The sequence below is a fragment of the Zophobas morio genome, unplaced genomic scaffold (genome assembly GCF_036711695.1).
Source record: "Zophobas morio isolate AGI-343-1 ecotype UQ-CSIRO unplaced genomic scaffold, CSIRO_AGI_Zmor_V1 ptg000023l, whole genome shotgun sequence".
In the NCBI taxonomy this organism is placed as follows: domain Eukaryota; kingdom Metazoa; phylum Arthropoda; class Insecta; order Coleoptera; family Tenebrionidae; genus Zophobas; species Zophobas morio.
This window is the reverse complement of record NW_026972128.1, coordinates 4881518-4940363: the sequence shown is the minus strand read 5'-3', so window position 1 is coordinate 4940363 and position 58846 is coordinate 4881518. Positions and strand designations below refer to the sequence as shown.

The following is a 58846-nucleotide window of genomic DNA, read 5'->3' as shown; positions in this document are numbered from 1 at the left end:
GTGTCGATACAATTAATTTTTTTGGAGCTTCATAAACAGCAAGGAGAAAGCGACTTCCTGTTGTGATCATCGTTTGAGGAGACGAGTCAATTTCTTCAAATACTTTAGCGCAATCAAGTTCTTTTTTTCAAATAATTTCAGTACTGATGTTTAACCCCTTCTGAACATTGCTGATGTAGTATCGCAACCGGTTATTGCATGTAACAATAAAACATGGTTTTAGCATTTTGGATAAGCAGATAAGCTTCTTGAAAAATATATTTCTGTTCGCTGTTGAGCCTTTCCAGGTTTTAAAAAGTAAATAATTTTATCAATCTATGGTAGAAGGGACTGGCTAAGGGACTGAGTTTCTTTTGAGTGTATATTCTCAGAATTAGTTAGTAGTTATTTATTATATTGTTCGTAGTTATTTTACACATGTAAGAGGCACGAATGGCATTTTTAGTTATATTAAGAGTCTGACTATGAATGTATGTATATACGTGGAATTTGTGTGCATATCATGTAGAATGTAACTCCTTCAGCTTTTATAACGGCGATATCTTGGGAATGGTGATTCTTAAGAAAAAAGGACCATTTTTGTAGACAATTTTATGATCTACAATTTTTGTCTGTAGGACTATATTTTTGATAAAACTTACTGTTTTCGAGAAAAATCCAAAAAAACAAAAATTTTGACTTTTGACCTTGAATAACATTTTTAGCACACGTGGGATCTATGGGGACTTTTGCCCCTTTATTTCTACTGGTGAACCTAAGGTTTCTACCAAAATTCAGCTCTGTCGGAGTTTTTGTTATTTGAAATGTCTATTATGACCGGACTAAAGTGGAATAACAGAAATTGCATAATCGTAGCATCATAAAAATTTTCACAAATGTTCTGGAGGCAATTCAGGACAAAATGAAGAGACCAATTCGAAATTACCACTTTCTAGATCTCCAAAACAGGAGAGGGTTTATGCCCTCTTTTTTAATATTATGTTCTGTACTGTCTTATAAGGAACATTTGTCTAAAGTTTTATTATATTATCACACTGCGATGATGCAGTCGTTACTTTCATGACGCCTGATTTGAGATATACCACTTTCTGGATTTCCAACAAGAAAGGAAAAACTCTCATTTTTTAGATTTTTTATCCTTAATTGCCTCGACAATATTTATATAAAGTTTTATAATATTCCGCTAATGCACTCGTTACTATCAGGACGACTAACTTCTGATATATCACAAAAGAGGGCGAATTTTCAACTTTTTTATAATTTCTGCTTAATTGTTTCATGATGCTGCGAATGTGCACTCATTATTTTCTAAGACCCTAATTCAAAATTACCACTCTCTGGATCCCCAAAACAAGAGAGGGCGAATTCTAAGTTTTTTAATATTTTGTTCTGCATTGCCGCGGGAATATTTCTGTGAAGTTTTATCGCTCTGCGATTTTGCAGTTTTTACTTTCCGGACGGTTAATTTTTGATAAACCACTATCTGAATCTCCAATAGAAGAGAAGGAGAATTCTCAATTTTTTCGAATTTTGTTCTAAATTGCATGAGAAAGATTTGTGTAATGTTTTACGATGCTACAATTATCCAGACCTCACTTTCAGGTTAGCTAATTTTTGATATAGGTACCGCTCTCTGGATCTCCAAAGTGAGTCCTCAATTTTGTAATAAGCTAATAAGTTGTTCTTAGTTATTTTGGCAACGTTTTTGCAAAGTTGCAAAATTTCGTTTTTAAAATTATCCCTTTCTCAATCTAGTGAACAACTAGAAAAAATGTGTATAACTTATGTTCTAGAATTATTTTAGACATTCAACTAATCAACTCGAACGATAAAATATAGTCGACGCACAATGAAAAAAACTACTTGGTAGTTCATTTTCGTATATACCCACAATGTAATTATCAACGCGCGGAATTGTATCTCATACGCTAGATCCAGTGCTGTCTCGGCGATAGTTTGATTACAAATATATTTTTCTTTTGGATTATATCAACATAATGTAACATTTCAAGATCACAAATCTGCGGTCCTGTGGTTGAAAAATTAAAAATGGCATCGAGTATTATTTTTTGAAGTAATATAGTAATATAGAAGTAGTTTTTTTACCAGCTGTAAACACTCCTAGCGACGCACTGGCTACGACCTTGTCGACCAGATCAAAGCGTCCCCGCTACTCGCCGTAAAACACACCTTACTTCAACTGGGGGATTGCAGCGGTGAGATAGAATCCCGCGTACTGGTAATTATAGATATTGAACATGGATTTTAGTAATTTATTTTAGTAGACATTATGTCACTTAACATTCTGACATATCAAATCACGTTGAGTTTAACGTTGTTAAGATTGTTTTCAAGAACACAAAAGAAAAGATATTACGTACAAGCTCACTCACTGCTCAATCCTAACTGACGGTGATTATCGGCAATAATTACACAGTCGAACAATTTTAGAAAAAATTCTTGTTACAAACATTCTGAAAATGTATTCTGAAAGGTTATTTTGTGGAGAATAACTATCTAATAAGACATTATGCCTACGTCGTCAAAAACTTTTTTGTTCATAGACAGTTCCAGTTAAAGGTGTACTATTGCATAATGGGAATAAATATGTAGTATTGCCGACTGCATACTCCATACAAACTGCAGAAACATATGAGAATATTTAACACTTGTTAAACTGTATTAACGACAAAAAGTTTGAGTGCAATTTGATAGACGATTTAAAAATTGTAGCTTTAGTAACTGGCTTCCTATCTGGATACACCAAGTATATGTGCTTTTTAGAAAGCATTTCAACATCTGAAAACAATATTTCCTAAGCTTTCTGCTGCTAACATAAACCTAGGTTAAAACTAAAATATTACAGTGAATTTCAGTTTTCATATTATGTACGTTTTCTATATTTAGGAATTTTCATTGAACCTGAAATTCGAATGAAGTATCAAATGTTCTACGCCTATTTGAATGATACGGAAAAAATTGGAATCAATTAGCTTAGTGATCAGTGAATCTTTAGGAAACAAATGTTCCACAAATTATGTCTCATTTAAATTTCTTTGCTGATAATTTTTCATCGAGAAATCAAGAAAGTCGAAGAAAGATTTAAGAGAAAGACCCAAGTATCCATTCTTTCCGAATACATGAGGCTTTGATAAAGAGTTAGATCCTTCTACATATTCTAGGCAGGTTAAATGTTCGTAGACGTAATTACATATCTGTCGACAGAAATCCGTGGAACATTTTTTTAGTGCTTCTTGCGCGTTTTTCTATGTAAAATTAGAATTTACTTCATTTTTACTAATGGTTCACCGGACGACAATAAAAATTTGAATAATTTTTTTTTGACGACGGGTATATTATCTCTTTTAAGAGTTGTTCAGCACAAAATTACCTTTCCGACCATGTTTAGAAAATATATGTAACAAAAACACTGTTCTACTATGTTATCATTAATCCAAACTGTTGGCGGGAAAATATATCTTATCTGTGACTAATAACCTAAAAAAGGTGAAATTACTAGTATTCCATTACAATATAGAAGTAATTTTTTTCTTGGTTTTTTCATTGTGGGTTGACTTTATCAGGACTTATTTTTTGACGTACGTTTAGTTATTGAAAAAAACATTTGGTATTGAGTAGTCTAGCGTCACGAACAGAAAATGCTGGACCGGTCAACGGCATTCCATTGTCACAAAGTGTAAAACACCTTTAAGTATTGTAACTTTTTTTTGCATTTTTGTCACGGCGAGTATACTGGCACTGGATGCGACAAGATAATTCTTTTAAACTTCAAATGTCGAAGTGGCAATAAGGCATAGACTACATCAAAATTTTCAAAATGACAAAAAAATATTTTTATACTCACTTTTTCCCATTATTTCACTAATTTTTTAACAATATCATTGTAAAAATATCAAATGATCAACCGAGTGATTAAATGGTGTCTTAGGTACTTCATAATTATCTTAAGTCACAGTGTCGGTTAAGAAGATTTTTATTGTTTTGATTTTTTGCGTGACTTGATAATTTAGATACATATTTGGCATCAAAAAAAAAGCTATTTTAAAATTGTAACATAGTTGTTTGTCATATACTTCTTTATAAATATGTACTTAATTACTTTATTATAATAGATATAAAGTCTACTACATTTATGATTATCGCGAAGAATATCGCGACAGTCATTTTTGTGAGAAAGAGCAAGTGTTTATGTTACGTTGCCGTGACAATGTTCATGACCAAACAACGATTATTAAAAAAAGAAAAATAACTCGTAAGTATTTTCAAAGATTTTTTATCAACACTGTACAATTTATACTTTAAACTGTCTTAGAGCCGGGACTAATTTTAGTACTAAATTGTACGCGAGAAATTACAACCAGTTCTAAATTATTGTATACAAGCAATTTAGTACGAAAATTGGTTCCGTGTCAAACGGCTCTTAGAGATAAGTCACTCTTGAACAAGCTGAACTCAACTCTTGTAGCCATTCCGGAAAGTACCTATACGCAAAAAGGACGGCAGTCTGACAAAGAGGCAAGAGGTTAGTGAAGGAAGCTTGGAAGGGTACAGAGGTAGGGGGTACTATCGACGGAGAGGAAACAGAAACAAGGAAGTTGGAAGGGGTGATGAAATGGCAGGGGTGCAACAAGGGATATATAAAGAAATAGAGAAGGTTACAAGGGCAGGGGAGGAAATAGAGGCAGGAGAGAATACTTAGATCGGGAGCAAAGTAGAACCGCAGCGACAAATGAAATGAGGGTGTACGCTAGTACATTTAACGTTACTGTATACCACCATTTTTAAAGAAGATTTTTAATTCTGCTTTTTCTGTGTGTGTTTAATTTGTGTTGTGTTATTTTGCATTATTAAATAAGTACATTGAAATCAAACTAATTTTTTATTATTGTACTTAATTAACTCGGAATTACCGATTTTAACGACACTGAACCATGAGAATAGTCGTTTTTCTCAGGTAAATCTTTAATAGGGGAGAAAAACACGATATGAATACATCTGTGGGATTATGGCAATACGGAACACGTCTATTCCAAAAATATAACTATCTTTCTGGAAACATTAATTGTAAAACTAACTATTAATAGAAAATAATTATGTATTTGACGTAAAGAAAAATTGAAGTATTTTATCTACCGTTGTTAAAGTGTTATTTTATGTACCCTTGCAGTTTTGAATAGAATAAAGCACTCTTTAACGTTTGTTACAGAAAAAAACCTTCTTAGGCTGGTTTTTTGTATGGAAAGATTGTGTCGAAGATGGCAAATATATATGTATGTATATATCTTATTATTATGTACCATACTTTAAATAAAACACGATCAAAAACAGGCATGGACTTTTGACTGTTTGTCTGTAATCCTTGCATTTGCAATTCAAGCATTTAAATTGATGGTAATGTGTTGAATATTCTACTAAAAACAAATCTTCAAAAATACTGGCTATCTTTGATTGTTTTATTGCTCTCTTGGTACTTTAAAATCTTAGTTAATCAGTACCACGATAAAGTAAATTCTTACAAATAAAAGTCATATGGTGGGTATAAAATATTGGATTTTTGCTACTGACTGTAGGTTTTAATACTGGAGTAAAAAATATATTTCAAGATTGTGGCGTTGCATGATCCGGCTCGAAGGACCAAAATGTAGCATCGCGCCGTGATGCGACTCAAAAGAACAAAATGTTGCGCCGTGATTCGACTCCTAGGACCAAATGTAGCTTCACGCCATCGTAATCGTAAATAAAAGAGTGGATTTTCTTATCATAATCACTACATTAATAATAAGTATGTAAACACAAGTCACAAATATATATTTGAATCGTCGCGCCCATATCGCTGTCGCGTACGGTACCCTTTCGAATCATGCCTGTCCTGTATACTGGAGATAGCGCCCTCCATCCAGTAGGTGGTCGGGTGGGGTGAGTACCTTGAGCGTAAAGTCCCTATATATATATATATATGTTAACAAATACAAGAAATAAATGAATCTTTGTCAGAATAAACCATATTCAAAACAAATGAGCTTGATTGAAGTAAAAAAGCAACAGTGTTAACTGTGTTAAAACTTCACCAGAAGATGTTAATGAAAAAGTGTCAATAACGGCAATCAAGGGGGGCAACTCAGGTTTGTATTGTTTCTTGTTGTTTTAATACCACTTACTAGGCATATCAGTAATAATAAGATCTTTAAATTCCTGTATTTTCAAGCAGTCTAAAAACTGTTGAAAAGCCTGAAGGAATTCTTCTGCGTTCTATACATTTATTAAATTAACTTTCAATATTATCTTTTTGGGGTTCACGAATGAATTTAATCCTCAAATTAAGACCCAAATATCGAGTACAGCTTATCGCACCGCACTTTTTTTCATTTCATCACCATTACATGCAGATATTTTAACATTGCAGAATATTATGCTATTTTCTTGTGAATTAAAATCACGAGACAGTCTGTACATGCTCTATTTTCTAATTTAAATAACCCGTCCCAACTGCTAGTATCTATTCTAAAAATTTGTTGTTTTTTTTTCCTGGGCCGAAAACTAGGCCTTATCGTATAGGGTCCTTTAGCGCCAAAAAGAAGACATTTTTTTGTAGTGTTTTTGTGTGTTGCCTTTTTTTTTCTTGAGGAGCGGTGGGGAGCTTTCGCGCCCACTTTGATTTTATTTATAATATTTAACCGAAGGGCAAATTGGCAGTGGATTAAAGAGATACCATCATTACCCCCATGTATAAGTAAAGTGTACGATGATTTTTAGTTGATAATACTTCGCATTGCGATGGCAGCTAGACGCGACGTTCAGAAATTCGACACAATGCGTTATTTATTTAGACTAGCGTTGATTGGGCAGCTGCTGGATTTCCCGGAACGCGTTCGGACTTGTTAAAAACGATAAAATTGTTATTTAATTTCACCAAATCTCTAGAAATTATACATTTTATTTTCCTGCATAAAAAACATCAATATTATACAGGAAATGTTTGGATGCAATATTTTATAATATTCTAAATTGTGTCAGCACAGTTTTAGGAAAAAGAAACCAAACGCAGAATTTAGCAGTTTATTCTTTTAAAACGCAATCATCGTGTATCAGCATCCGAACACAAGTGTATTCCTCTCCCTCCCGTCACCGCGTCGGTGTTGCTCGGACAGTCTCGACCGTTGGCGACCCGACGACTCCGGCTGCCGAGCTCGCCCGACGGAAAATGCTGACACGGCCTTTCCTGACATGGAGAGTGTCCTCACTCGACGGATATGGGCACCTCAGTTCAGGTCCTCGGACTGAAACTCATACATACAGGCTTTAGACTTTGATCGTCACTTCTCCTACATTAAAGATATAAATCAGAAAGCAAGCTGCCTGTCTGCCGTGGACGGTAACTGGAAGAAAACAGGGTAAATTTGGCCAAACTTACATAATGCAAGAATACAATACAAAACAAATGAGGGCGAATATTAAATGTAACGCATAGAAGGAAGCTTAATTTTTAAATGAACATAATACTTAATAATAACGCAAAACAAAACTAAAACTACACCTTGTGTGATCGTCACCCAGCTCTGCCACCCACCAGACTATCAAACACAGAAACCTCTGGTCAAGCCTGAATCAGCGAGCATCAACAATCCACAAGCCGGCCAAATGCGAGTAGCGCCAATCACCATGGACTACTCCCGATTTGAACCGTACTACCTTACCCGTACACGACCCATGGCCTCATATTGTCGATGCCGGCCGCTCCACGGTACTGCAACTTGGACCTGGTTGCTCCCGGTATGTCTGCGACTTCATACCGATCATTTCCGAGAACTTTGGTAACTCGGAATGGGCCACGCCACTTGGGCAGTAACTTTCGGCTAGTTCCGGTTGCAGGGCCGCTGGTTAGACGGATCAGCACCAGGTCTCCTTCCTGATATGGTTGACCAGCAGTTCGAACACGGTCGAAACGAGACTTTTGAGCAGCTTGGTCCTTGATTGTACGCGCAGTTATTTGGTTTCGAATGTCAGTGACGTCGACGATGGCGGGTTCTTCTGGCTGTAACAATCTCTGTGAAACAACTCTAAAACCCATAAGAGCCTCACTGGGACAAACTCCAATTGCTCGATTTAACGTTCCGTTAAGGCCTAATTGAAGATTAGAAATATTCTTATCCCAACGGTCGTCGTCGGAATCGGCGCCCATTGTTGCCAGGGAATTAAGAATAGTATGATTATACCTCTCTACCTGCCCGTTTCCCCTGGGCATGGCGACCGCGTTGAAGTGTAATTTTATTTTTAGTTCATTACACAAAGCCTGAAATGCGTCGCTGGTAAAGGCTTTGCCTCGATCACAAATTATTCTATGGGGTGCCCCGAAAAATTTAATCATATCTCGCAGTGATTTAATAACGAATTTAGTCTTTGTGCTTTTTACCGGGTAAAGAAGGACATATTTTGTGAATGCGTCGACGACGACCAATAATTGAGTATTTCCCGATTTGGTCTTAATGAATGGTCCCAAATGGTCGAGATGGATTGTGTGAAACGGTACTGGTACCTTTGGGATTGGATGGAGACTACCTTGTCGCTTCCCACCTGGGAGTTTAAAATATAGACAGTTCAGACAATTATTGATGTACTTATGGGTAAACCGACGCATTTTTTTGAACCAATATTTGTTTGATACTAGCTCTACGGTTTTGTCAAACCCAAAATGACCGGAATCGTCATGGGCCATCTGTAGGATTTGGAACCGCGCAGCTTTGGGAACTACCCACCGTAGGCCTCGTCCGGTACTTTTGTACACTTTTCCGCCTTTTAACGCGTAATTATTAAAGATATCAGTATTATTTTCGCGATCGCCCGTTTCTAAAATGTTCTTAATTTCGATGATCTCCCGATCCGACTGTTGAGCTGCTAACAGCCAGTCTTCCTCGCTGATGACGGTGATGTTTACATTACATTCGCAAGGTGGTAAGTTGCGACTGAGCGCATCTACGTGCTGCATACGACCATTGTTCCGGTGTTCGATATTAAACCGATATTCGTTAAGTTCTAAAACCCATCGACCGATACGGGCGTTAAGATCGCTCTTAACAAATGCGTTTTTAACCGCAGCGCAATCAGTAATGATGGTAAACGTCCTGCCCAGCAAATATTGCCGAAATCGTCGTACAGCCGCCACGATTGCAAGGGCCTCCAACTCAAACGAGTGGTACTTTTGTTCGTTAGGACTTGTGTGTTTGCTAAAATACGCTACCACTTTTTCAGCTTGCCCACTTGTCTGCGTCAGGATAGCAGCCACGCCCAACCTACTGGCGTCCGTATACAATTTAATATCCAAATTCGGATTAAATAAGGCAAGTACGGGTTCCGAAGTTAGACACTGTTTGAGGACCTCAAACGCGGTGGCTTGAGACTGGCCCCAACACCAAACAGTATTTTTATGCAGTAAGGAAGTCAAGGGTCTCGATTTCGCCGCATAGTCCACGATGAATTTTCTAAAATATCCGGTAAGTCCCAAATATTGCCGCACTTGATGGACATCGGTGGGCACAGGAAAATTCCGGACCGCCTCTATTTTACGCCGAGTCGGCCGAATTTCTGCCTCACTAATCTCGTAACCTAAATATTCAATACTTGTGCGCAGAAAAAAGCATTTTGACAGTTTTAAAGTTAACCCATTTTGTTTGAGAATCTCAAGTACCTCTTGTAAAATTGCCAACGATTCCTCAACAGAATGAGCTGGAATCAAGACATCGTCTAAATAACAAAGAACCTTAGTGAATCTTAGTTGACCTAATACAGTGTTTACCATCCGCATAAATACAGCTGGCGCATTGGTGAGACCAAAAGGGACGCGTAGAAATTCATAATGCCCGTCCTGGGTCACAAAGGCGGTCAAAGGGATGGATTCCGGGGCCATTGGTATTTGGTGGTATCCAGAAAATAAGTCAAGAGTTGTGAAATATTTAAACCCTGACAGACGTCTTAGTTGTTCCTCAATTAAGGGTAGAGGATACTTATCTTTAATAGTTACCTTATTAAGGGGACGATAGTCCACACATAGACGGAGTTCGCCAGACTTTTTCTTGACCAGTAGTACGCTACTTGCATAAGGTGAATGCGATTCCCGAATAACACCATTTTTAAGTAGATCACCAACTATATCGCGGATCTGTTCCCGTTCAAAATCGGAATAGTGACGCGGTCGTCGAGCGATTGGTTGGGAGCTCGTTAACTCAATGGTCATTTGCACCGTAGAAGTAACACCAATTTGCGACAAGTTTGCAGCAGTGCAAACAGAATATTGGTCTATTAGCGAAACCAACTTTGTGACAGCGTCACTGTCAGAAATACCTACATTCAACGCAGTTTCGCTAATCGCGTTAATATTGCAAGGTATATTTGTTTCCTGGGAAAAGATCAACGTGTTCCCTGTTTTAACGTATATAATATCGTACAAGTCGGTGAAATTCTGGCCAATCAGAATTTCAACGCCCATAACACACTTTTCGACGACATAAAATTGCAAATTTTTGTTGATGCCATCGATCGTTACATTTGCTGCTACACAGCCGCTTGGAGAAATTTTATGCCCGCCGAGAGTCATTAAAACCACGGCCGTGTCCAAAGGCAGCGCCGCCACTTTAAGCCTTTCAACCGCCTCCTGACTCATCAGCGAACACTCGCTTCCAAAATCGACAAAACATTTTATTTGGTGACCTTCGATCATGATAGTTTTGAAATATTTCTCGTTTGGATTGGTACCAACAAAATTCACGGACTTTTTTGCCTCGATGGCCAATAGTGGTGGCTGTCTGGACGCTTGTTGGTTTTTACCAGGGCAAAATCGACGGAAGTGACCGGATTTTCCGCAGTTAAAACAAGTTGGGCCGAGGACCGGCTTATTAGCCGTATCATTGCGCGAAAGAGATGACGTTTGTTTTGGGTTTCTATAAATAGATGAAACTGGAGCTCGCGTCGCTGGAATGTGAGAAACGTGCCGGGTTGCGGTTTGCGTTGCAAGTACTCGATCATCGATGGTTTTTAAATGTCCTGCTAAAACAATCGGGTCCGTAATACCTGCAGCTTGGACCGAGAATTTAATTTGCTCGTCACAAATTCCACCCATTATTAGATTTACGCGATCAACGGGGTTAATATTTAATTTTAGCTTATTAATTAGCGCAAGTTTATTAAACGTATATTCGTAGAGCGTTTTACACTGCTCTGGTGTGTACGCCATCATCATTTGAATCGCCTTATGGAGATCGCGCTTTGGTGGAAAATTTCGCAACAGTATGTCATGCCATTCGGGCCACGTAAACACTCTACTAGGCAGTGTCCGATACCACGTTTGCGCTGGGCCTCTTAGTTTGCTCAACGCCAAATGACACGTTGTCCTGTCGTCCCAATTATAAATTTGAGCGTACTCACCAATCGACTCCAACCACTCGTCAACCTCGTTTTCTAAAGGATCGAATTCGGCAATAATGCTGCCGGCCGTAGAAAGGGGGATCCCACTTACCTGCTGGCGAGTCTCACGCACCTCCACCTGCTCTGCCAGCTTACCAAACCTAAAGTCACTAGATATATAAAGTACCGCAATCCATTGTACCAATGTGTTGAAAAGAGATGGTACGATTTTTGCCCAAAAATGGCGGCGATATGTCAGCTGATTTGTAAAATGTCAGGTATCGTCGACGAATTTGACGTAGTTAGGTAGTTGTTAGGTGGTTTGATGAATAAATCTCATTAAAAAATTGGTTATCTACTTTATAAAAATGTCCGGTTGTTATATATTGGGATAAAGCAATAGTGCAACGGGTATAAGATTATTTTGTTTACCAAGTGGTGAGAAATATATATAAATATATAAAAAAATACTTTCTATATAATGTTTAATGTCTCACCGTAATCTTTTTCCAATACCAAAACCGTACTATTTATTAATCAAATTCATTTTTGATAAATTCACAGTTGTAACAAATGTAAATAAGAAGTAACTATGACTAGAAATATGATAGAAATCAATTATTGTTATGATATGGTAACTCTGTTCTGATGAAAATGTGAATGGCTAACAATTACATTAAATATATTTGATGCAATCTGAATTTCAACTGACAGTTTCTGAAATAGAATTATTATTAGTTAATCTGAATTTCAGTTGATGCTTTCTGAAATAGAACTGATTAATCTGAATTACAAGTTATATTATCTGAAATCAACTTCATCTTTTCTAAAATACAATTGAAAATGCTGTACAGCCCAACTTCAAGTTGGATTCTTACTGTTTTTAAATTGGATAGCATTCAAAATTGCAATATTTTAAAGTTGGCGGGTAGTTTTGCCCGAAAATGGCGGATGATTGCGGTACTTTATATATCTAGTGACTTTAACCAAACCCAGCTGCTATAGCCTCACTGATTTGCGAAACAGAAGCAGGACCAGGACTGCTGCGACCAGGACTGTCGCCACTCCTCGTCCTCGAGTGAGCTCGCAAGCGGTGCCGTCTCGCAAGTTGTGGTTCTGGAGTCGGTTCCCGCAACTTCTTGTGCTTTTGCCGCCGCTCATGCCGTGAACGAGACCCACTTGCACCATCACTAGATTCACTCCGGCGCGAACGTCGCCGTTTGTCTTTTTTATGGCGTCGCTGCTCTTTCGGCATTGTCGTACAAGTGCACGCAAGGGTTTAAAGAATCCCACTTCTGATGTCAGCACAGTTTTAGGAAAAAGAAACCAAACGCAGAATTTAGCAGTTTATTCTTTTAAAACGCAATCATCGTGTATCAGCATCCGAACACAAGTGTATTCCTCTCCCTCCCGTCACCGCGTCGGTGTTGCTCGGACAGTCTCGACCGTTGGCGACCCGACGACTCCGGCTGCCGAGCTCGCCCGACGGAAAATGCTGACAATTGTGAAATGTCTCAGGGGATGGATGGTTCTTCCTAAATTATTATTATTTAAATTAAATAGATTCCCATTTAGAATTCTAACATATTGTCTTTGCCATTTCTATTGAAACACCACCTGTTGATTTTGCTTAAAATTTACCAATTGGTAACAGCTTTCGGTTGATTGACAACGGCTTTTAGGGGCCTGTCTAATTTGCAGACCACAGTTTATCTTGCAGACTAGGGGTTAAAAATACTGCAATCAAGTCGAAACTCGACATTTGCTTATTTCTCAATACGAAGATTGTTGATACAAAATTTCAACCCGTTCGGAGAAACCCTTAAAAACCACCCCCAAAACAACCTTGCACACTGGGGTTTAAAAATACTCCAATCAAGTCAAAATTTAATATTCGCTAGTTTCTCAATACGAAGATTATCGATACAAAATTTCAGTCTATTCGAAGAAACTCTCAAAAATCACCCTCAAAGCAGCCTTGCAGACTGGGGGTTAAAATGCTCCAATCAAGTCAAAACTCGACAGTCGCTTATTTCTCAATACGAAGATTGTTGATTCAAAATTTCAAGCCGTTCGGAGAAATCCTTAAAAATCACCCCCAAAACAACCTTGTAGACTGGAGGTTAAAATACTCTAATCAAGTCAAAACTCGATATTTCTTAATTTGTTAATACGAAGATTGTTGATACAAAATTTCGACCCGTGCAGAGAAATCGTTAAAAACTACCCCCAAAACAACCTTGCAGACTGGGGCTTAAAAATACTCTAATCAAGTCAAAATTTGACATTTGCGAGTTTTTCAATACGAGGATTATCGATACAAAAAATTTCAGCCTATTTGAAGAAACCCTCAAAAACTACCCACAAAACAACCTTGTAGACTGGGCCTTAAAAATATTATTACCAAATCGAAACTTAGTGTTTAGTTTTTACCTATGCGCGAAGTGATAATACAAAAAAAAAACAGCCTTTTTTAAGCTGCTCTTAACAAGTACCCCAAAGCAATTTTTCATAATGGAGCTTAAAAATACTTCAATTGAGTCGAAAGTTACCACTTGCTGAGTTCTTTACACAAAAAATTATCATGTTAAATTTTAGTCACCTTGAAGCAACTTATAAAAATTGGTCTAAAGAGTTTAGACAGTACTTCCCTCGCTGTCGGAAACTTGACGACTGCATGCTTATTGTGTGCTTTTTTTCTCATTACATTTTTGTAGTGGGAATTTAAAAAAAAATTGTGATGACGTCATCAACATTTTTGCAAGGACACGTATATCAGTTGGGATAGATGTAGTGTAATACTAAGAATAAAATTATTGTATTCGCAAATTTTCGGGAAAATGAATTGGGACATTTTGAATATTGATTTCTTATAATCAATAAAATAACGAAACAATTTACTCACGTATACGGCGCCGGTGTGTAATATCTAGAGAGCGGATTTCTGTCGGGCTAGGCAAGGCCAAACTCGGTACGGCTCGTACGGGATGCGAATTCATTGCGGTTGCGGACTGCACTTCGTTTATTTGAGATTAGAATAACGCTGTTTCGTTGCACTCTGCTGTTAATTCCCGTTCTCATTTACATAGCCGTTTGATTAATAAATCGTTAATTATATTTATGGAATTAGTAACGTGACGTAGCCCGACAAAAATCCGCTGTCTAGTAATATGAAAGGCAACTGAAAATCGTTTATGTATAAACATTCTTAATTTAAGATGACAAGCGTAACAGCATACGTGAGAGTCAAACAGAGAAACTGTAAACAAAACGACCATCGGTTTTATTGCTTCGACTTCCGCTTATTATATAAAACATTGGGTTTTATTTTAATTCTTGACGGTGAAATTCAGAATTGGTTGATTATAAACATGTCTATTCCACATTCGCGGAACCAAGTGAGCGCATAAAACAAATGCATGTCTGTAATGTTAAAGTCGATGTAAATAAGCGTGCTACCCTTATGTTTCAACCGAGTTTTTCCTTTAACAAATTTTGTGTCTACCAAATTGGGTTGGTTGGGGTGTAATACTAATAATAAGTGTTGCCTTTAATTTAATCAATAAAACAAAATTGACTTCATTAATTTTTTTGAACCACCTCTTAAGAAAATCTAAAAAATATGAATGGAATGATAAATCACAAGTACAAACTCATCATATTTTTTGCATTTTAGATAGGATTTATTCAGCAAAATTTAAGGGTGACGTCATCAATTTTTTTAGGAGGGATGAACAAATACATTTTGAACAAAAGTTTACCATGCTTATAATAACTTTAAAATATTCCCAAGATTTCAAAGCATTCGGTTTTGTAATTCCTGATTAAATCGATAAAATAAATTCACGCCTTCATTAATTTTTTTGAGTCACCCTGCATATGCAAATCCAAAAATATGAATGAAATGATAAATCACAAGTACAGACCCATCATATTTTTTGCATTTTAGATAGGATTTATTCAGCAAAATTTAAGGGTGACGTCATCAATTTTTTTAGGAGGGATGAACAAATACATTTTGAACAAAAGTTTACCATGCTTATAATAACTTTAAAATATTCCCAAGATTTCAAAGCATTCGGTTTTGTAATTCCTGATTAAATCGATAAAATAAATTCACGCCTTCATTAATTTTTTTGAGTCACCCTGCATATGCAAATCCAAAAATATGAATGAAATGATAAATCACAAGTACAGACTCATCATATTTTGTACATTTTAGATACGATTTATTCGGCAAACTTTTGAGCTGACGTCATCAGTTTTTTGTAGAAGATAACCAAATATATTTTGACTAAAAATTTATTATGCTCTTTATAACCTTAAAACATCTGCAAGATTTCAAAGCATTCGGTTTTGTAGTTCCTGATTAAATCAATAAAATAAATTTACGCATTCATTAATTTTTTTGAGTCATTTTTGATATATGCAAATCGAAAAAATTTGAATGGAATGATAAATCACAAGAAGAGACTCACCATATTTTGTACATTTTAGATAGGATTTATTCAGCAAAATTTTGTGGTGACGTCATAAATTTTTTAGGGGGGACGACCAAATACATTTTGATCAAAAATTTACCATGCCTATGATAATTTTAAAATATCTTCAAGATTTCGAAGCATTCGGTTTTGTAGTTCCTGAGTAAATCAGTAAAATAAATTTACGCTTTCATTTATTTTCTTGAATCACCCTGTATATGCAAATCCAAAAAATATGAATGGAGTGATAGATCACAAGTACAGACTGATCATATTTTGTAAATTTTAGATATGATTTATTCGGCAAATTTTCGAGCTGACGTCATCAAGTTTTTGGAGAGGATAAGCAAATATATTTTGACTAAACATTTATTATGCTCTTTATAACCTTAAAACATCTGCAAGATGTCAGAGCATTCCGTTTTGTAGTTCCTGATTAAATCATTAAAATATATTTACGCATTCATTAATTTTTTTGAGTCACTCTGTATATGCAAATCCAAAAAATATGAATGGAGTGATAAATGACAAGTACAGACTCATCATATTTTGTACATTTTAGATATGATTTATTCGGCAAACTTTCGAGCTGACGTCATCAAGTTTTTGGAGGGGATAAGCAAATATATTTTGACTAAACATTTATTATGCTCTTTATGACTTTAAAACATCTGCAAGATTTCAGAGCATTCCGTTTTGTAGTTCGTGATTAAATCAATAAAATATATTTACGCATTCATTAATTTTTTTGAGTCACCCTGTATATGCAAATCCAAAAAATATGAATGGAGTGATAAATTACAAGTACAGACTCATCATATTTTTACAGTTTAGATACGATTTATTCGGCAAACTTTCGAGCTGACGTCATCAATTTTTTGGAGGGGATAAGCAAATATATTTTGACTAAACATTTATTATGCTCTTTATAACCTTAAAACATCTGCAAGATTTCAAAGCATTCGGTTTTGTAGTTTCTGAGTAAATCAGTAAAATAAATTTACGCATTCATTAATTTTTTTGAGTCACCCTGTATATGCAAATCCAAAAAATATGAATGGAGTGATAGATCACAAGTACAGACTCATCATATTTTGTACATTTTAGATATGATTTATTCCACAAACTTTTGAGCTGACGTCATCAAGTTTTTGGAGGGGATAAGCAAATATTTTTTGATTAAAGATTTATGATGCTCTTTATAGCCTTAAAACATCTGCAATATTTCAAAGCATTCTGGTTAACAGATTAAAAATTAAATTTCAAAATGTTGTTTTATAATTTTGATTTTTTTTCCAAAAATCTGGACGTTTCGGGTGAAAAGTCGATTCAGAGTTGTAAACTACATGTGTAGGACTATGTTATTTTATACAATTGAAAACCCATTTACTATGTACAATTTTGAAGTGACGTCATCGCATTAGTGGTGGGGATGATTAGACAAATTTTGGTTAGCGTTTTACCATCTACATAATATTCTTAATATAAATACAAAATTTCACAACAATCGGTCGAGTACTTTCGGAGATTATCTGTCTAATAAAAATCCAGGACGGCAGACGGACAGACGGACAGACGGACAGACGGACGGACAGACGGACAGACGGACAGACAGACGGAAATGGGAGACCTATTTCTTCGTCTTCTAGGGGTCATGAAAGATCGAGAAAACGTAAAATTAGAGAATCGGCCGACGGACTCGATTACAATACTTCCTTTGCTTACGCTCGGGAAGTAAAAATTGGTCTAAAGAGTTTAGACAGTACTTCCCTCGCTGTCGGAAACTTGACGACTGCATGCCTATTGTTTTTTTTTTCTCATTACATTTTTGTAGTGGGAATTTGAAAAAAAATTGCGATGACGTCATCAACATTTTTGCAAGGACACGTATATCAGTTGGGATAGATGTAGTGTAATACTAAGAATAAAATTATTATATTCTCAAATTTTCAGGAAAATGAATTGGGTCGTTTTGAATATTGATTTGTAATAATCAATAAAATAACGAAACAATTTACTCACGTATACGTATCAGAGGCAACTGAAAATCGTGTATGTATAAACATTCTTAATTTAAGATGACAGGCGTAACAGCATACGTGAGAGTCAAACAGAGAAACTGTAAACAAAACGACCATCGGTTTTATTGCTTCGACTTCCGCTTATTATATAAAACATTGGGTTTTATTTTAATTCTTGACGGCGAAATTCACAATTGGTTGATTATAAACATGTCTATTTCACATTCGCGGAACCAAGTGACCGCATAAAACAAATGCAGGTCTGTAATGTTAAAGTCGATGTAAATAAGCGTGCTACCCTTATGTTTCAACCGAGTTTTTCCTTTAACAAATTTTGTGTCTACCAAATTGGGTTGGTTGGGGTGTAATACCAATAATAAGTGTTGCCTTTAATTTAATCAATAAAATAAATTGACTTCATTAATTTTTTTGAACCACCTCTTAAGAAAATCTAAAAAATATGAATGGAATGATAAATCACAAGTACAAACTCATCATATTTTTTGCATTTTAGATAGGATTTATTCAGCAAAATTTAAGGGTGACGTCATCAATTTTTTTAGGAGGGATGAACAAATACATTTTGAACAAAAGTTTACCATGCTTATAATAACTTTAAAATATTCCCAAGATTTCAAAGCATTCGGTTTTGTAATTCCTGATTAAATCGATAAAATAAATTCACGCCTTCATTAATTTTTTTGAGTCACCCTGCATATGCAAATCCAAAATTATGAATGGAATGATAAATCACAAGTACAGACTCATCATATTTTGTACATTTTACATTGGATTTATTCAGCAAAATTTTGTGGTGACGTCATAAATTTTTTAGGGGGGACGACCAAATACATTTTGATCAAAAATTTACCATGCTTATGATAATTTTAAAATATCTTCAAGATTTCGAAGCATTCGGTTTTGTAGTTCCTGAGTAAATCAGTAAAATAAATTTACGCTTTCATTTATTTTCTTGAATCACCCTGTATATGCAAATCCAAAAAATATGAATGGAGTGATAGATCACAAGTACAGACTGATCATATTTTGTACATTTTAGATATGATTTATTCGGCAAATTTTCGAGCTGACGTCATCAATTTTTTGGAGGGGATAAGCAAATATATTTTGACTAAACATTTATTATGCTCTTTATAACCTTAAAACATCTGCAAGATGTCAGAGCATTCCGTTTTGTAGTTCCTGATTAAATCAATAAAATATATTTACGCATTCATTAATTTTTTTGAGTCACTCTGTATATGCAAATCCAAAAAATATGAATGGAGTGATAAATGACAAGTACAGACTCATCATATTTTGTACATTTTAGATATGATTTATGCGGCAAACTTTCGAGCTGACGTCATCAAGTTTTTGGAGGGGATAAGCAAATATATTTTGACTAAACATTTATTATGCTCTTTATGACCTTAAAACATCTGCAAGATTTCAGAGCATTCGGTTTTGTAGTTCCTGATTAAATCAATAAAATATATTTACGCATTCATTAATTTTTTTGAGTCACCCTGTATATGCAAATCCAAAAAATATGAATGGAGTGATAAATTACAAGTACAGACTCATCATATTTTTACAGTTTGGATAGGATTTATTCGGCAAACTTTCGAGCTGACGTCATCAATTTTTTGGAGGGGATAAGCAAATATATTTTGACTAAACATTTATTATGCTCTTTATAACCTTAAAACATCTGCAAGATTTCAAAGCATTCGGTTTTGTAGTTTCTGAGTAAATCAGTAAAATAAATTTACGCATTCATTAATTTTTTTGAGTCACCCTGTATATGCAAATCCAAAAAATATGAATGGAGTGATAGATCACAAGTACAGACTCATCATATTTTGTACATTTTAGATATGATTTATTCGGCAAACTTTCGAGCTGACGTCCTCAAGTTTTTGGAGGGGATAAGCAAATATTTTTTGACTAAAGATTTATGATGCTCTTTATAGCCTTAAAACATCTGCAACATTTCAAAGCATTCTGGTTAGCAGATTAAAAATTAAATTTCAAAATGTTGTTTTATAATTTTGATTTTTTTTCCAAAAATCTGGACGTTTCGGGTGAAAAGTCGATTCAGAGTTGTAAACTACATGTGTAGGACTATGTTATTTTATACAATTGAAAACCCATTTACTATGTACAATTTTGAAGTGACGTCATCGCATTAGTGGTGGGGATGATTAGACAAATTTTGGTTAGCGTTTTACCATCTACATGATATTCTTAATATAAGTGCAAAATTTCACAACAATCGGTCGAGTACTTTCGGAGATTATCTGTCTAATAAAAATCCGGGACGGCAGACGGACAGACGGACGGACAGACGGACAGACGGACAGACGGACAGACGGACAGACGGACAGACGGACAGACAGACGGAAATGGGAGACCTATTTCTTCGTCTTCTAGGGGTCATGAAAGATCGAGAAAACGTAAAAGTAGAGAGTCGGCCGACGGACTCGATTACAATACTTCCTTTGCTTACGCTCGGGAAGTAAAAATGATTGATACTTCACATTCATTTAAAGTACAAGTAGCAGACAAATTTTAGACACATATAAAGAGACAGTACATATTTCTAAAGTAGGTGCGCACCATAGAGGTAGAATGAGAGGAGGGAAGATAGTTTGAAAAAATGCCTGGTACCGCGCTTTCTACTAGGGTCATAAATGGTTCTTCCAGGTCCTCCGAAAAACTGGTTGTCCCAGTGGCGTGCTCGAAAGCGTTTGCGGGATACTAGACATAAAACAAAAATAATTTCATAAGAAAGCATATAAAAGCAGCAGGAGCAAATTTACTTGAGTTTTTAATTGGTTAAGATTCGTTGCGACGGTCGTCGTGTTATCTCCACCTTCGCGCAAACCGAGCTAATTCCTACAACTAATGATCTTAATATGCATTGTTAATTATGAAAAATATTGTTTTGTTACCTTTTATAACTTTATTTTAATGCATATACACTGACCGGCAAAAAAACCGGCCACCCTGAAAAATTTCGCAAAACCAAACTTTAAAAATTATTAATTTAACTAGTGATCGTTATTTCATTAAAGAACTATTCACTATTGACACATGATGTATAAATTAGCAAAAAAAACGAAGACAAGCAAACACAGAATTAAATTTAATTTAACAAAATAACAGAAACAGAGCCACAATTTGAGAGGCAGCAAAAGAGCTAAATGTTCAAAACATACAGCATCGCAGTTAGAGAGAATTCTCAGATGTTGGCGGCTATTGAGAATTTATCATTTTTTTAACAATCGTGTGGTTGTGCTGGGCGATGAAAAATATTTTACGTTTGCCTATTCAGAGATGGAAGGATGGATTTTATACAAACAATATAGAAGAAATTACAAATAAAACTAAGTCGAAGACAAAGTTTGAAGATAAAATTTTGGTTTGATGGGCTATATTTTCGGCTGGCGGTTCAGCACCATTCATTGGCCGTATTAGAAGTGACGCGGTCAATACATAACAATATATGGGAACACCATAATAACGACGATGTAATATTTTGGCCAGATTTAGCAAGATGCCATTATATTACAATGTCTAGGGATTGGTTAGAAAGAAATAATATAAATTTTGTACCTAAGATAATCCCCCCATAGTACCCCCAGGGCGAACAATCGAAAACAAAATTTGGGCAACACTAAGTAGAAAGGTTTACAACAACGGCTGGTAAGCCAATTTAGAAGAACAAATTACCAGAAAGTTAGAGAAATGGACGTGGACACCATCCAAAGTAAGACCTACATATGAAGACAATTTTGCGTCGTATTGAATATAACGGATCTTTATCTGTTTTCCCATTAATAATAATAATTAATTAAGAAATTAGCACTTTTCTGGGTTCTTTTTGAAATTCAAATAAAATTAAGTTTGAGCTTCTTATTATTACTTTAAACTTTCTCTCAAAACGTTTTTTTTACGTTAGGTTTCTCAGAAATTAAAAATGTCTCTAATTTTCTTTAAAATATCTTTAAGATTTTGTTTCCTATGAATTTTAAATTTTCTCTTCTGGATACCACTTTGTATTTTTTGACTGATGATGAAAGTTTAATTATACCTCAAATAACTCAAAACCAGCATATAGTATGTACTGAACATACTATAACAGCAAAAATGACGTGTACAAACACACCCTAAAATGAGAGAGTTCATAATATTGTGGACTGAGGGACAGGGGGATTCATTTTTCTCCCCTTAAGCAGTTATCATCCGGACATCACCGAGACGTAATCTTGCGACGAGGGATGCATTTTTTGTTTATTTATCATGTGTTTGTTTGGAATGAGCTGGGGGCAGTGCACGATAAAAACTCTCAAAGCTAATTATTTTAAGTAACCAGTCACTTGGATTATGGTGTAATTTAACATCATGTAAATTCTTTGTTTGAATCGTTGATAAAGTGTGGCATAATTTAACATCATGTAAATTCTTTATTTGAATTGTTGACAGAGTGACATAAATTATGTGTTTCCCGTTGACATTGCCAAATTCAGGAAATTTTAAGTTTAACTAAAATAAATGCGTGGGGCGTAGGCGGGGTGTCGGGGCGACTTTGTGTGAAGGTTTACCCGTAATTCCATATTTCCGCTACCGTGGACTCGGAGTTTACCCATAAGCCTTGCCAGAAGAGAAACCACCTTTTCAGCCATTTGTTTTGTTACATGTAATACTAAAGATTTTTTTCAATTATAATCACTTTTACAAAAATTGAATAAAAGATGTTTCCCTTCAATGCTGACTTTGACTTCCTACACTCTTCCCGCTCCGCATTGCGCCACTTTGCATCAGAACACATTCCGCCATTTCAGAACACAACGGAGGGTCCTATCTTGTTGACGATCACAGTTCATGGCCACTTTTCGAAGTTTTTGCGGGTTTTCAAAATTTTGTGTTCATGTCTTAATGTTTGGCGGAATGTTTGGGTTATAACTTATGCAAAGTATAGTCTTTGCCATTTCTATTGAAACATCACTTGTTAATCGTAAATTTGGCAACGTTCATATTCAGACAATTTTCTAACTAAAAGCCATTGTCAATCAACTGAAAGCTGTTACCAATTGCTAAATTTGAAGCAAAATCAACAGATGGTGTTTCAATAGAAATGGCAAAGACAATAGATGATTTTTTAAAGAAACAAACTACTAAAAAAATCTAGAGTTCAATTAAAAAATGTGAGTACTTTGAATACTCAGTTCTACTGTGACTCAGTGGAGTTACATATACCTCACAGTAAAATGGCCGTTTTTTAACGATAAAATTGAAAACACAATTATTTTCACTTGAGAAAAGAGTATAGAAATGTTTACAGTTAATATTTGGAAAGAACAAAATAAAAATTAACTACATTTACCACATAAATAAACGTTTTCAAAATTATCGAGTTTTACGGTATCATATGAGACTTCATTTTTACAGTACCTTATCCGTTGTTATTCCTTTGTAATTGATGGTTAGGCAACACAATATACGCATCGGTAAAATAATCTGCCACATTGCCGACACATTTAAAAACAAAACAACATTTTTAGGTTAGTTTTCCATGAGGAATTTGTGCAATTTTTCAAGGCGCCTCTATTTATTTTAAATTATACCACATTTTTTTGTTCCCTTAAAATGGTGCATGCTGTATCAGAAATCGAAGACAACGAAGACGGAATAAGACCCGTTATCAGTGAGACTTTCCCCGTTTTCCCAAGATGATAACAAAAAATCGTACTTTTCAGTCCAATTCCAAAACAGTGAATTACAAGAAGGCGAAGAAGGAAAGCTCCACACCGGGATATACCAAAAGTCCCCAAAAACAACAATCGTCGGGGTAGCCACAAAAAATATATTGTACACTGGTGAAATCACTAAAGACGATGAGACAGCCGATTTAAATAATCGGTTTCTTTTAATTTCGAATCGCAAAACCGGAAAGGTGCGGGTAATTATGTGTTATCACTCGCTAAAAATTTTTTTTAGGTGCGCCTGGTGGCAGTAGACACAGCTGTAGTAACCCCCCAGTGCCAGCCAAAAAAATCCAGCGATGTCACAGATAGTTCAACGCTTAACCCTAATAATTCCATAAGCCAACTAAATAAGGAATTTGGTTCTAAAAAGATTAAACGTATTACTGAACAAAGGGAAAGGTTAAAAATGAACATTGAAGATGTGCAAGAACAGTTGGAACAAACAGTAGCTAGTGAGTTTTTACTGTGTGATTTGATTTTTCTTTTCTTTACTTCTCCACTTGTAGGTGTCAATTTTACGGGCTCTGAGTCATTTGTAGTTGAATCAGCAGAAAATGATAGCGCGTATCGACCTCCGATAAATAGAGATGCTTCAACAAGAGAGCAAGTGTATGTTTTACATGACATAGTGCCAGAAAATGTTTTAGATTCTTTAGAAGAAGAAGCTACAAATGCGTTGTCCTCAGATTTGGATAATATAGAGTCTGTCTGTGTGTGTTTCTAAGTGTATTTTTTTGACATGTGTGATTTTAGGTTGACTCCATTTATTAAAGAGCGACTAACGGAACTGCAAAATTCGACCTCTGATAGTGTAATAGGTACAGCAAAAATTTTACTTTATGTTGATTATTTGATGAAGTTCATTAATAAGCCAGCTAAAGCTATTACAAAGAAATTTGTAATCTGTCAGTCATCAGTTGATGTGAATAGTCACATTTTAGATAACTTTTCTGTAGTTTCCAACACGGGGAGGTACATTTTATAATTTTATTTATTTATTTTTTAATTCTTAAGATGGTTTTTGTAGAACCCGACCATTGTCAATGAGGGACAAAACTATATGTTACATGGTTGTATTGTTAATGATAGCCCTTGATTATCAAGTGAATATGGAGGCTCTTTCCAAGAATATTAAGTTGGGTGTTAAGAAACTTCAAGAAATGGGTAGAATTTTGGCATTCAGTGCACATAGTAAGGATAAAAATGTGATGATTTTGAAGATACCGCTACCACCAGCTGTGTCTCTTTCTCCAAGAAAACGTAAAAGATAATGTTAGTGAATTAGTGGTAAAATAAAAATATTTCTAAGTGTTATTGTTGACCATAAATGTTATTTGTCTATTTTGGTTGGAATACAAAAGTTCCTAGGTACATGTTTTTAATGGTTTTAGAATTTTTAGAGAAGTCGTCAATATTTCGCGTTCTAGTTATTGCACGTAGCAATTTACCCAAAATAAAATTGTATTTTAAAACAATCGTGTTAAACACAATTTCTAAACCTAACGTTACAAAATTATCTTACGTCGGTCCTTTTGTTTGGTCATTATTTTGATATAAATTGCCAGTTGCCACCCTATCAACCTACAAAAACGATATTATAAATGCAAGAGAACTGTGGTCGTCTTTATCAATGTACACTGACCGGGAAAAAAAACTGACCAGCCTGAAATATTTCCCAAAAACTACTAAAAAGTATGTTTTCACGAGTGATTAGTTTTATTTGTTTCTTTTTTAGCTAATTTATACATCGTGTGTCAACAGTAATGTTTTTTTAAATAAAATAACGATCACTAGTTAAATTAATAAAATAAATAATTCGAACCGCGGCACGGTGCGGACGTGTGTGTGTGTGCTCTTTCGTTTTGGAGTGTTTTTTGAAGGATTTTTTGGAATTGTGCGTGATTTGGCTGGCTTCTACACCTAATCTAAGATAAGTAAATATAATAACATAATTTAATGTAGTGCCTTTATTGGCATTTATTTTCGTTTTTTGGTTGAACTTTTTCGATTCATTTCTTTGGTTTTTGCTTCCTCTGATAATACCTTATCGTTGTTGGTTGTTGGGTTTTATTCTTGAACGTTATCTGACCCTATGCGGGTTGAGTGTAACTGAATAGCACTGTTATTTTAAAAGATGGCGATCAAGTGTTCTAAATGGAGTAATACAATTGGACGTACTGACAATCACTTGTCTTGTAACACATGTAAATCTTATTTTCATTCAGAATGTGCTAATGCTGGTAAAGAAGAATATGACCAATTAAAACTGTCCAAGCTGTCGTCTTGAAAATGTAGTTTCTGCTCCATTCTTCTGGAAGCTGGGGAAGCTACTGGGATTAATATGTCAACGGATGCTCTAAAAAATCTTAACAGTAACAGCATTGTGCAACAGCAGTTAAAACCTCTTATTGATGTAATTTACGAACTTAAAGACAATGTGCAAAATTTAGTCAAAGAAAATAGTTATTTACGTGCTGAGATAACTAAATTAAACAATGTTTTGTCTGGGAATGTTGCTGATCATTCCACTCATGTTGATTTAGAAGACAGATCGGCTAAAATTTCCAATGCTAGCTTGGTTAGTAAGAATTCAAAATCGACAATTATTGTTAAACCCAAAGATGACAAGCAGACTATTTCTAAAACTAAATCCGATGTAATCAAAATTGTAAACCCTCTGAAAGACAACAAAGACGGCAAAGTTAAAACATTTAAAGATGGCCGTTTGCTCGTAAAGTGTAATGACCCTACCTTATTTAAGAAAGTCACCAAAGATAAATTAGCAGATGTATATGAAGTACGTGAAATCAAAACACCGGGACCCCGCATCAGAATTTCCGGAATTCCCAAAAATGTTGATCAAGACGACCTAGTTTCTTGTATGAAGAAGCAAAACGACTCTATTTTCGGTGAGGGTGCAGTTTGTAAGGTATTGAAATTTAGTACTATAAACAGTGTTGGGCAGTATCTAGATACTTGTATCTAAATAAAGTATCTAGATACATTTTTGGGTATCTAGTATCTGTATCTAGGTATAATCGAATTTAAGCACAAAATATCTGTATCTAGATACAAAATTAATGGCGCAGATACAGATACATTTTTTTATTTCACTTTTTTTAAGTAGTTATTAGTTGAGTTATATTAGTAGTAATTTTTGATACTTCATGTTGGTGATTTTTTTCACATAAACAAAAATAGCGGTAAGAGGTCCACTAATAGTGTTCTGTCACGGAAATTTTCATATTTTAAATAACATAATTTCCTACATTGTAGCTTTCAGTACTTATACATCTTTAAATATAACCCAGAGGGGTAATAAATCTAAGCCATGGTAAGATGGTATTTTAAAAACCATAAACCACAATTCACTATTCACTGCGTTTTATCATGCATTTGATCTGTGTACCTGAGCAACCCGGGTCCGGTAGGCCCGCTGGTTGTATTTGTGTTATTAAATAAGAGTAATTTTAATAGTAAAAATATTTGTTTAAGGTATGTTATTATTTTTAGAAAATAATAATTGCGTGTTACATAATGATTAATTTTTTCAATTAGCACAAATTAGTTCTGTAATCGACTAATCGAATGTTCAATACATACATTTCTCTCGCATAAATCGCATATTTGTCACTGTTTTATACCTTTATTTTTCAGACAAATGTAGCATCTTTTCCTGTTGCCACATGTGTCATTTCTTCACTTTTTCATTGTTGGACCTAACGCGAGGCGAGCTTGGCAGGTCCGTTTTGCCCTAGAATGTGCCGATTATGTTGAAGTGTAATTATCTTGAGCAATAAAATTAATATTTTTACAACCCTCGGTAGAATAATTTATCGTGATATATTCTCAGAAATCGTGAAACGAGATTAAAATAAAATGAGTTTCAACAAAAATCCGAAAATTTAAAGTTGCAGTCTGGTGATTCCGGCCTGCCAGGCAGCATTTGATCCTATAAGGGGTTTAAATACCTTTCTAAGAAATTGTACTTATTTTGCCTTAAACGGAACCAGCATTCTTCCTAAAATGTATGTACCTGCCGCACCGGGATAGACGATTACCGGACATGGTCATAAAAACATCGTAAGCCGATATTGAGAGAATAATAATTTATGACAGGTTGCGGACAACAGACCTTCAGCACAGAATAATCATTTCCCGTATTCTTTTGAAATATTAATTTTAATGCTGGAGATAATTATTAGATATACTCAAACACAATTTGGACACTGTACCTAGTATGGGAATAAAAACAAAAAAAATATTCTTTTTAAGCGTACGTAATAAATATTGCACAATTTGCGACACATCAAACAGCGAAGCGATGGCCTATTTGCAGGAAAAAAGAAAAGATTTTTCAGTCTTGAATAACTATGCTACAGTAAAATGTTTATTTTTTAAATTTAATACCACAATCCCTTCTTCTGCACCTGTGGAACGGGTGACAAATTCTGACATCAAGAAGAAATAATTTAGGTGACAATACGTTCGAAATGTTGTTAATTTTAAAAAATTCATTAAACAATACATAAAAAAATACATAAACATGTTTTCAGTTATTTTATTCGCCAAAGCTTCAAAAAGTATCTGTTTTCTTGTATCTGTATCTAGATACATTTCCAAAAAATCGAAAACAATCTGTATCTAGATACTTTTATCTTCCATATATCTATATCTGTATCTAGATACTTTTAAAAGTATCTGTCCCCAACACTGACTATAAAGAAAAATGAAGAAATCTTTCAGGCCGTATTATAAGTTGACCTACATACATACCTTATAAAAAAGCTATAAGTCTTGGGCACTGTCTTATAGGATTAAATGGGTGTTCCATATATGATGCCATTGATATTACTAGGTGCTTTAACTGCAATGCATTCGGTCATTCATCTAAATAGTGCAGAAACCCTCTATCTTGTCCTAGATACGGCGCTAGTCATGGCTTGAAAGATTGTAATCAGGAATCAGTCTCTTTAAAATGCGTCAATTGTAATAATTTAAATATAAAAAAATAAGAACCTGGATACAGATATCAATCATGCTGTTTGGGATTATGAGAAATGCAGTGCTCATAATAATATCACTACGAAACTAAAACAGGACATATTTGGCCTGGTCATTTAGCAATCAATTGTACTTAATTCTGGTAGTTTACACTCCTATTCTCTAACAAAGAATCCATTATGTTCAAACATTATTAAGCCACATTATCAAAATAATAAATCTCCTCTTTGTTGTTTTTATCAAAATGTCCGAGGATTGCGTACAAAGGTTAAGGATTTCTATAAGAACATATTCTGTTTAAATACGAATATTGAAGTTGTAGCAATTACTGAAACTTGGCTAGACAGTGATATAATAGAGAGTGAACTTTTTCCTAATGACTTTGTAGTTTACAGACAGGACAAAGACTTTCAAATTATGAATGTTTCCCGTGGTGGATGAGTTCTGATTGGTGTTCGTGACACAATTCGATCTACTGGTTTGGATCTTTCAAATGTTAACAATATTGTTCCGAGTATTAATGTTGTAGGTGTGAAAATTATTCACAAAGGTCAAAGTATTATCATTCTTGCAGTCTATGTAACCTCACCTTCATCTATGCATGACTTTGAGTTATTTTTTGACATAATCAGTACCTATCAATTCATGAAAATTGAAGAAGATCTTCATCTATGGGGATTTTAATGCTGCAGAATTTATTGTTAATGCTAATAACTCCGATCATCAAACTATCATCCTTAACAATTTTCAAGCATTTAATAATCTTTCTCAACTCAATTCTGTACAAAATGTTCACCAAAGAATCCTAGATTTAGTCTTTTCTAATCTTAATTGCCTTGTTGAACCTGCTGACTTTTCTCTTGTCAATAAAATTGATGCTCACCATCTACCCTTTTTAATAAAAGTTAACATCAACGATCAAACCCCTAAGGTCTTTTCTCTTAATAAGAATGCCATTGAACAATACAGTTTCAAAAAAGCTAATTATCCCTTGCTATATGAAAAACTAACGTCCTGTGATTGGAACATTCTCGACTTTTGCTCTAATGTTGATCAGATTTGTTCGTTATTCTACAAAGAGTTATTTCAAATATTTGATTTAGCGGTACCAAAAATTAAATATAATAGTATCCGTCGTCACAAATATCCACCTTGGTTTAATAAAGTAATAATAACTGCTTTAAAAACTAAAGATAAGATTCATGTTATATATAAAAATACAAATCTAATTATTTCTATAATTTGTTCAAATCCGTCTAATTATAAATGTCTTATAAGAAATATACTGCGGAGATCGAAACCAAGATTACAGATGACCCAAAAAAGTTTTGGTCCTTTATTCAAAGTAAAAAAAATGGTAAGAATTCCGGGTACTATGTTGCGTTACAATAACACGGAATTAACTTCTCCTGATATGATAGTCACTGCTTTCGCTGATTATTTCAAGAGTGTTTACCTACTCTGAATCTGATCCCAGCAGCTGCCCATCAACGAATCTTAAACTAGCTCCCCAGCTTTTTGTTTCTTGTGATTCCTTTTCAGAACACGATATTTTTCTAGCTTTAAAATCATCTAAAAATTCTTTTACGGCGGGCCCTGATGGTATTCCTAGTTTTTTACTTTTGGATTGTGTAAATATTTTAGTGACCCCACTTTCAAAAATATTCAACTGCATTTTAAAACAGTGTTCAATACCTCATATTTGGAAAACATCTAACATCTGTCCGGTATTTAAATCAGGAGATGTGACCTATGTTCAGAATTACAGACCTATTAGTCTGTTGTGCAACTTTGCTAAACTATTTGAATCATTATTGTACAAACGAATTTATTCTACTGTTAAACCATTTATTACTCCTTATCAACATGGATTTGTTGAAAAAAGATCTACTGTAACTAATCTTCATGTTTTTCACAATTCGTTTCTGAATCCATTAATAATCGTGGTCAAGTGGATACAATTTATAGGTACGGATTTTTGTAAAGCATTTGATAAAATTGACCATTATATGTATATTTATTAGACAAGTTACGGCAATATGGTTTTTCAGATCCCTTGATCACATTATTCCAGTCATATCTAATGAATAGACAGCAAGTTTTTATATATCGTAATTTTCGCTCTAATTCCATCTCTCCGACTTCTGGTATCCCACAGGGGTCCAATTTAGGACCCTTATTGTTCATAATATTTATTAATGACATTGTTAATTACTGAAAAACTGATTTTTGCTGACGATCTTAAACTGTTTATTGAAGTTTATAGTGCAAGAGACTGTGATATTCTTCAACACAATCTTAATCGTTTACTTGATTGGTGTAAACTGAATAATCTAACACTTAACAAGGATAAATGGTTTGTTATGTCTTTTATAGATTTTCAATTTACCAATGATCGAAACCTTACTGTAACCTATGTGTATTGTTACTTGCGTCGGTAAAAAGTGATGACATCATCGCCAAAGTTTATCGACTAAACGAAGTTTTTAGAAGTAGTTGTTCTGCTTTCGAGGCAAGGAAAATCAATTACTTCGCGTAAATACGAAATGACGTGAATTTTAAGTCGGTGATTCGTTTCAATATTTTACTAAACGAAAGGTCAAATGTAAAATTTAGTATACGAAAATAATAATGAAGTTGTAAATTATTAAACGACGAGTGGCTTTCAGCTATATTGATTTTGGACTGCTATTAGAATGTTATTTTTATTTTGTAATCCCTCAAGAATCATCATTGACAATTATATTAACACAGAAACCCACCTCTAATAGTAATAAATTAATTTATTGATTAAGATTACAAATATAAGAGCTTTGGTATAGGCATACATTGATGGCAAAGTGGAATTCGGAATCAAGAACCTAATTCACATTAACAGTAAAGAGAAAGTGTTGTATGGCACATCTTAGCGAAGAGGTGGATCATCATCCTCTAGATCCTGCTCTTGTCCAATCATAAATTCGTCGTAGTTGTTGTTTCTTTGGTGGATCTTCCTCCTAAACCACGTCACTAACTTATACTTTCTACTAACATACACTGCATATATCACAAAAAGTATTAAAAATAATGGAATGAGGATTCCGGCAACAATCGAGCCACTGTTGTGGCTCGCTACAAGGCTAGAAGTGTTTGGTGTTGAAGCTCGCGAACTGCGGGGATTCACACTGATGCAGAACGTGTCATTGTGCGGTTCAAAGCCCGGTTGGCACTGACAGGTGCCGGTCCTGCCGTCACAAAGTTGGGTTTCGTGGCACTGGGGGTGGCGAGTGAGATCGCCTGTGCTGCAGGTTTTGCCTAAAACAAGACAGTTAGTGGGGTTTTTGGTGAGAACGCACTTGCTCACTTAGGACTAAGTCAAAGAGAAGGATAAAGCAAAAGATGCCTTTGTACACTTTTAACCTATACATGTTTGTCGCCGTTACATCTCTTGGGGCGTTCATCGGAAGGCGACTATAATGGGAGTTAGATGGTGGGGTTGTCGGGCACACACAACATTGTGATAACTTATCAGAGATCGAAATTGTGACTGTTATCTATGAATACTGGTTGTTGTTTCTATGTTGTTATTGTTGCTAGCACTTCGTTGTTCACTGTGCCGGGTCACGGGGTTAAATGAAATAAATTATTTCATGGTAGGAATTACAATTTACGCCACTTATTCAATTTATTTTCATGAATTTAAACAAGTCATTACGGGCAAACAAATCGCCAGCTGTCAAACCGGCACCAACGTCAAACGAAAGGTAAACAAAGAGAGGGAGCTGCAGTGACTGGGCGTTGCCGCGATAGATGGAGTTAATCTTAATTTATTTACCAATGATAAATTTTATTTACTCTCATTTTCAAAATAACCAGGAAAATACAATGAATATAATTTGCGCAGCTGTCATGAATTTTGTTATTATTTTACTGAAACAAAGTTTCTGATTTTTTAAACAGTCAAACATTTTTGTACATAATATGCAACACAATACAACTAAATATTTTGTATTTTTTCACGTTAAAATTTACTCTTTTATGTAGTGGGTGTCTAATTAAAATTCTGATCAAGAGGACCTCTTATTACTTCCCGAGCGTAAGCAAAGGCAGTATTCTAATCGAGTCCGTCGTCCGACTCTGTACTTTTATATTTTCTTGACCTTTCATGACCCCTAGAAGACGAAGAAATAGGTCTCCCGTTTCCGTCTGTCTGTTCGTCTGTCAGTCTGTCTGCTGTCCCGGATTAATTCTTAAAATTGCACTTGTGTTTAATTTGTAATTACCGCAACAACTCAAATTGACCAACCATCTTACAGTCGCGTTATGATATGAACATTTTTGAGGAGAGTCAAATGTTGAGGCATACTTGCAAACTGTAATTGATTATATTGATGATAATGTAAAAACTTGTTAAATTTAAAGGGTGTCAAAATTGCAAATTTCCATAGTTAACGAGTTAATTTTGTAAATCTCATTGGTTGTTTATTTTTTTACAACATTTAAATTTTAACAGGTTTGATTCAGAATTGTCCTTTTCGACTAATTAATTATTATTAGATGGATTTTTTTGATAAATCGTGTCACTAAATTGTCACTGACAAGAACGTGTACAATATACTGTAGGTACGCTTTTTCATCGAATAAGACTGTACTACCACCGAACAGAAAAGTTGGTACTACTTACAAGTTTCCTGTTACTGAACTGACACACCAGGAAGTAAATCCCAGATCTAGTTCGCAAATTTAAGACAAGCTGCTCGCTTAGCCTGCGTTAAAACCAATTTAACACGTTACTGTTACTCATGTTTGTTATAAGTTGTATTAATTAGTAATAAATGTCTAATAAAGTCAATTTTGCTATTCTACAGTACGAAAACAATGGAGGAGGAATTATTTTAGGGATACAAAATAAATGAGCTTTGTTCTATCTATTAATAATTGTTGAATGTGTGGATATGAATAAGAAAAGCGAATAATAAGAATATATCAGTGGTGGCTCGTCAGATGAGGCAAGTGAGGCGGCGCCTCACAGCATATATCTTAAGAACAGATTGACTTAATTTATAATTTAAAAAGAGTTTTCAATGCATTTTTAGTTACAAAAATGTGTTGAAATGGGAAATCTGTACATGATTTTTTATTTTTTACGCTTCCTGCTGACATTTTTCGTTGAATACAGTATGATTTATGCCCCTAGTTCTTTAACTGAAGCGGCCAGAACGTCGGTTCACTTGAACCAGCGAAGCCCAATCACAGACAAGGATTTCCATGGCTCAGCTCCTATACTCCTATACATGCGTTCGCTCGGAACTGAGGCGATATCTTCGGTGCTTCTCGGCCAATTTCGGCGTACTCATGAAACCATTTTTCCATTTATTTTACAGAACGGTAGGGTTGCGGGGTGCGTGGGTAATTAGCATGAACGTGAATAAAAAGCCACGTGTTGGTGTTTTGTATCATTGTCTCTTTCATAGGTACAGGTGAGTGAAAAATGAATCCCGATTACGATATCGTCATGTTGCTTCTTGAAACGCCGTTTTCACGGCGAACCGAGCTAGAACGTCGGCAAATTTTGCTAAATATCGAGCAGTCAAAACCGTCAATTCATTTAACTTCCATTGATAAGCGACAGAATCGTCAGTACTCCAAGTTTTTTAAATCAACTTGGTACCTACGAAACATAAATGGCTCTGCCGTAATATTTACACAACATCCCGGGATATAACGATTTAAAGAATTTCATCCGAAGTGCAAAATTACATGAAAGTTCCAAAGTACACATTAAAAATTTCATGGGCTTAAAACGTTTAGAAAAGAACACAACAACTATTCCCGAATCCCTCCAAGAAAGTGCTACTTTCAACAAAACTTTGACTTGTAAAAACATTGTTGATTCAATGTGTTATGGGTGTTGCGACGAAATTCCGGATGAGAGGGACGGACGGTCCGGTGACGGTCCGAAATCTCGCCGATAACGTATGGGGTGGCGGCGTACTTGAGTGCCAAGCTTTGGGTCGACTAGTATCGCTGATGTCAGAAACACGTCTGGTCGACCAAGCTTATGCGGCTACCTTCACGCCGCCGGGGGTGGCGCCTTCGGTCAGGAGCGGCGGTCGCTCGGGCGCCAGCTCCCTCTCCGGGGGAGGGAGCGCCGGGGTGCTCTAAAGCCGGAGACACAGAATTCAGGTGGTGAGCCGCCGCGAAAACTCGAGAATAATAAATAAAACGGCGAGGATGTGTTATAACAAAAATAGGGTTTATTCCCTGCCACCAGCTACACGGTCTAAAATAATAAAACTACGGCTAAACAACTTAAATAGCTAACAAACGGTTTTACAACAAAAAAAGAATTAAACGTCCGGCACGGTCGTTCCTCCTGGGCGGCAACTTCCCTCAGGACGGCCTCCTTCTGACTCTAGGGGCGGCGACCTTGAGATCTGGAAATCGCGCGAAGACGGTACGGCGACCCGGGAGGGGAGCGCGGTGACGGTAACGACGCGTGTACGACGGTGTCGACTTTCGACGGTGACAAAAAAAAACGCGGTGACGGTGACACGGTTTCTCGCTCGGGAGCGGCGATTCCAAAACCGGTACTAACACGGGCAGACGACCCAAAAAGGTACTTACGGTGGTCGGAGGGTCGAAATGCACTCTTCTCGCTTCTCAATCATCAAAAATCACTCAAACAGCCCCAGCACTTCCGCACTCCTTGGAGTTTTAGGCAAGAGTCCTCTTCTTCCGCCGCGGCGGCGCGGCGATCGCGAATTTACCCCCGGCTCTCGCGGTACGCGTCACGGTTTCCGGCCCGCGAAAATTCGCTTCGTTACAGTGTTATTATTATTATTATTATTGGGACCTACCACTGACCCGGGAATGACCGGTATTCAGGCAAGACTTCTATTATTACTAACTAGTATGACCAAGTAATATTACTATTATTGTCAAACTTCTATCATCGCCTCACCACATCAGACAGTCACGAGCCGCCACTGGAATATATATATTGATAGATGACATAAGTTTTAAAATATGAATATTGGAATGTGTATTGTGGTGACCAGATTTGAATTAAAATTTCGCGCTGAAAAAAAACAGCGGCGCGAAATCGCATTTGAATAATTTGAATTTGAAAAAGAAATTGAATCAAGAAAATCGTTAAACATAGGCGACAATGTGCACGTTTAGTTCTTTTCTGATAGTTGGTAGCTCCTAGAGATTTTCTTGGTAGTATCTAGTGAGGATTGGTAGCGAAGGTTACTTATTTGGTAGAGAGTAGGTGGCACGCCACTGTTGGTTTGGTGAATTAACTAGGTTAATTGGTTTGGTAGTTAATAAAAAAGGGAAAGCCTTCGTTTAACGAAACTTAATCGTAACCACGACGACGCCACAGTTTCCCCAACACGCGTAGCTAATTTTTGCGGCTTTCGAAGAGGAAATATGCGAATTTTCGATCGACGCGAACACGTGTTGTAAATTGGTTTTATTCTTTGTGAATTCACAGTTCATGTTAGGATTTTAATCGTTAACTAAGTCTAACACAATTTGACGGTCCGGAGAATATTTAGGTAGAGCATTTGCTAGGAGATTTCATGAAATTCACTTAGTCAGGACTCATTCTTTGTTTATTTAATTATGAATAACGTTTCTGGATGCTTACACTTAAGTGTTACATTTTAACACTTCTTAATTCGTCACACAAGATTGCTAATAGTTCATTTACGGCAGTTAAATCAACGTTGCTCCACTCTGGGAAAAGACCGTGAAAGTGCGGTAGAATTCATAATATCGTAGACTGAGGTACAGTAACCGTCAAGTTATATCATCATCACATCATCAAGATATTGAGATATTTTCTTGCAACGTGGAAAGCTATATCACCGAGATATATTTTCTCGCAACGTTGAAAATTACATCACCGAGACGCATATTCCTCGCAACGCCGGGTACATTTTGTGTTGTTTATTTATCATGTGTTTGTTTGGGATAAGCTGGGGATAGTGCACGATATAAACTCTCAAAGCTAATGGTTTTAAGTAACTAGTCAGTTGGATCAAGGGATCATTTAACATAATAAATTCTATGTTTGAATCGTTGATAAGTGTGGCATAATTTAACATCAGGTAAATTCTTTATTCTGGCAGCGGCCATGTTGAAACAGTATTTTCAAACCGAGCACATGTTTGAACTGTAAAATCTCGTTGAACAAATTAACAACATTGTGAGTTATGTAGGACGTGCATTTTATTCCTTTGAGTTAGACCATTATTTGCATAACGCCACAGGATTGATCACATTTTTGGGAAACATATTTTTAACGCATTTTTTTTTTTTAACGACGCATTCGTTCGACGCCATTTTGAACCTTCAGATTGTCTGCTATGTTTTTGTGTGTTTGTTCGTCTGGGGGAATGTAAAACGATGGCCCACAATGCAGCTGAATAACTTCACTTTTGAAAATTAAACAATAACTCGAATGGACATAAAATATTAGCCTCATGTAATTTTGTTAGCTTTGCAATTTTTCACCTCATACAATTTTCTTTATCTCACAATTTTAGCCCCAGTAATTTTGTTTGCTGTATAATTTAAATTGAACGTAAATTTTCATGCTCTGCAGTCTCTAACCTCACGTATTTTTTTTCTGCACAAGTTTTACTTAACACCAGATCTTTTTTTTTTGGTTTTTATAAATCTTTGCTAGTTTTTTGTTTTGTAAATATTTTGTTGATTAATGCTTCCATCATAAAATTGTCTAATGTCCGATCTTAATCTCAGATACGAATTCTTTGCTCTTTAAAAAAATTAACGAGAGTGTATGCCAATAAATGTTGTTTATTGCTTGTTTTGTAACTTTAACACATGTTCAGTTGTCGTTAATATCGGAGTTATATAAAGTGAACATTTAAATGGAATTGAGGTTAAAAAACACAGAAACACGTGGCAGAAGCGGAGGGCGCGGTTCCTAATCGAACTGGCGGCTGGCGGCCGCACCATCTGCACAAAAGATGCAGGTCTTGAATAGAAGTCAGGGACGGTCGGGATGGCGTAACGCTGTCGGCTTCGTGATAGCCGGGACCCAACCACGAGTTTGCGACTGTAACTGCCTGGTCGTCTAGGCACGTTTATTCGTGATAGAGGGGTGCTGGGCGGCAGTACTTGTCGATAGAATAGAATCACCGTCGTGGTGGAAGAACAGCCTCAAATCCGCTCCTGCTACAACGCCCCCTATGGGTAATTTTGCTGTGTTCTAGAATGAAATTGGAATAGTTCGGTCGTCACACTCTTATAGCGTTCTGGTGCCGTTGCCGGTGTACAAAAATTTTGTTCTCTTGTTGACTGGCATAATTTTAAATTTGCCGCCAAACGTCCGTAATAACTTTTGTATTTGCATCCAGTTACTTTACTTCACATTTTGCGTTGTTTTTATCAAATTTATGATATTCAAATATTTGCATTGATTTAGAAGGCTTAATTTGATTTCAATCAAAGTTTGGATTTTTTTTTGTAGCTGAGCACTAAGAAGGTCTTCAAACTGCGCGACTTAGTCGCAGCTTGTTTTTTCTTTTTTTTTTTGTCAGTGGGGGAATAAAACATTTTGTGTCTTACATATTTTTTGTGTTTTATTTAACGGTACTTTTCCAACCTTGGGGTCCACCACTTGCATCTGAACGCATTCCGCCACAAAAAAAAAACACAACGTAAGTTCCATTTTGTCAGACGATCACAGCCAAGGCAAAATTTTTGAATTTTTGAATTTTTCAAGGGCTTTTCACTTTTTTTCACATGTCAATTTACGCGGGATGTTTGGGTTATCACAGTATGATCATTTGGTCCAGAAATGAATGTTAAGTGAGTGAGTGATGGACGAATGATGAATGTTGAAAGAGTCTTGAGTTAGTAATGATAATGAATGTTCTTAACTACCTTGTGAAAAATATGATCACAAACTGTTTTTAACAAAATTGCTCTTAGGTTATATAGAGAAAGTTATGGACAACATACATGTAAAATTTCAAAACCGTAGGTCTGTTATTAACGGAGATATTACATTCTGAAAATAGACCGAAAATTCCACGCAGAAAACGTAGCGACTGGCCTTAAATACAGACCACGGCTGTAGATACAAACTACCACGCGTTGAGCCGTTATTAGATGAGTTAGATAAATGGCAAATAATTAATTATCGAATCATTAGAAACTTCGTCTACTGGCCAAACAAACTGATGAAGAGAGCACTTCGACAGAACCTCTTAGTGATCTTCGTGAACAATACGAATCTTTATATTATAGAGTAATCACACGTTCACAACATCTTATCTCCAAATTTTAACCAGATTCACAAATATCGGTATCACCAACTCTTAAGTTATAACCTACTAACAATATTCAAGTTAAATTACCAACATTAGAAATTCCAAAATGGACTTCATCGCAGCTTTTTTTTTTTCTTTTTTTTTTCGTCCGGTTGGAGGAATAAACGATTTTTGTTTTTCATATTTTGTGTTTTATTTGGGGCATTTTTCTGACCTTGGGGTTCACCACATAGAATTAGAACGCATTCTGCCATAAAAAAACACAACGTAGGTTCCATTTTGCTGAAGTTCACAGTTCAAGGCCAAATTTTTTAATTTTTCGCGGGTTTAAAATGTATGTTCACATGTCAAATTAAGGCGGGATGTCTGGGTTATCACACCACCTACTGTAGCACATAAAAATATAAATCTAAATAAGTTGGGAATGGTGATTGTGGTGCTTTAAGGCTAGGTGAACTTTATCTAGCTTTAAACGCATTTTTTTCTTTCTACTGGAAATCTACCTTCAGATATCAATTATATTAAGACTTCACTTTAAAATGAAGTTATTTATTAATTTATGAATAACTAAACTAACTAAACATTTACATCGATTTAGATGGGATAACAATAAACAAAAATTTAACAAAGAATAACCAAGATAAGTAATATATATATATAGTAGGAATAATTTAATTAATATGAAAAATGCTATAAATAAATTATAATAGAGAAGAGACCTTTTGCACGACTAAGTAGGCCACCGATTCAGTGGTCCAGCTAAAAAATATGGTAATATTTGTCACTGTTGCCAACCTAAATTTGAGTGCGGACAAATATTACCATGTTTTTCACATGACTGTTACTACTGAATCAGCAACCATCTTTGTCGTGCAAAAGGTTTATACTACGGACGAATGAATATATTATTACATATTGTTACGAAATACGCCGCCCCGGTACGACGCCTATGCGTCTTCTAGTATGTACGTGCTGCTTCTCGTATGTAGTCTGACTCATGAGCCGCGCGGATGCAAGCGGAAGTCTCGATTGCGGACCCAGAAGACTCTCGATACGGCGTTCTGGATCCATCGAGAGGCACGCATAGGTTTAAATAGAGGCCACCCTCGGGAACCGATTCAGTCAAGAGTGGAGTGCATTTAAGTTGCGAAGTTGTTTTGTACGTAATCGTAGTTAGTCGTGTAAATACCAGTTAAAAGAAATAAATTGTTGAGTTTTTACCTACGCCCAATTAATTATTCGCCCGTCAATCGTAACAATATAGAATCATAGAATATTTGAGCTTTCCCTTTTTGTTGGAAATTATGACCTGCAATATTTTTTCATTTACTACCATTTCATTTTAAAATAACTAGCTATTATTTATTAATAATTAAATAGTTATTTTTGTTTAGATGGCATAATATTAAGCGTCATTTTAACAAATTATAATCGGGATAATTAATATACCACTAGTGAGAATAATCAACTTGAAAGCTTGATCAGTATGAAAAGTACCTACATTAAATTAATTATAATTTAATGATAATTTTTTTTACTCATTCGCTTAATTAAATTTTGTGGAGATAATTAGGATGATAACTAGGAATTTGCTAGGGGGTTTGTTTAATATATTAACAACATTGAAAATTAAGTGCATGTTTAATTAGTGAGGTCATTCCCTTAATGAGATGAAAGCGACCAGTGTTCTAGTTTTATACCGTATGAACAAAAATTTTTGATAAAGGAAGGTTGTGATCGGTACACGTACGCCGTGTTATACAGAGAGCTAATGTTAGTGGAAAGAAATAGGATAACCTTATACATGTATTAATCGCAGCCTGTTATTATTTAAAATTTTGTTTTCTATACGATATTGTTATAATGGCAAATCCCTAACCAAAATTTCTCTGGTTCGTTTTAGAATGTTGTTTACTAAACGTCACTTCAAATGTGAAGGTCGCATGCCTTGTTAGTTTGAATAACTTTGTAGAACACATTTTCTTAAAATTACTATAAACATTTATTGTGTCACTTTGAGGCTTAGTGCCTTGCCGGAATATACATATAATTTTATGTAGAACTAAAAGGTAATTACTTATTTTGAATTAAAAAAAAAAAAAACAAATAGTGCGATTCATTTCTGAGGCGTAATTAATAATAATTTTCGTAAAATGTACGTATTTCGGAAAAAACTTTGTAAGTTGCGATACTGTAGTTACATCTAGTTCATATATCTGGTAAACAAAAATTTATTTTTTGTCTAGGTGATGACTCTTTCTTATAATAATCTTACAGTTCCTATATACCTTATTTTAAATTTGCCTTATAAGAAGAATTTTAAATAAATCGTAACTGCATGCAAGTTTAAAATAAACACAGTTCATTCATCGTTATAATAATGTGTTATCGAAAGCAAATATTTTTAGTGTTTGTTAACTTGCGCAAAAAAGTATTGCTTTGAAAAAACACTTCAAATGAGGAAATACTAAAACAAATATAAATTACTACGAATTTTAAAATGTATCACCAAAAATCAAATCATGTCAAATAATAATCATACGTACAATAGATATGTTGTAACTGTATACTACTTATAACTAACATACGTCACAGTATTAATACGAGAGATTTTATTTATCTGTTCAAGGAATTTATTGGTATTTTATCTAAAAATGATCCTCACATACCTAATTAACAATAAACAAATGCAATTTTTGACAAGCGATAAATTTAACATGCACCACTTTATTATCAAGTCGGGCTGATTTTAAATCGATAACAGTTCGAGACAATCGACATGGACATGACTATAGTATAGGTACTATATGCAATCATGATCTCGAAATATTCGAATCAGTACATTTTTGACAAAAATGTGACCATGTCAACAAATTACATTACATTTTCATGTAGTTTATTAATATTTATGGTTAGCTAATGACTGACAAATTGAATTTTATGTCCTTGTGAAGATGATAAGGATCTTTTTTCGCGTAAATACCTTATTTTGTATGATTTTCTCTTTATATAATTTTTAAATATAAGTACGTGCAAAAAAAAAAAAACTAAAAGTTGAGTCGTAAATCAGCAGAAAAAACACGTTATGAACGTGTAGTTTTATGTCTGCTGATTATAAAAAGTTTCATTTTGTAAATCACTGTTATTACTAACTCAAAACACTAAAACAGCAACAATTTTAAATGAAAAATATGTTATAAGTATTTTGTGTATATGCGAATATTCACCTTGATTCTCATGTTCATGTGGCGGGGAAATCCGCAGATACAAGCCTGAGTACAAGAAGAATTTGTTTTGTCAGTCAAGCGATTTATTTACAAAAGTGCGTGCATGTATGACCAGAACTTCCAGCATTGAATGTTGCGACTGTGTTCTTGAGTCTTGAGTGCGTCTGTTGAGAGAGTAGTTATTTTTATTTCGGGTAGTTCCGGTAGTTCTGGCGACTTGTTACTAACTGAAACATCACATGATTTAAGCACATTCATAAAAAAAATATATACTTTTCGGCAAAAACACTTATCACAGGAAAGACAAGTACCGGAAAAGTATATAAAGTGAACTTTCTCTGAATTCCTTGACGTAGATAACCACATCCAATGCTTTATTGATTCACAGAACAAGGTGGTACCTATATTATCACTTTATCTTTTATCACAACTTTATGTTTACACGCGCATCATTTTTCCCCATGCTCAAGGAATCACTCCGATAACCACATATATTGAAAAACTCGCTTCAATAATTTCTTGTTGGCTTAGTTCCATTGGAGATCAAAATGCCGGCAGCGACACCAAAAGGTAAACAAAATACTTCTCGAAACGGGAAACTATGCTTTTATTTTTAGATCATGGTCAACCCGGAGTCCATGAAAATCATCCTCCTTCGTATGGAGTTGAACTGCCGGTTATAAACCAACCAACGGCCCAAGGAGGTCCTCCAGGTAAGTTCAATTTCTTAAGAAAAGGTTTATAGTTTTAAGACCAAACTATATTGATTAATATTTTGAAGTTTGTGACGTATCTAGTGCATTTTGCAATCGTGTGTAATTGCTTACATCTGAAAATTTTGCGTTTTCGTAAATTTGGTTTTGTTTTAAAAATAGATTTTTGGCTTATCAGCATTGGAGTGGGTACTTAACTGGATTAACTATAATTTTTTATCATAATGATATATATATAATAATACTAATAAATCTTCACTATATATTTTTAGCAGCAAGATGTCTTACAAATTTTATTAAACTAAGTTTTGTTGAAAATTTTGAAATGTTATGATAAAAATTGGTTATTGGTCTTGATATTTAAACAAAACTTCCCTTGCCTTTGCAACGCAGGAAACAAAACAAATTCAGATTCTTAGATAAATTAAAAATTTTGATTCTACGAATTTTATTAGAAACAAAGAATAAGGGGCCTCAAAGATTTTTTCACATTCTTAGAAAAAAAGACACTAACAACGTGTCCAAAATTCTTTAAAACTTTTCCAAAGATCAAAACACAAGAACCCCGGAAATATTTTCAACTTCTGTCAAAAACAAAACGTAGGGGACTTTTAAGATTCCTCCCAAAATAAAATACCAGGAGTCTCCAAAACTTTCACAATTTGATAGTGATCATTTTAAGTTAAAACTAAAATAGATGCCATCTGTTAAATCACAGGTAAGATGTGTTTCAACTGAATTTTTACTAAAAATTTTGTGATGACGTCATGAATTTTACAGTAGGGATAAATATGTCGATCTGGATATGTACAGTGTAATACGAGTACTAATATAACAACATCACGGTATTGCTAGAATTTTTGGGGGATTGAGTTAGGCCCTTTTTGGTTTAATCTGTAAGCTATATTTTCTCATTCATTAAATTTTTTGAGATACCTTTATAAGCAATCGTAAAAACTATAAATGTGCAGACAGACTACACATTTTAACACAGAACATTTTGCAGATTTTAGGTAGGATTTATGTAACAAAATTTTGAAATGGCGTCATCAAGTGTTTAGAATTAGTAACTAAAAAAAATCTATTAGTGATTTGCCATGTTTACGATTACCTTAAAACGTTTCAGAGCATTCGGTTTCATGGTTTTTAAATGACACTTTTGATATCTTTTTTCAAAAATCTAGAGTTCTAAGGTAAACAGTAAAATTCATGTACCTACCTATTACGTAAGAGCGATAACTGGACGTGAAAATACTTATTCTTATTGTAAATGAACATTATTATGAAGTCAAAAATGTTAAACTGCCAGCTTTTATATACACGAAAATATTGTTTGCAGCCAACTGGATGCCCATGCCCGCAGGCATACCACCAAACTGTCCCCCAGGATTAGAGTACCTTAGCATGATCGACCAGTTGCTCGTCCACCAAAAAATCGAACTCTTCGAAGGTACATTAATTCTTCTCCAAAATAACAATAAAATCTTCTATTATTCTCAATACAGCTATAACCGGTTTCGAAACGAAGAATAAATTCAAAATAAGAAACACCCTAGGACAGGACGTTTACTACGCGGCCGAAGACTCCGACTGCCTCGTCCGCTACTGTTGCGGTCAAATCCGCCCCTTCGACATGAAAATTTTAGACAACTACAAAACCGAAGTGATACACTTTTACCGACCCTTAGCTTGCCAAGGTTGTTGCTTTCCCTGCTGCCTACAAGTACGTCTACAATAACTCTGAAATTTTGATTTCATGAAAATTCTAGAGTATGGAAGTGTCAGCGCCCCCTGGAACTATTCTGGGGACAATCCAGCAAGAATGGAGCATTTTCTATCCAACTTTTGCTGTTAAAGACGCCAATGGGGATACGATTTTGCGAATTGAAGGCCCGTTTTTTACCTGCAGTTGTTGTTGTAATGATGTAGAGTTTAGGATTACGTCAGCTGATGGCAAGACTGATGTTGGGAAAATTACGAAACAATGGTCTGGTGTGTTAAGGGAGGCGTTTACTGATGCTGACAATTTTAGTATTTCGTTTCCGTTGGATCTAGATGTGAAAATGAAGGCTGTACTAATGGGTGGTTTGTTTTTAATTGTATGTTTTGTGGTTTTTATGGAATTGGGTTTTAAGAAGTTTTTTTGTAGGACATCATGTTCTTCGAGAGAAGTGGGAATAATTAACAACACCGTTTTTATAGATATTTTATTATTAATAGCAGTGCCGAAACTAGCTATAGGCCGAGTAGGCCCTTGCCTAGGGGCGCCAACGACAAGGGGCGCCAAATTCGTCCAAAAATGTTGTTGTATAGTTTCGAAAATTTCATTGTACCCTATAAAATTTTATTGGCAATAACGAGACGCACAGTAGTACAATAGCAAGAGATATTTACAACTTAAGTTGTCGCGTGCCGGTAATCCCCAGATGTTAGAAACCAGAATAATCCAGGTCCGGGCTGGGACCATCGTTACTTATGAACGGAAATGAGCATTATTTTATGAGGACAACTACCTGCCAAATATTCTCAGACAAGTTCGAGTGAACTGGTGTGAGCCATAAATATTTCTTACCATTGTACTACTGTCCCTCTCGTTATCGTCAATAAAATTTTATAGGGTAGAATGAAATTTCCAAAACTATACCAAGAATTATGTCATATTAATCTTTTTTTATTTTGAACGGAAGCTCAGAAACATGTAACCGGTGCGACAGGTTTTTTAATGTTGATTTTATTTTGAACTTATATAATATTTATAGATTTATACATATTATATACCTATATGTATAATCTCGAATTTTTTTCTTTTTTTTATATTTTATCATAGTATCTGTTTTGCATACTTATTAAAAAATATAAATAAAACTGTTCTGTAAAATTGCATTTTTATGTATAGGGGAGGGGCGCCTAACACAAGGTTCGCCTATACCTAAATATTCTTTGGTTTCGGCACTGATTAATAGTTCGTGAATTTGTGAAAAATAAAGTCTGACCGTTTTATTCTTACTAAAATCTGGCCTGGATCAGTAATATATGGTTAGAAATTAATTAAATTTTCAGGTTTTCAAAGGGAGTGCTCTGGCGGAACAATATAACATAAATAAGGCAACATTTATTTTTCCTGTTGTTTGCGAATAAAAGACACAGTAAGATAACGACACCCAGTTAGTAGGTTTGGAGATTCGTTTATCATTTCCAGTTTCGCGCCACTTTTAGTTGTCGACGCTGACACGAGGTGGCTAAATAAAGAACGAAAACATTGACCTTCCTTCTTTAATGTGTTGATGTTATGATGCGCAACCTTGATGATATGCAACTCTGGTGTGGACATCCGCATTCAATTACGTGTGTTCTGTTTTTTGTATAACCTACTTGAGTGCTTCTGCACTTGGTGACTTCATTACTTTGGTTGATTCACTTGTTTCTTAGCATTGTTAGCTTAAAACTGGTTTTGTAGTTATTGTCTGCGGTGAGTATTTTCTTTATGTTGGTATTTCCTTCGTTTTTTGAACTACGGTTTCGGCACATTTCGGAAATCTCTTGGGGTATCTGCTCTACTTGAAGTTGTTACAAGCCAAGGGTAGGTATACACCTGTTTGGAATAAGAATCTGAATCCTTATGCAAGAGTGTGTAACAATCATTCGGGTCACTCCTTTAAGTTGGGAAAGTCATCGGTGACAGAATTGATCGAGTTTTATTCCGCAGTTGGAAGCGTACTTATTACGTAATCACTCCCATTTTCTGGATGTGTGGTGTTATATTGTTTTCCGAATTCCGTCTTTTTTGTTGGAGAGGTTTGTCTAAAATTTACTTCCCGGATTGTACAGTTTCTAGCAGTTCACATTTTTTACACAACCAGATCTCATTGTCATCCATCAATTAATAGTTTAAAATTTGATTACCGCTTAACGAAAATTTATTTCGATGTTACGGGAAAAAATTTTCTCAAAATTGTTTTGAAACAAATGTTATAAAATACATGCGAAAAACTTGAGTATATGTATGTATGTATATAACTTTTTCTCGAAAAATATATCTTGTCAAATGATGATACAAAAAAAAAACAATTCTATTTATAAAGAATCTATAAATCTCAAAAAATATATACGGTGTTGGGGTGTTGCATTTAGAAAATTACAACTTTCGAGTGTAATTTTTAAGTCGAATTTTGTATTTGAACATAGTTAAGTGAGTTTTTATTAACCTGCACCAAGAATATTTTTCGTTAGTCCACAATAAGTGCTGGTATATCTGTATAAAAATACTATAACAAACAGAAAATTAGTATAACGTGATTTTAATGCATGCACAAAACGAAGTTAACAACTCTATCGTTACGTGTATTAATCATAAAACGAGATTTTGTTCGTATAACTAAAATAAATTGGTACCTACATACTTATCACCCTTATAGTTTGAAATCCTGTAAGAACGTATGTGGATGATCCTGATAATCATAGCTCTATCAAAAAATTCGGACCAAACATTTTTTCTTTAACGAATTGGATTGAAGAATAAAATGTCAACCAATGGTAAAAAACGCAGTTCTTAAGGTGCAGAATTTATATTTTCACTTTTAGAATTTAGTCGTTCTGGAGCATTTGGAGGTCCTCCTCCTTATGAAATCCTACAACCGGTTTTAAATCAGCCAATGCCCGGTGGAGGTGCATTGATTTATTATTTAAAATAGTCTGTAGATTTTTTAGCAATTTACATTTCTTTTAATTCGTTGGAAGATTTTTTGTTCAAAATTAAAATGTATGTAATAAAATTTTACAACTTTAGTCAAAGAACGGAACCCGCAAAATTCTGCTTGAGGCAACACAGGAAATTCTGTAGGCACGCGACATGGCTTACAAGTTTACAAGGACCTTAATGCGAAAAGCCGATTCGGCATTGTTAACCAAATAATCCTAATGATGTCGTAAAATTTTTTTAGTACCTATACATTTAAAGTGATCTTAGAATATATAATACATATATCAACAGTTTTGTTTTCGTCTTTGTTCTGGATTATTTTCCTCTAACTTTTCACTCGTATATAGAAACCTGAAGAATTGAGAAATATCGTTTATTAAAATTTACTGACAGTATAATAGATTTTACACTAAAAGTAATGTAGTAAATGGAAAAATATGATTTTATTTTTTAATATCATATGTGAAGTTCCACGAAAACTTAAAAATAGGACGATTTTTTTATTGAGATTGTGGTGACCAAATTTGAATTAAAATTTCGCACTGAAAAAAAGCGGCCCGAAATCGCAGTTAAAAATTTGAATTAAAAAAAAAAATCAATCAAGAAAATCGTTAAACATAGGCAACCGTGTGCACGTTTAGTTCTTTTCTGGTAGATGATAGCTCTCCTAGGAAATTCATTTCTGGGGAGTACCTAGTGAGAAGGTTGGCAGGAGTTGACTTGTTTGATAGAAGATAAGTGGCGTGTGAGTGAAAGTATGCGGTAAGGAAGCTGGGTTAAGTTTAGTTGGTTTGGTAGTTAATAAAAAGGGGGAGCCGTTGTTTAACGAAAATTAATCGTAACGACGACGACGCCACAGTTTCTCCAACACGCGTAGCTAATTCTTGCGGTTTTCCAAGCGGAAATATGCGAATTTTCAACCGACGCTAACACGTGATGTATATTTGTTTTATTGTTTGTAAATTCACAGTTCATGTTAGGATTTTAATCGTTAACCGGTTCTAACACAAGTTTAACCGTCAGAGATTGTTCAGATAACAGCATTTGCTAGGAGATTTCATGAGATTCACATAGTCAAGACTCATCCTTTGTTCATCAATTTATGAGTAACTTGAATGGACATAAAATATTAACCTCATGTAATTTTGTAACCTTTGCAATTTTTCACCTCATACAATTTTTCTCTACCTCGCAATTTTAGCCTCAATAATTTTCTTTGCTGTATAATTTAAATTGAACGTAATTTTGCATATTCTGCAGTTTCTAACCTTACGTATTTTTTTTTTGTCTGCGCAAGTTTTACTTCACACCAGATCTTTTTTGTTTTTATAAATCTTTGCTAGTTTTTTTCTTATAAATATTTTGTTGATTAATGCTTCCATCATAAATTGTCTGATGTCCAGTCTTAATCGCAGATAAGAATTCTTTGCCGTTTAAAATTCCACGAGAGTGTATGGCGAATCTAAATGTTTTTTTTTTTTTAAACTTTAACACTTGTTCAGTTGTCGTTTAATATCAGAGTTATAGAAAGTGAACATGTAAATGGAATTGAGGTAAATAACACAATAACACGTGGCGGAAGCGGAGTGTGTGGTTCCTTGTCGAGCTGGCGGTCGCGCCATTTAGAGGAACGGTCGGGATGACGTGACGCTGTCGGCTTGGCCCCACAGCCGGGACACAACCACGAGTTTGCTCGTCTAGGCACGTTTCTTCGTGATAGAGGGGTGCTGGGCGGCAGTGTTTGCGATAGAATAGAATCACCTTCGTGGGTAGGAGAACAGCCACGACCAGGACCTCCCAAACTCCGCTCGTGCTACAACGCCCCCTGTGGGTAATTTTGCGGTCCTCTAGAATGAAATTGATATAGTTTGATCGCCAAACTTTTATAACACTCTGTTTTTATTAAAATTTTGTTTTCTTGGTAACTGCCATAATTTAAATTTGCCGCCACACGTCCTTAATAACTTGTGTATTTGTATCCAGTTATTTTATTTTTTTTTATTAAATTAAATATTAAAGTTTTTCTTTGTTTTTATTAAATTTGTGATATCCAAATATTTGAGTATTAAGCGGTGTCTTCAACCGACACAACTTACTCGGCGTTTTTTTGTTTTGTAACTGGAGGAATAAATAATTTTGTGTCCTTCATATATCTAATGTTTTATTTAGCGGTACTTTTCCAATCTTGTAACAATAATGTGATGTGTAGGGTTCCATTTTGTTAGACAATCACAGTTAAAATCCGCGAAAAATTCAGAGATTTGGCCTTGAACTATGATCATCAACAAAAGTGGAACCCTACGTTGTGTTTTTTTTTATGGCGGAATGCGTTCAAATGTAAGGTTGAATTCAACGTAAAATATGGAGGACACAAAAATCGTTTATTCGTTCATTTTGACAAAAAAACTGTGACTACGTGCATTTTGGGCAGGGTGAATACCCTTTGGTCCTCAGCTACAAAAAAACTTCGTAGCTTTCGAAATGAAATCCAATGAAACGTTCCGAATCAATGCAAATATTTGAACATCAGGAACTAAAAAAACAAAAGAAAGAGCAATGTGAATTAAAGTAACTGGGTGCCAATACATAAGTTATTGTTATTACGAATGTGTGGCGGCAAATTTAAATATGAACAATACCAAATCTATATCGGGAGTCCAAATCACGGTTACGGGATTCTTAATCCAGGTGGTAGAACTCCTCAATTTTCAGCTTTACGTTGTGTTGTGAAATTTTCGAGTTACGTTACAACCTTAGATCATATAATAAATAGATACCAATACTCAAACTGAAAGCTGTGACTAGACATGAAGCTATCTGTTGTCGTTTTCTACGTCAAGGGGAGTAGTATAATCCTATCCTTGTGTGATCACCACATCTTCATCTTTGTTATATGCATTTCATCTGTATATGTCTATTTCACTTCCATCCTTGTACCGCACCAGCGCAACAAATCGCTTTTGACAGATGTTTCTTCTAACCTCTCTTTCGAGTTCTTGTAGGAAAAACAATTTTAGAATTTAGAACAAAGATCCTATTTTAAGTGATGTAATCATAAAGGATCACAATTGCAGCTCAATAATTTACTGTTCCTTTCGTTATCTACTGTGAATTATTTATAAAATCAAACTGTCAACATCTTTCGTACGAAGTTAGTTCAGACATACTTCCTAAAATTTAGGCGCGCAAAATTCAAATAGTGATCAGGCAAGGATAGCTTGATTGTAATCCCTCTATACACAAGAGAGATGTGTGACAGGAGGATGTCGTCACAGGCTCTGCTAGGGAAAGAACACGGCGTGGTAGTATCTATTTATTATATGATCTAAGGTTACAACACTTACTCACCTTACTTTGAAAGAATAGCATCTTGTATGAGTTATGTAGACGTTATTTTTTGTTGGAAGATTTTTTTTAAAGTAAACATTTTCAACTATTTTTTGTTGACCCACGTTTAGCTTTTACAAATCTGGCTACTCCCAGGTTCGCTGTTGCCTGTCTACCAGGACTCGAAAGCCTTCGTGAACTCGACGAACTAAATATAGAAATGCAGCTAGTCGACTGTAAGTATCTAGATTAACTTTAATCAAAATCATTATAATGTAAACCCAATCTAGCTATTTTAAAGGCAATAACATAAATATGAATATAGCTGCTACAAATGTCACTGATGTCATTATATTATTGTGGCGCCATGCGTGGAAATAGGGAAGATAAGAAGTTCCCGACCGACAAGTGACTAAGGGAGGGAATGTGGATTCGAGGCTTACTCGAAAATTTGCTTTGGTTTCCATAATTATTATGATCACCCACAGGCAACTCGCACGCGCAAAAATTGCAGGTATCGCCTTCTAATCAAACGTCTTGGGCTCCACATCACGGTCGTAAGAATAGTCGGAGCGGTGCCAACAGCAACGCTAGCTTCTTTCACTCGCGCACACATTGCAACTTCATCGCTGGACGAAGTGTTTGGTGGGGCACAATATATATACGTGGAAGTGACGAAAGAGTTCAATGGTAGAGTATCCGCCTGAAAAGCGAGGGAATGTGGGTTCGAGACCCACTCGACGGAAACATTTTTTTTGCACTCATATAAGTATTTCACTTTTAGTAGTACATTTGCAGGTTGCATGTTGACCTTTTTATGTAACGATTATGCTAAATTTGACAAAGCTGTATCTAACTGCGTAAAAAAGCCGATTCCTATTCATGTTACCTGTCGTTTGAGAATTAGACACAGTAAGGTGAGTCCAGTAGTTACCGAGATTCTTTTTGTTATAAAAAGGCCAACAGACGACAGACAACAAACAGACAGAGAGGCGACATCGACATGCAAACGAAAACAGGACTTACTTTTTCATATTTTAGGAGTTAAGTAAGGTTGAGAAAACATAAGCATAAAAGTTGTTTTATGAGTATAACTTCATTTTTTAAACAGTGCTTTACACACATTTTCTCTTCTGTAAATAAACTGTTAAAAATGTCAGAATTCAGCTCGTTGAACACAAGTAGAACCAATATGGCGCCTTGGAGTACATGAAATATAACAAGGCTTATTTTTCCTTTTGCAAAAAAGTAGGTAAATATGTTACTTTTTTTTCATTTGCAGGTTGTTCTTGTGAACCCTTCCCCACATACAACGTAAAAAACAACTTGGATCAAACGATTTTTTCGATTTCACCAGTAAACTCGCACTGTACGTACTACGACATGCAACTTTCCGACAATTTTGGAAATCCAGTAGTCCTCTTCCAACGATGTTACGAGTGCAAATGTTGCGCTGGCGTAGTGTGTATTCAATAAACACAACTTTTTTTTATGCTCTAAAACTAAATTCTAGAAAATTGAAGTCATTCACTCGCTTGGTACCCTCATAGGCACAGTTCAAGTGGAAGTCGCATTTTTAAACCCCAGTGTCTTCGTTAGAGACGCCAATGATGAAACTATTTTCAAAGTGAAGAGAACAGTAATTGAATTTTTTCCAAAGACTGTTGACTTCAGTATTAATTCAGCTGATGAATCTGTAGAAATTGGAAAAATGACTTGGATATGGCCCGGGTGGATGAGTAGACAGCGCCATTATAAAATTGTTTTTCCAAGAGATTTAGTAACGGAAATGAAGGTGACATTGTTGGCCACTTGGTACCTGATTGTGAGTATATTTTTCAGTTTCGTTTGACAGTAAAAATAAATTACATAACTATCGAGACTAGTTCTATCTTCCTCATGTGGAGCATAGTGGGGGGTTTTGGCTCTGCTCTATGACAATAATAATATATATTAATCATAATAATTACAGGAATCAGTGTCTCATGCTAAGCGCCGCAATCGGGCGAACTGAAACCGACTTCATGGAGCAAACTGATGTGTAAATAATTAATGTGTAATAAACGTATTTTTTATATCTACTGTGAAGAATCTATATTTTGTAATTAAATTTCTCAGAAAAAATATTGTGTACCTATATATTTTTAATAAAGAACGATAACTTAAAACAAAGTTTTTTTTAGTCATGATAAACGCCCAACAACGCTGTTGGGACATCTTGAATAAAATTCTAACAAAATTAGTATCACGTAATTTTACAGACACTACATATACAAAACAAAATTAAATTTATATACAAAATAAAACAGGCACCTTCCATCATCAACGAAAATTTACTGTTTCTATACAGTTTCGCGCCGGTTTTAGTTTTCGACACAAACACGAGGTGGCTAAATGAAGAATGAGATAAAACATTATTGCACTTGCTTTTCTACTATGCTAATGTTATGGTGTGATATGTGCAGTGTGCATTTCTGGTGTACACATCGCGTTATAATTATGTGTGTTGTATTTTCCACAACGTACTTAAATGCTTTGGCACACTTCGTGACTTAATTATTTTTATTTGTTCGGTTTTTTGTTAGCTTGATTGGTTTGTAGCAATTGGCTGTGGTGAGTATTTTCAAAGTGTTGGTAGGTAATTCCTTCGTTTTTGAAATACTGTTTCGGCACATTTCGGGAATTCCTTGTGGTATTTCCTCGGCTTGAAGTTGTTGCAGACCAAGGTTATATACCTGTTTGGAATAAGAATCTGAGTATGTACACAAAAGTACTTAGCACTCGGTTATAGCAGTTACTCGGGTCACTCCTTAACTTCTTTAAATTGGGTGAGTCATCGGTGTCATCGGTGTCAGAATTGATCGAATTTTTATTCCGCAGTTGGAAGCTTATTACGTAATCACTGGTAATTTGAGAACGTACGTAAATTCTTAACAAACCAAGAAAAGGGGCTTTACAAAAAACATTGATGTAAACTTATTTCGATAGAACTTCCGTCGCCCTCAAAGTACAGGCGAACAAATTTAGATTCTTCGAAAAATAATAAAATTAAATTTTCCGAGTTCTTTTTTTAATGATAACCCCCATTAAAGCAAAATATAGATATGTGCGTTCTGTTCAATTAATTGTTAGAGGTAAAGAAGTCTGTGATGAAGTCGTGAACATTTTAGCAATGCAATAACACATCAATTTAAAACGCTACAGTAGGTCTAATACTGGGGATTTATTCGGCAAAATTTTGAGATGAGGTCATCCTCTTTTAAGGGGATAAACGGATAAATTCTGATTGGCAAAACTTCATGCGATTGTGCCGTTTCAAAGTTAACTTGCAAAGTAGAGTAAACACTCAACACGCATTCATAAACACAAAGTGCAGGAGTATTTTATGTTATAATCACTACGTGGGATTCTATCTCACCGGTGCAATTCCCCAGTTGAAGTAAGGTGTGTTTTACGGCGAGTAGCGGGAACGCTTTGATCTGGTCCACAAGGTCGTAGCCAGTGCGTCGCTAGAAGTGTTTACAGCTTATTAAAAAACTACTTCTATATTACTATATTACTTCAAATAATAATACTCGATGCCCTTTTTAATTTTTCACCCACAGGACCACAGATTGGTGATCTTGAAATGTTATATTATGTTGATATAGTCCAAAAGAAAAGTATATTTGTAATCAAACTCTCGCCGCGACAGCACTGGATCTAGCGTATGAGATACAATTCCGCGCGTTGGTTATAATAATAAGATTGACTGTTGTAAATTTTCGAGTTGAGGTCATTCCGTTATTGGTAGTGATGATTAGCCAATGTTTGGTTAGCGTTTTGCCTTTCATTTCCTAAAATACGTATAAAATTTCACAACAATCGGTCAGATACCTAGTTTCTGAGATTATCTGTCTAATAAAAATCGACAAAGGCAGACAGACAGAAACGGCTGACCTATTTTTTCGTACTCTGGAGGTCATAAAATGTCGATAAAATAACAATTTTACAGGATATTGCAATTTGTCAGTAGGTATAATAAGAAATATAAAATTAGTATTACGTTATTTTAATACATACACACAAAACATCCCTCATATCCTGCACAAAATAAAGTTAACAACCGTTTCGTTACGTAAATTAATCGTAAATCGATATTTTAACAGAAATATGTATTTTGTCGTCCTTATCTTTCATGACTCGTTTGTCTTTAGATCCCTACCGGATAGTTTGTAATGCTGTAATAACGTATGTGAATGTTACGGCTGTAAAAAAAATCGTATCCGACCACTTTTGGTTTAACGAGCTGGATTGAAGAATAAAATGTCAACCAATGGTAAAAAATAGTTTTCTTAAGATGCAAAATTTATATTTTCACTTTTAGAATTTAGTCGAACTGGAGTGTATGGAGATGCTCCTCCTTCTTATCAAGCTACCCAACCCATTTTAAGTCAGCCAATGCCCTATGGAGGTGCACCAGGTAAGTTGATTTCTGATTTAAAAAATTCTTTACGTTCTGAAGCAGTTTACATTAGTTAGAAGAATTTTTGTTCAAAATTAAAATATAGGTATATCAGCAGTTTTGTTTTCGTTTTCGTTCCGTATTATTTTCTTTTAGCTTTTTCCAAGTTGACGTCTACTGTCTTTTATTTTTAACAATCTTTAGTTTATAGAAATATGAAAAATTGAGAAAAACTGTTTATCATACTTTCGAAAAGGTCACTAATAATTAACTCAAACAAATTCTCATTCATATATGAAATAAAAAAAAAGGATATTTTTCCATGTACTGCTTTACTGTCAGTGTAATAGTAAATTAGTAACTGGAAAAAAACATATGATTCATATTTTTTACTCAGATTTTTGTACATTTTTTGTTAATTTTCAATGTTTACAACTTAAAGTAAATATTTTCCAGTTATAGGCAACCATTGAAATATGCTGTACTGATGAGACCTAAGGAGGTCGAAACTGCAGTCTACAGATGTTCAATGTGTTGTCTATAATTTTTAGTTGGTTTTATTCTGTTTTGCATCAATTTTTTTCCGAGATCTTGTACCTTCTATCTTCCTTCGTATTTGTTCTTGTAATTTACTATTTTCTGTATTTTCGAAATTACACAAAGCAGAATTGCTATATGTAGGAGGGGTGACAGAATTCACCAAAATGAAAATTTGTTGTTTTATGGTTAAACAAGTGTTTTAGTTCTGCTTCATACTATATAATAGAAACAAATACTATTCTGAACCCTTTTTATTTCGTTGACATACGTTTAGTTTTTACAAATCTGGCTACTTCCACGTTCGCTGTTGCCTGCCTACCAGGACTCGAAAGCCTTCGTGAACTCGACGAACTGAATATAGAAATGCAGCTAGTCGATTGTAAGTATGTATATTAACTTTAAACAAAACCACTACAATGTAAAACCCACGTTGTTTTAAAATCGATGCAATTTTTTTCTTAAGATTTTTTTTTAATATAATTATTTGAATTATATACACTTAAGAGAAGACGGGAGGAAGTTCAAGGCAAGAATAAAAATATGAATGTAATTGCTACAAATGCCATTGTAGCGGCACAATATATACGTGTGGAAGTGAGGAAGGACAATTACTCCTCGATACCTCAATTGGTAGTTCACGACCGGCAAATGTCTAAGTGAGGCTATGTGAATTCCCTTTCCATAATAGATGACCACCGATAGGCCACAAGCACGTTCTGCAATTACTGCGCCTTGGGGTCCGCATCACTCAGGTTTCGACAACAATCGTAAGAATAGTCGGAGCAGCGACAGCAGCAACGCCAGCCTCCTTCACACTCCAGCCTGACGTCACGTGCGCATACATACGCACACACCACAACTCCGGCGCTGGAGGGGGAGTACTGTGGCGGCACACAACGGGAAACATGTTTCCATATAATAATGAAAATATATTGCAAGAGTAATTTAAATGAAACTTTACAATCTCTGTTAGTTGACGACTGTAAAAATACTTCTTTATTTATAAATAGTACAAGTAAACTTTACATTTTTAATTATTTTTATCAATATAAGTGTTTCAGTTTTAGTGACACGTTTGAAGTTTGTATTTTGGCATTTTATGTAATAACAATAATACCAAATTTTATAAAGTTGTGTCCAAGTGACAACGGTGAATCATGTTTCTCATCATTTAAGAACACAGTAAGATCACGCCAATCAATCCATTAGTTTTGGAGATTCTTTCTATAAAAAGAGTCCAACAGACATTCAGACGAAAACAGGAACCTATTTTTCATTTTTTATTCTCAGATGATCCTACGACCACATTTAAAGTAGAGCTGTAAAATTTGTAATCTTTTTGAGCATAAAACTTGCTTCGATAAGTATTTATAATTTCATTTTTTAAATACTCCTGTCATAACATTTTCTCTTCTATAAATAAGTATTGCTAAAAATGTTACAGCTCAGGTTGTGAATACAAGTAGGCCCAACATGGTGCGTTGGGGTACATCAAATGTGCGGAAGCATATTTTTCCATTCAACAGAAACGTATGTTACATTTTTTTGTATTTTGCAGGTTGTTCTTGTAAGTGTGAACCTGCCTTCACATACAAAGTAACAAACAACTTGGATCAAACGCTTTTTTCGATTTCACCAGTGAACACCCGCTGTCTGTCATACGACATGCAACTCTTTGATAGTTCTGGAAATCCAGTAGTCCTCTTCCAACGATGCCATGAGTGTAAATGTTGCGCTGGCTTAGTATGTATCCAATAAACACAATATGTATGTTTCTTAAGTTTCATGTTCTAATGCTAAATTTTAGAAAATTGAAGTCATTCACACGCTTGGTACACCCATAGGCACCGCCCAGGTGGAAGCCGGATTTTTAAACCCCACTTTCATCGTTGGGGACGCCAATGGCCAAACTATTTTCAAAGTAAAGAGACCAGCAATTGAATTTTTTCCAAAGACTATTGACTTTAGTATTTTGTCGGCTGATGAATCTGTAGAAATTGGAAAAATAAGTTGGGTATGGATCGGTTGGATGGCTAGACAACGCCTGTATAAAATTCGATTTCCAAGAGATTTAGTAACGGAAATGAAGGTGGCATTGTTGTCAGCTTGGTACATGATTGTGAGTATAACTTGTAGTTAAAGAAATTATATTACTATATATTTGAATGCTTTTTACAAAAATCTTACTAATATTCAATACCCCCTTAATAGAGACGGTAGTGAACAATAATAATAATAATAATATTGGTTTACAGGAAGCAATGTCTCAGGCTAGTCGTCGCAATCGGACTAACTGAAACCGACTTCCTGCAGCAAACTAATGTGTGATTAATGTGTTTCCCTATATTCTTAAACATATTTTTTATATCTACTGCGAAGAATCTATATTTTTATGTAATGAAAATACTCAGAACATAAAAAAAATATTGTGTGACTATATATGTATATTTTTAATAAACAATGATGTCTTACAACAAAGTTTTTTATGGTCCACAGTAAATGCCTACTCTTCCACGACAAGGGTATTGGGACAGGTTGAATAAAATTCTACCCAACAAAATTAATATCACGTTATTTTACAGACAATGCGTGTACAAAATAAAATTTATATAATTAAATAAATTTTGGATCGCTTAGTCGCAAACTATGTTGCCATGTTTATTAATTGTAAAATCATATTTTATTCATACAGATAACATAAGATTGTATCTACATATTATATCACTATTATCTTTTACGGTTCATTTGTTTTTAGATCCTTACCACATATTTTAAAATGCTACATTATATCAGGTGTAGATGATATCGATAATCGCAGCTGTTGAAAAATTCGAACCAAACGTTCCTTGTACATATAACAAATTACATATTTTCGTTTTTACATGTAGTCGATGTGAAGCAGATCAAGA

General features: G+C 35.0%; 6 protein-coding genes across 10 annotated transcripts; 5 read left to right on the top strand and 1 right to left on the bottom strand.

The window, feature by feature from the left end:
• The first annotated feature begins 23449 nt into the window (after nt 1-23449).
• Nucleotides 23450-25062, top strand: LOC135134105 (uncharacterized). Its single transcript, XM_064062712.1, has 6 exons — nt 23450-23630; nt 23683-23879; nt 23924-24143; nt 24198-24393; nt 24445-24663; nt 24719-25062. Exons 1-6 carry the CDS (start codon nt 23573-23575, stop codon nt 24960-24962), a joined length of 1134 nt encoding a protein of 377 aa, XP_063918782.1. The 5' UTR covers nt 23450-23572; the 3' UTR covers nt 24963-25062.
• A 172-nt stretch (nt 25063-25234) lies between these two features.
• On the top strand, nt 25235-27425 carry LOC135134682 (uncharacterized). Its single transcript, XM_064063440.1, has 2 exons — nt 25235-26620; nt 27349-27425. Exons 1-2 carry the CDS (start codon nt 26033-26035, stop codon nt 27412-27414), a joined length of 654 nt encoding a protein of 217 aa, XP_063919510.1. The 5' UTR covers nt 25235-26032; the 3' UTR covers nt 27415-27425.
• Nucleotides 27426-31460: 4035 nt separating this feature from the next.
• Nucleotides 31461-32446, bottom strand: LOC135134115 (uncharacterized). Its single transcript, XM_064062723.1, has 2 exons — nt 32039-32446; nt 31461-31989 (listed from the first exon to the last, which is right to left on the bottom strand). The coding sequence occupies exons 1-2, from the start codon at nt 32133-32135 to the stop codon at nt 31601-31603; spliced, it is 486 nt and encodes a 161-aa protein (XP_063918793.1). The 5' UTR covers nt 32136-32446; the 3' UTR covers nt 31461-31600.
• Nucleotides 32447-42667: 10221 nt separating this feature from the next.
• Nucleotides 42668-45939, top strand: LOC135134749 (phospholipid scramblase 1-like). Of its 2 annotated transcripts, XM_064063561.1 has the most exons (7): nt 42668-42784; nt 42832-42927; nt 44267-44377; nt 44433-44650; nt 44697-45026; nt 45077-45147; nt 45891-45939. In XM_064063561.1, the coding sequence occupies exons 1-6, from the start codon at nt 42763-42765 to the stop codon at nt 45110-45112; spliced, it is 813 nt and encodes a 270-aa protein (XP_063919631.1). In that variant the 5' UTR covers nt 42668-42762; the 3' UTR covers nt 45113-45147; nt 45891-45939. The 2 variants fall into 2 exon arrangements, with proteins under 2 accessions (XP_063919631.1, XP_063919632.1); XM_064063562.1 differs by lacking the exon at nt 45891-45939 and having other exon boundaries at nt 45077-45805.
• Nucleotides 45940-45960: 21 nt separating this feature from the next.
• On the top strand, nt 45961-53119 carry LOC135134750 (phospholipid scramblase 2-like). 3 transcript variants are annotated; one of them, XM_064063565.1, is made up of 5 exons: nt 45961-46396; nt 51110-51189; nt 52236-52414; nt 52467-52778; nt 52926-53118. In XM_064063565.1, the coding sequence occupies exons 2-5, from the start codon at nt 51174-51176 to the stop codon at nt 52965-52967; spliced, it is 549 nt and encodes a 182-aa protein (XP_063919635.1). In that variant the 5' UTR covers nt 45961-46396; nt 51110-51173; the 3' UTR covers nt 52968-53118. The 3 variants fall into 3 exon arrangements, with proteins under 3 accessions (XP_063919635.1, XP_063919633.1, XP_063919634.1); XM_064063563.1 differs by having other exon boundaries at nt 46283-46722; nt 51085-51189; nt 52926-53119; XM_064063564.1 differs by lacking the exon at nt 51110-51189 and having other exon boundaries at nt 46283-46722; nt 52926-53119.
• Nucleotides 53120-53390: 271 nt separating this feature from the next.
• On the top strand, nt 53391-58415 carry LOC135134114 (uncharacterized). Of its 2 annotated transcripts, XM_064062721.1 has the most exons (7): nt 53391-53566; nt 55150-55271; nt 55320-55415; nt 56212-56316; nt 57496-57680; nt 57745-58056; nt 58193-58415. In XM_064062721.1, the coding sequence occupies exons 2-7, from the start codon at nt 55259-55261 to the stop codon at nt 58232-58234; spliced, it is 753 nt and encodes a 250-aa protein (XP_063918791.1). In that variant the 5' UTR covers nt 53391-53566; nt 55150-55258; the 3' UTR covers nt 58235-58415. The 2 variants fall into 2 exon arrangements, with proteins under 2 accessions (XP_063918791.1, XP_063918792.1); XM_064062722.1 differs by lacking the exons at nt 53391-53566; nt 55150-55271; nt 55320-55415 and having other exon boundaries at nt 56225-56316; nt 56442-57680.
• The last annotated feature ends 431 nt before the right edge of the window (nt 58416-58846 follow it).

Bases quoted from the DNA above. Each gene is read 5' to 3' on its own strand.
- LOC135134105 (XM_064062712.1), top strand. From the start codon at position 23,573: ATGGTGCATGCTGTATCAGAAATCGAAGACAACGAAGACGGAATAAGA. The intron at 24,394-24,444 runs GTCTGTCTGTGT...GTGTGATTTTAG, and splicing joins TCAGATTTGGATAATATAGA to GTTGACTCCATTTATTAAAG. The intron at 24,664-24,718 runs GTACATTTTATA...TGGTTTTTGTAG, and splicing joins GTAGTTTCCAACACGGGGAG to AACCCGACCATTGTCAATGA.
- LOC135134682 (XM_064063440.1), top strand. From the start codon at position 26,033: ATGTCAACGGATGCTCTAAAAAATCTTAACAGTAACAGCATTGTGCAA. The intron at 26,621-27,348 runs GTATTGAAATTT...TTTATTTTTCAG, and splicing joins GTGAGGGTGCAGTTTGTAAG to ACAAATGTAGCATCTTTTCC.
- LOC135134115 (XM_064062723.1), bottom strand. From the start codon at position 32,135: ATGAACGCCCCAAGAGATGTAACGGCGACAAACATGTATAGGTTAAAA. The intron at 31,990-32,038 runs GTGAGCAAGTGC...GTCTTGTTTTAG, and splicing joins TCTCTTTGACTTAGTCCTAA to GCAAAACCTGCAGCACAGGC.
- LOC135134749 (XM_064063561.1), top strand. From the start codon at position 42,763: ATGCCGGCAGCGACACCAAAAG. The intron at 42,785-42,831 runs GTAAACAAAATA...TTTTATTTTTAG, and splicing joins GCCGGCAGCGACACCAAAAG to ATCATGGTCAACCCGGAGTC. The intron at 45,027-45,076 runs GTATGTTTTGTG...GTTTTTTTGTAG, and splicing joins TGGGTGGTTTGTTTTTAATT to GACATCATGTTCTTCGAGAG.
- LOC135134750 (XM_064063563.1), top strand. From the start codon at position 46,674: ATGTGTGGTGTTATATTGTTTTCCGAATTCCGTCTTTTTTGTTGGAGA. The intron at 51,190-52,235 runs GTAAGTATCTAG...TTTCATTTGCAG, and splicing joins AGAAATGCAGCTAGTCGACT to GTTGTTCTTGTGAACCCTTC. The intron at 52,415-52,466 runs GTGTGTATTCAA...ACTAAATTCTAG, and splicing joins GCAAATGTTGCGCTGGCGTA to AAAATTGAAGTCATTCACTC.
- LOC135134114 (XM_064062721.1), top strand. The intron at 55,416-56,211 runs GTAAGTTGATTT...ACATACGTTTAG, and splicing joins GCCCTATGGAGGTGCACCAG to TTTTTACAAATCTGGCTACT. The intron at 58,057-58,192 runs GTGAGTATAACT...ATTGGTTTACAG, and splicing joins TGTCAGCTTGGTACATGATT to GAAGCAATGTCTCAGGCTAG.